Source organism: Artibeus jamaicensis, unplaced genomic scaffold (assembly GCF_021234435.1).
Source record: "Artibeus jamaicensis isolate MK-2021 breed Jamaican fruit bat unplaced genomic scaffold, CSHL_Jam_final contig_233, whole genome shotgun sequence".
NCBI classification, from domain to species: Eukaryota; Metazoa; Chordata; class Mammalia; order Chiroptera; family Phyllostomidae; genus Artibeus; species Artibeus jamaicensis.
This window is the reverse complement of record NW_026521486.1, coordinates 30,404,130-30,476,218: the sequence shown is the minus strand read 5'-3', so window position 1 is coordinate 30,476,218 and position 72,089 is coordinate 30,404,130. Positions and strand designations below refer to the sequence as shown.

The window sequence follows — 72,089 nt, the reverse complement described above, 5'->3', positions numbered from 1 at the left end:
TCAGACTGTCAGCGGATTTCTCAAAAGAGACCTTACAGGCAAGAAGGGGCTGGAAAGAGGTATTCCAAGTCATGAAATCCAAAGACCTACAACCAAGATTGCTCTATCCAGCAAAACTTTCATTTAGAATGGAAGGGCAGATAAAGTGCTTCTCAGATAAGATCAAATTCAAGGAGTTCATCATCACCAAGCCCTTATTATATGAAATGTTAAAGGGACTTATCTAAGAAAAAGAAGATAAAAAAGATGAACAGTGAAAGGACAACAAACTTACAGTTATTAACAACCACACCTAAAACAAAAGCAAACTAAAAAGACAGCTAGATCAGGAGTGGAAACATAGAAATGAAGATCTCAAGGAGGGTTAGCAATAGGGGAGTGGGAGGAGGAGAAGGGAGGAGAAGGTACAGAAAATAAGTAGCATGGACAGTAGATAGAAAATAGATGGGGTGGCAAGAATAGTATGGGAAATATAGAATCTAAAGAACTTGAGACACATGGTCATAAACTAAAGGGGGGGTAATGGTGGGGACAGGAGGGTAGGGTGGAGGGGAATGAAGGGGGGAATAGAACAACTGTAACAGCATAATCAATAAAATAAATAAATTTAAAAAAACAAAAACAGACAACTGTAAGAGTGTAATCAGTAAAACATTCTTTAAAAAATAAAATAAATAAAATGAACAAATAAAAATAAATAGTTTCTGTGAAGGAATTTGTGAATAGAGATGCTATGGCTTAAATGTTTGTGGCCCCTTCCCCCACAAAATTCAAATGCTAAATCATCATGCCCAAGGTAATAGTATTAGGAGGTGAGGCCTTTGGTGGGTGATTAGGTTCTAAGGGCAGCACTCTCACGAATGGGATTCACAGCTCTGAACAGACCCCTAACACCCTTTAAACATGTGTAGCTAATACAAGAGGTCTGTAACCCAGAAGAGGGTCCTCATCTGACCATGCAGGCACCCTGATCTCAGACTTGCAGCCTCCAAAACTGTGAGAAAATTTTCTGTTTTTTATAACACACCCATTTTGTTACACTAGCCTTAAAGGACTAAGACTAGAGATTTATTAGAAACACATTAAGATCAAGTCCTCTACAGTAAACAAGATAATATTTACAGAAGTTTTAGGCCCAGTTCTTACCGCCAACCAAGTTCAATGGGTGATGAAATTTTAGAGCTGTTTCATTTCCTATTAGGTAACATCTCCTCCTGTCCAGATAATAACTGATAACAATTACATTCTTACATTTAGAGGGTGATACAGAAGAGGAGAGATATGGCTACCAAGATAATCAACGCCAATGTCCAAATAAACCTTTACGGGTGTTACAAAAACCTACAAAACAATTATAACAAGTATCTCCATGAGCAAGCCTACTGGGGTGCTGAAAATTATCTGTAGTTTGATATTGGAGGTGGCTGCGTTAAGCTGTACATGTGTAAACATGTATCAAGTTGTACCCTCACTTGTGGCGCACTTAACTCTGTGTAACTTATATCTCGATAAGAAGGAAAAATACATCTGTTAGTTGATATTGTCTCAGTGGCTCTAAAACCCACTTTTTTCTTGGAGTTAAGCCCTTCAATCATTATAATGACGAAGAGCACATGGTTCTCCATGGCTTTGTGCACCTACGATGTTCACTTTAAAACTCTGCAGTGCCCTTGGGAAGCTATGTCCCTTTCTGCATAATCAAAGCTCAGAAAGCCAGGGTCAACATCTGACTTAACAAGTGAGCAGAAAAGTCACTTATTATACGCGGAATGACTCCTGTGCCCCAAAGTCCTTTCCACCTCCTGACAGAATTCTAGAAATGTCCACTCTTAATGAAACTTTGGGTAAATATATTAAAGTATTTTACTAAAGTGCAATTTTTAAAATAAAGGTTTTCTAAATATCACTTAAATGAGCTTTGAAGAAGTGGAATACAGGGAAATGTTCATTGGTGTGTTTTAAAAATCCAGAGTATAGACACTATCCATGAAGGATAAGCCCAACGTTATATTAGAATATTGTCTGCTAGCAGAAATGGGAAAAGTAGTGGAATGGGAGAAACGAGGGACAGAATTCAAAATTTTCCTGCCAATCATGTGGAGAGATTATTCAAGTATTGACAATGCAACCGCCCCACCTCCTCACCACCAGAGATACAGGCTGGATATCGGAGTGTGAGATGCAGGAAGAAAACCAGGGGAAAGGACACAGAAGTCCTCTCCAAAATTAGTCAACCTTGATGCAGATGAAACCACGCTGGAATTATAAACTGTGAAACCTGGCTTCAGGCCCAAATCTGTCACTACGGAACTATTCAGTTATCCCTTAATTTCTCCCATTCACCATCTCTTCATCTATAAAAGGAAGAGGTGGAACAAGATGATGTATAAGCCAGAGATTCCAAGTGCTCCTGGTCTTGCTGAATTATAATATCTTCTACTGTATCCTGTTGGGTTCCATAACTTCAATTAGAAAGGAGGAATGTTTCCACGTGGAGCAGGAGGTCGTCATTGTTTATTTTCACGTCCACCGTGGCAACATTCAAACACGCTGGGATTACAGACGGGTCCGGCTCTGTCCCTGGCGCCCTCTTGTTGGCGTCCTTTTCAAACAAGCAGACGTGAAATGGTAAAGTACAAAATCACTGGGAATTCCTGTATGCCCCCTAAGATTTACGTCACTACCAAGACTCAGGATTGGCCTGTGTTGTTAGTATTTTTGCCAATCACACCAATCCTCCCCAAGGTTTCTGTGTTGGGAGTTCATAGGTTACTGGCTCCAGGTGATGTTCATTGGGTTTTACTGAAGGTATAAACTCTTAAAACCTAAAATTATGAGCACTATTTTACTTCAGAGAACAAACCTGAAGAAAGCTAAAACTGCACAGCTAGTAAAAGATGGAAGATTTTAAATGCAAGATTTTTTTTCTGTACATTGCAAAGCAGTATTTCTAGAAGCAATAGTTAGTGGGTTGAATTGCAGTTTGCATCATTAGAATGACTTCCAGAAGTTTGAGATGGAGTCTGTCAGTGATGATACTATCTGATGACTTAGAACAATGATTTTCATCTTGTGGCACACATAAACTAATTACTAAAATGCTACAACACACCAATAAATATATTATGCAGTGTCTGGCAGAAGTATGGCCTGCTGAGTCTGGTTGGTAGTAATAATATGAGTGTAATAATTTATAGTTTCGATTTGAACATTTCACCAAAAATGTCACATGGTGTGCTTGAGTGTGATATTGTTATGTTAAAGAATTACATGTTTACAATTTCGCAATAAAAGAGTTTGAAATTAAAAAGGGGCATTATTTCTGCCTATATTTTTTTGGCTGATCTGACAAAAATTAGGTATAATTTTTACTGATTCAAAAAAAATAATAGTACTTAGCTACCCTTGTTGCTACAAAGTCACTTTAAAAAAAAGGTCTGTATACTTATATATATGGATTTCTGATACCAAGAGTTAACCAATCAGATGCAACCTTTTTATGTAATGTGACAAATAAGATGCAACTCCATTATATAACCTATATATTTATGGTTCGAGACAGGATATTCACACCAAACAGCTATTGTTGTGTTCACAGTTGTCATTTTTTTATTTGACCATCTAAAGAAAAAGAAGTCAATGCCCCTGACTAAATAGTCAAATACTGCATGTTTTAGAAATTCTTGCAGCACACCAGTTGAAAATCGCTGACACAGAGGTTGTAGAGTGTTGCGGACCTGTGGGTATGAAAGTCTGGACCCATTCTCTAGGATTTTGCCCTATCAAAATGACTCAGACACACAGCAAAAACATGTGAAAAATAAAAACTTGGCCTTGGTCCTGCTGAGAAAACAAGTTTCTGAGACAGAATCAGGACCTCAGGAAATATGGCAGCCATCAACTCATGGACAGAATAAGCAGAAAGGTTCTGGTTTATTTCAGAACTGCAGCCCAGGAGGGCTCACTGTGCATCCACAGCAGCCCTCACAAGCACCTGCCCTGCCCCTGGGCTGAGGTGGAGAGAGGTGGGAGAGAAACTAGTATACAAGAGGTGGTTTAAATTAAAAAGTTGGACTGCAGACATGGCATCCAGAGGAGAGAGGAAAGAACCCTCAGTTATCTTTATTCTGACTCTGCTGTAATGAATATGCTTCTTAAAATTCCACCAATTCTACCAGAAAAACAAAAGAGGTAAACATATATTTCCATTGGTAGCAGGATCTGTTTAATATTCTGTTTACCATGTTCATTGGTGTTTTCACAAAATGAAATTTCACTCACTAGCACACCTGCTAAAAATAAAAGCATGATTCAATAACAAGCTTACTTTCAACTACATATCATTTTGATTTCTAAAATTCCAGTCCTAAACAATCTCGATTTTAAATGAAAAGTTCACTGTCCTTTATAATTTCTAAAAATAGTTTTCTTAGCTAAATATGTAGGTCCTGCAGAATTGGCTGGATTTATGAAACATTTTTAATAAACCAAACAGTGTCTATATAAAAAGCAGATGCAATACCTTTGTAATTCAATTTTATAGTTTAAAAATATTCTACATGGAAGTGCCAAATTCTGCCCTGCAGAGACACAGGGCTCCCAGTGACGTCAATAAGAGACTCACACCCCCCAAAGGAGGGCAAAACTGCGCCCTGAGCACTTAAATTTAGTAATCCATTAGGCACAGGGAGGAAGAAAAGATCAGTTCAAATACCATCTCATCAGCATTTAAATCTGCCAGTGCTAAATGCTGTTCAAGGCATGTTTAAACACACAGTTTATAGATGAAGAAATACAAATGCAGAACAAGTCACTTTTCATACAATCTCTGACCAATTTGTTCACTGGAATTTTATATACACTTCTATTCCCAAAGGTAACTATGTCTTTATTTCTTCTGAGACCATCTTTGACCATTTTGAGATCGTTGGAGTGTCTGACTTCCTGAAATAAAATGTAGAACTTGAAGCTGTATAAACAAGGAAAGCCTCTTCCTTAAATGAATACAAAGCGGATTTATACATGAACTAATGACTGCTTCTGATGTAAGCCAGCACTCTGCAGTCACTTGAATAGAAGAGATGAAGAAAACACAATCGGAAAAGAGAAAAGCTAAGAGCTGCAAGATCTGAGTGATGCTGCCAGAGAAGCCACTAATCCTCTCTCTACCTCTGGTCCCAGGTCTAGGTTCAGCTGACTTGTAGGGAACTACTCTTATCTTAACTATATACTGGTAAGATAAAGGGAAGACGCAGTACCACACTGAAGTGTAAAAACACTTTATAAAGAATTTAGTGCACTTGAAAAGTAACTAAATAAAATTTAATTAAAAAAAAGAATTTAGTGCATCACAGGAAAATACAGCAGTAGCAGAAACATCAACTGGATATAACCTCCAAATTAAAATACTCTTATCATTAATAAGTATTCCTTGTTGGGCTCTGTCATTAATGGAACTTTTCTAGCAGGGTTCATGCTTTGACAGCTGCACGACTACTAAACATCTTAGAGACATATCAAGTGAGATTAATTATAAGGCAAGACTAGAGCAGAACAATCTTTGGCCCAATACTCATTGCTCTTTCTATTCCCTTCCTCTGTTGGTCAGTTTTACTCCTCGCTGACACAATAACCTTACTAAAGAACGTTGTTCTCGGTAGAAACACTTTCACTGCTGCCCTGTTAACCAAATGCAAGTCTCAGTGTCCTAACCTGGCAATCAAGGTTCTCTTTAACCCAACCAGTGCCCAGTCTGAACTACTCACTGTCACCCTATGAAGGCCCTCACATGTTCTCTCTTTGCCATTTTGCTCTCTGCCAACAAGCCTCTTTCCAGGGGCCCTTTTGTTGACAGTCCTTTAATTCAGACCTTTGACAAATCACCTCCTACACAAAGCCACACACAATCCCTTCCTGGAAATACTTTTTTCCTTCCCGATTTCCTCATAGCAGTTAGCTTCTGTAGTAGTCCCCCCTTCACTGTGAGGGACCTCTTCCAAGACCCTCAGCGGCTGCCTGAAACCATGGACAGTACTGAACCTTCCATACAGGGTGGGGCAAAAGGAGGTTTACGGCTGTTCATATGGCAAGTAATACAAGCATTAATAAATAATAATACAAGAATAAACTTTGTGTTTTGCATACTCACAACTAAAAGCCCACTTTTGCCCAACCCCATGTATGTTCTTCAAGTACATACATTACATACCTATAACAAAGTTTAATTTATAAATTAGGCAGAACCAGAGATTAACAATGACTAATACCAAGATAGAACAATTGTAACAATATACTGCAATAAAAGTTATCTGAATGTGGTCTCTCTTTCTCTCTCTCAAAATACCTGAAATTTCCCACTTAATATTTTCAGACTGCAGTTGACCACAGGTAATTAAAACTGCAGAAAGTAAAATGGAGAATAAGGGAAGACTACTGTACTTCCACACTGCATGCAATGAATAACCCTCTCCATTCACTGTTAGTTACTAATGTGTGATTTATTTCTCTTGTTAGCCTAATGGGCAAGTTGCATATTCAATTCATACTTTTTATCAGAAAAAAATACCTAGGCCAATACTTCATTAGAAGTACAAAAGCCAAAGATATTTGCTGGCAACAGAAAAGATTAGTACACAATGTTATGATTATTGGTGAGGAAACAATCATTATAATCAAAGTCAAAACAGACTAAAATGCTGGCTTGTTCTCAAGAGTGGTCAGAGAGCCAAAAAGAACTATAAAATGTTCTGGCACAAGTGGCTTCCAGTCTGGCAATGGCTTCCAGGGAGAATTTCTTTCCTGGGATCATGTCTTAAAATTTGAAGATATCATGTCTTATGTTATTGCTGGAGAAAGAGAGAGAGAGGCGGCTAAGGAGCCTCTTGCCAGCACCATCTGATGCTCACAACCCACCCGAAAGCTGCTCCCATGATGTGAGAAGCATGGTGGCTGTTATACAACACTCACAACACGAGTGAGAAAGTGCTTCCACTTCCCTGATGGAAACAAATCCATAAAGTGGTATCCTATCTCTTGTCTCTGCTCCATAGACAAACGAGAAGCAGAGACTTCTCCAGGTGGCAAAGGAGGGACCAGGTTGACAAGACAAGAAATATGACTGACACCTTGCCTAAATGGCTGCAAACTAGACTGAAGGGAACATTTTCAGACTTCTGGACAAGATGGAGGCGTAGGTAGACACACTTTGCCTCTTCACACAACCAAAAGAAGGATAACAACAAATTTAAAAACAAAAAATAACCAGAACTGCCAGAAAATGGAACTGTATGGAAGTCTGACAACAAAGAAGTTAAAGAAGAAACATTTGTCCAGACCAGAAGGAGGGGTGGAGATGGGCAGCTGGGGTGGACAGGACTCACAGCAAGATGGCTGCTGGAAGACCAGGGCAGGAGAGGCGGTGGCTGGCAAATGGGATGGTCCCACATTCATAAGCAGATAAACCGGAAGCACCAACTAGGACTGAGTCAGACCACACAACCCAGGAACCCAGCTTGGGGAAATAAAGCCTCAAACCTCTGATTGAAAACACCGGCAGGGGTTGAGGCGGCAGCGGGAGAAACTCTCAGCCTCATAGGAGAGTTCATTGGAGAGACCCACAGGATCTTAAAACATACACAAGCTCATCCACCTGGGAATCAGCACCAGAAAGGCCCACTTTGCTTGTGGGAAGCGGGGGAAGTGACTGAAAACTGGCAGAGAGCAGAGCAAGCAGCACTGCTCCCTCTCAGACCCCTGCCCCACACACAGCATCACAATGCAGGGTTACTCCACCCTGGTGAACACCTAACATTCTGCCCCTTACCATGAAACAGGTGCATAGAGACAAAAAATGGCCCAAATAAAAGAACACATCAAAGCTCTAGAAAAAGAACTAAGCAGAGAGGAGATAGCCAACCTATCGGTTGCAGAGTTCAAAACACTGGCAATCAGGATGTGTACAGAAATGGTAAGTATGGTTGCAAAATAGATAAAGAAGTGAAGGCTATACAAAGTGAAATAAAGAAAAATTCACAGGGAACCAAGACTGGCAAGAAGGAAACCAGGACTCACATCAATGGCTTGGACCAGAAGGAAGAAATAAACATTCAACCAGAACAGAATGAAGAAATGATCATTTTTTAAAAATGAGGAGAGGCTTAGAAATCTCTGGGACAACTTGAAACATTCCAACATCCAAATCATAGGGGTGCCAGAAGGAGAAGAGGAACACCAAAAACCCGAAAACTAGTTTGAAAACATAATGAAGGAGAATTTCCCCAATCTGGCAAAGGAAATAGACTTCCGGGGAGTCCAGGAAGCTCAGAGAATCCCAAGGAAGTTGGAGCCAAGGAAGTACACACCAAAGCACATCATAATTACATTAGCCAAGATTAAAGAGAAGGAGAGAATCTTAAAAGCACCAAGAGAAAAGGATACAGTTACCTACAAAGGAGTCCCATAAGTCTATCATCTGATTTCTCAAAAGAAACTGCAGGCAAGAAGAGGCTGGAAAGAAGTGCTTGAAGTCATGAAAGGCAAGGACCTCCATCCAAGATTGCTCTATGCAGCAAAGCTATCATTTAGAATAGGAGGGCAGATAAAGTGCCTTCCAGATAAAGTCAAGTTAAAGGAGTTCATCATCAGCAAGCCCTTATTATATGAAAAGTTAAATGGACTTATCTAAGAAAAAGAAGATCAAAAACTATGAACAGTAAAATGAAAACAAACTCACTACTATCAACAACTGAACCTAAAAAAAAAAATAAAACTAAGCAAACAACTAGAACAGGAAAAGAATCACAGAAATGGAGATCACATGGAGGGTTATCAGCGGAAAGGGGGAGGAGGAGAATGTGGGAAAAGGCACGAGGAATAAGAAGCATAAATAGTAGGTATAAAATAGACAGAGGAAGGTTAAGTACAGTATAGGAAATGGAGAAACCAAAGAACTTATATGAGTGACCCATGGACAGGAACTAAGGTGGAGAATGCAGGTGGGAGCAGGGGTGGAGGGCGGAGGGGAAAAAAGGGGGAGAAAATAGGACACTTATAATAGCATAATCAATAAAATATATTTAAAAACAAACAAAACAAAGAAACATTTTCAGAGGATAATCAGTTGAGCCACCATTATGGAACCCTTAACCACTTCCAGCCACTGGGAATCTGCTGCGCACTCTGCTGACTTACCCAGAATGCTCAGGGAGCAGGCAGAGGCTGAGTGCACCCTTCAGGAACCTGATTTAGTAAAACTGACCTGGACTGGGCATTTATATTCTTAACAAATGCCAAGAACACTATATTTTATAAAGCACAGATAAAGATACAAGTTAGTTTAAAAGCTATTTTCCTTTTAAAATTTTAGTACCCCTATGCAGTAAAACTATATCGTTATGTCAACAGCCTAAAATGACCAATCACTACTATGAGGTTCATCAAAGTAAGGTGATTAGAATCAACATCAGATATATATAAGATGAGAATATGTTACTAAGTGTCTTACTGATTAATCAATTATAATCTCAGATAGCATTTGTGTGTTGGGACTGGGGTTGGGGTTGGCATGGGCAAGGAGAATTTGCCAGTTAAAATCAAAACCATTCTCTCTCTTGTAAGAGAATCGCTTCTTTGGCCACAATACAGGAAACATTAATTAATGAAATTAATGTCTTTTTCTTTCAAAAAGGCATTGCCTTAAGTAGATAAGGCAAGATATCTATGTTCTTCAGCCCCCCTGGGGTGTTTGAAGTAGCACACAGATGCCTCATCCATTCCATCCCCCTCCATTTGCCAGCCATACCTAAGAAAAAGATTTATCTAAGGCTTACTTTCTCCTGGAAACCGTTTTTTTTTCTTTTTCCTCCTCCTCTCCAATTATTTATATCTTTTCCTTGACTACTAGAAACAACAACTGAGTCACCTCATTTAGAGGATGTTGATAGAATAAGAGTCCACTATTTGAATTAAACATTTGAATCTGACCCAATCAATCTGAAATCTCTGAGTTCCAGAAAGTCATGGCTAGAAGTATAGCATTTTCACATGAGCTGTTTAGTCTTTCCTACTGCATGTTTTGTTTGTTGAATTACCTAAAAATGAAGCAATGCGACATAAGATTGTAAGAATTATTCATAATTTAAAAGCATGCAAGAGGGGGTATTTGGAGTTTCTTAATTATAAGGTTCTTATTTGGGCTTAGTTTCCTTTTTTTAACTATTTCCTCTTTCTTTTTTATCAGATCAGAATTTTTGTTATAGCTCTAGTTAGATTTCCCAAATAGAAAATCTTTCCCCTTTCTCAACCATTATAAATTTTGCTCTATTTCATAACTCAACATGTTCCAAAATATACTTTAAAAGGGCATTCTTCTTCATTTAGCTATATCGAATTATATAGAGATCAAAGTGAGCCTACAGTAAAAATAAGCAAAAAGGTAATAATTATGGAAACAAAGAGAGAATTGAACTTTGTCCTTGCTTCAGCAATAATAACCAAATTTCTCCTCATTCCATCTGTGCAAAAGGCCACTACACTATTATGAGATATAGGACATCATAAGTCAAAAGGATACAAGAACAAAAGAAAGAACAAAGAAACAAAGTATCACTCAGGATACACCAATTCAAATAGAAGCTTCCTGATTCTGAACCTTTCTACTATCAGTTTCAATCTCTCAACAATTTCCTGTCCATGTGACAGCTGCTTTAATAAGCTGCCCAGTAGCTTAGCAGAAAGCCCAGTGCTACTTTAGACAGGAGCTCATCAAGTCAACTCTAAAAGTACTGATGCAGCAGAATCCTGCTTCAATTCCTTTTCCGATTATTAAGTCTTCCTAAATCAAGATCCAAAATGACAAGGCAGAAAAGGGTCGTGTTAACTTTGGAAAACCAAGCATACTCAGTTCATTAAGTGAAAAAAGATGGAAGAAGAAAGAATGATCTTAAATGAGCTCCTGAACTTCACTGCAATGGATCTCTTAAGAATGGTTGTTATCAAATCTACTAGAAGTTAATGAATCTATCAAGTCTGCATTGCACTCTTGAGGGCTGGGGGAGGTTGGTGCTCTGTATCAGTACCTTTTCCTTGTGTGAAATTTATCACTGTTCAATTGTCTGAATGTTACAGCTTGCTTATGTACATAATGAAGATATAAAAGTTATAATATTATTAACAAATCATAGATACTGCTAGTCACCAAAGTTGAAGGAGAACATAGAAGATCTTACAGGTGACCCTTGAATAACACAGTTTGAACTGTATGGGTCCATTTGTACATGGATTCTTTTCTTTTCTTTTGTATTGTTTATTCTATTACAGTTGTCCCCATTTTTACCCCCTTGCCCCCCTCTACCCAGTCACCCCTCTCACTCACAATCAATCCCCTCTCCATTTTCCATGTCCGTGGATCATTCACACATATTCTTTGGTCTCTTCCCCTTCCACCATTTCCCCCCTCCTCCCCTCCAACAGCTATCAGTCTGTTCCATGTTTTCTATACATGGATTATTTTCAATAAATATGAACAGTGCTAGGAATGTGTCTTCTCTATTTTAAGAATAGAGTATATAATACATATGCATAAAAAATATGTGGTAAACAACTATTTGCGTCATGTGTGAGGCTTCTGGTCAACAGTAGGCCATTAGTTAAGTTTTGGAGGAATCAAAAGTTATATGTGAATATTCTCCTGCATCAGGGATCAGCACCCCAACCCCTGCATTCTGTAAGGGTCAACGATAGTTGTAACAAGAAGAAGTTGACAATGTATAAATCTGAAATTTTTATTTAGTACATAGGAGAATAGCACTAATACATTACAAAGGCCCCAAATACTTCCTACCCAGTTTCCTCTCTTTAATTGAAGAGTGACAGAGAAATGAGAGAGAGACAGTACAGAGGCACAACACGCCTGCTTTGTCCCTCTGCTTGAAAGACCCTTTCTTTCACCCACACACTTAACTTGCATGCCTTTTCTCTGGAAATCATGTTACACCACAGGTGTTTTCCTTGTTTCCATCTCCTCACTTAGATGATGAGATCTTGAGGGCAGAGGACAGAGTTACAGAGTGTTTATCTTTAAATGTCCATTGGTTAGCACATTATTGTACTGGGAAGTTGGGGGAATGCATGATGCCAGTAGTAGTGAAGTCAGTACGATTTGGTAAGTACCCAATAAGCATCAGGCACTGTGCTCACTTATTATTATTAATCTTATTTGTGTTAAGGACAATAAGCCTGTATCGTAGACTTTCTTGAAACACATTTTGCAGATGAGGGAACAGGCAGGATGAGTGTAGGTAATTTGCCTAGCATCACCCAGTTTTTAAGTGGTGGACTTTGAATTTTGACCCAGATGAAAATAATTGATACACATATATTTTCCACTAGACCATTCATCAGGTGGTCAAAACATGTTTTTTGAGTTGAGAGAAATATAAAATAAAATAACGTCAGTTATATAACACTGTAATTATATAACACTATTATATATGTAATACAGCATATAACTGGATATCAAGTGACATAAGTACAAAAAATGGCAAATTTATATTTTCTACAGAATGAGGATGATAAATATGACAACGAACTTTGAAAATCCCAAGTATATATAAAATTGTGAATAATTTTAAATTTTATTTTTATTTTTAATATATTTTATTAATTATGCCATTATAGTTGTTCTATTTCCCCCTTCATTCCCTGCCACCCTGCACACCCACTCCCCCATCACTCCCCCCCTTTAGTTTATGACCATGTGTCTCAAGTTTAGATTCTATATTTCCCCTACTATTCTTGCCCTCCCCCTATCTATTTTCTACCTACCGTCTTTGCTACTTATTCTCTGTACCTTCTCCCCCCTTCTCCTTCTCCCACTCCCCTGTTGCTAACCCTCCTTGTGATCTTCATTTCTATGGATCGCTCCTGATCTAGCTGTCCTCTTAGTTTGCTTTTGTTTTAGGTGTGGTTCTTAATAATTGTGAGTTTGCTGTCCTTTCACTGTTCATCTTTTTTATCTTCTTTTTCTTAGGTAAGTCTCTTTAACATTTCATATAATAAGGGCTTGGTGATGATAACTCCTTGAATCTTATCTGAGAAGCACTTTATCTGCCCTTCCATTCTAAATGAAAGCTTTGCTGAATAGGGCAGTCTTGGATGTAGGTCCTTGTCTTTCATGACTTGGAATACTTCTTTCCAGCCCCTTCTTGCCTGTAAGGTCTCTTTTGAGAAATCCACTGACAGTCTGATGGGAACTCCTTTGTAGGTGACTGTCCCCTTATCTCTTGCTGCTTCTAGGATTCTCTCCTTCATTTGAATCTTGGCTAATATAATGATGATGTGCCTTGGTGTGTTCCTTCTTGGGTCCAACTTCTTTGGGACTCTCTGAGCTTCCTGGATTTCCTAGAAGTCTATTTCCTTTGCCAAATTGGGGAAGTTCTCCTTTATTATTTGTTCAAATAAGTTTTCCACTGGTGGCTGTTCCTTTTCCCCTTCTGGTACCCCTATAATTCAGATGTTGGAACATTTAATTAAAGATGTCCTGAAGGTTCCTAAGCCTCCTCATTTTTTTGAATTCTTGTTTCTTCATCCTTTTCTGTTTGATCATTTTTTTCTTCCTTCTGGTCCACTCCTTTGAGTCCCAGTTTCCTTTCCATCACTATTGGTTTCCTGTGCATTTCCATTCATTTCAATTAGTTTAGCCTCCATATGTTCCTCTAATTTGTGACTAAAATCAACCAGTTCTGTGAGCATCCTGATCACCAGTGTTTCGAACTGTGCATCTGAAAGTTTGGCATTTCTTCATTGCTTAGATTTATCAGCTCTGGGGCTCTGAGTTGTTCTTGAGCCATGTTTTGATCTGTTTGTGCCTGTTACTTATGAGGAGCGGAGCCTTAGATGTTCACCAGGGTAGGGCCACCCAGGTCGCTGGTTTGTGATGCTGTATGTGGGGGCAGGGTCAGAGAGGGACAATGGTGGTCCCCTTTGCCGCTTCCTGCCACTGGGGCCTGCACGGTCTCTCTCACTGCTAGCTCCTTCAACAGTTTATCTGCGCGTGAATGTGTGACCGTGGTCTGCCCTCAGTGTGTCTGCCTGCTACTCCACAGCTGGGATCCACCCACTGCCTGCATGCCTGGGTCACGCACCCAGGTCAGTACAGTGCATCTTTCCTGCCTGACCCCTCTCTGCTGCTGGCTCTGCCCCTCTTACTGGTTTGGCTGAAGGGTTCGTTGTCGTCAGACTTCCATATAGTTCAATTTTCTGTGGTTTGGCTGCGTTTTTGTTGCTAAAACTTTGTTATTTTTTAAACTTGGTTGTGTGAGAAGGCAGTGTGTCCACCTACGCCTCCATCTTGGTGGAAGTCCTTTGTGAATAATTTTTTAAAGAAAACTTTATATCCTACTACCCACATATTGTTGATATTTTGGGAAATATTTTTGGTCATTTCTTCTAAAGCATTTTGGTCATTACATAAAAACATACTCTTTCACATAGGTGAAATAACACAGTCTCAGCTGTGTATAACCTACATTTTTATTCGGTAATGTGACTTACCAAAGTTTCTATATTATTGAATCTAGAGAACACCATAACTGTTAATGCCCATGTAGGCTTCCATTTGGTTATCTAGCCTACTTCCTATTAAGAGATATTAATCTCTGCTCATCCATTATTTTGAACAGTTTCTAGAAATTTTCTTATAAATCCCCCCAAAAATGAACATTATAAAAGCTACAGAGCATGACTACCATGAATAAAGTTTTCAAAGGTATACTCGTTACTGTGAGAGCATCCTTCATTTTTCTTAAAATAAAAAATAATTCTATGACTAACCATTTACCACTTTACATCTAAAAATTTTCTCTAGGAAAGGATTATTCACATAAAATAGGGAGAAAACAACTAGCAGAAAATAGCCAAAGTGGCAGGCCTTTAGACCAGGTATCTTACACAAAAAATTTAATCTTCATCCCCCTGTTGAGACTGACCTTTGCTTGGTTTTACTTGCTCACATAGACTTAAAAAGTAAGAACACAAAAGTCAACTCTAAAAACATTGACTATGTTGCATTTATCTTTCCCTTAATGCTTCCACTAAAAACAGTCTAAGTATTATGTGTACATACATGCAACTGCACATGCCTAAACAGAATGCCTTTCACCTCAAAGAATTCAATAAATACTTGGAAAAAAGACAGATGGGAAGGAGGAGTGATATCAATACTATACTATGTGATATTTAAAAATTAGTTACTTTTTATGTGCTATTCACATTAGACATAATAAGCACTGGTTACATATGTGATTTGGGGTCGAAGAGAGGGGATTACAGAAATAAACAGAATTTATTTATTAAAAAATGTGTATTTATTCTTACATGTTTATACTATAGTCACCTTCAAAGTACTCTCCATTTGATGCAATGTACCTATCAAGATGTTTTCCCCACTGCCCAACAATTTTGAACTCGTTGATTTTGATGCCTTTTAGTGCCTCTGCCACTTTTTGTTTCACCTCTCCCACATCCGCAAAATGTTTCTTCTGAGGACTTTTGTTCATTTGGAGAGACAAACAAAAAGAAATCGCCCAGGGCATGTTGGTGAATAGGGAGGGTGGGACACAGGGTTCCTACTGTTTTGGGTCAAAAACTACTGAACACTGTGGTGTGGGCAGGTGCACTCATAAACCCCCCGTCATGAAATGGGCAAACACATTGAAAGAATTTTTTTTACAAAATTCACTGAAGCCTAATGCAGCCTTTTGTGACAATCCCCAATGGCACACTGATACAGATGGATTCCTAGAACACCCACCTAGCAGGGGAGGCCTGTACTACAAGGACCTGCCCTCCAGAAGACAATCCCAGGTTTGGGGATCCCTCCTCATGTATGTATTTGGGTCTATATGCACACACTCACATGTGTGTGTGCATTAGTTTTCTTCAGTATGGCTTAGCAACACTTTTTTTTTTAAGTTCAAAATCAAGGATTTCCACTCACATGGAATCATAAACGCTGAACTTTCTAAACTACAAAGCTCTTTGTGCAATTCTCTGGCCCTACCTGCCTGGAGGACAGAATCCAGACCTTCTTCCCTAACTAGATCCACCATTTATTTTCTAATTTCTTTTTCTTATCTCACACAAGCCCATTAGAAACACAGTGACGGTTACTCCTGCTCGGAAATCTAAACATAATCTCAGACACCCAGGCCCTTTTTCTGGCTAATTCTGGCTTATCCTTCAAGACAATGTGTTAAAAATGCATATAGATACACACACATTAAAAAATAAGGAGAAAAATAGATGCCTTGTCCCAAATCAGAGTGTTCATGCACAATTGGATGCCTTATGAAATAAGGGGACTACTAATTATTTTCTCCAAGGTACTCTCCAACTTAAGATTCAGGCTCATATTTTAGATAGTAAACCTCAGGTTTAGTAAAACTTTCTGAACCTGAATACCCTTTCAAATACCTCAAATCCATACTACTAAACTCATTAAAGTTATTTGTAAAAGTACCATTTTCCCCACATATGACTGCTTCTTAAAGACAGAACTATGGCTTCCTTATTCATGAATCCCCAAGTCCTGGCCTGTTCCTACTATATCAGAAACTCTTACAAAATATTGATAAATTCATGTTGCTTATTTATTATTAATTTATTAAAATCTTTCATATAACTTCTTTTTTTAATACGAATGAGCTTAAGCCTCAATTAAATGAGAGAGAAACTTGGAGAAAAAAACCAACTTGTCCCCTTATCTCATAAAGTAGTCAAGTTGCATATGAGCACTACAATTTAAAACAAATCCACCTTTTTCTCTTTGGTTTTTAATGTGTGTGTATCTGTATGTGTTTGCCTCATGTATTCTAGTTCAAAACAGGCATTAGTCCTGGCTGGTGTACCTCAGTGTGGACTGAGTCCGGGCCTGTGAACTTGAAGGATCGTGGTTTGATTCCCCGTCAGGGCATAAGCCTGAGTTGCAGGCCAGTTCCCAGCAGGGGATGCATGAGAGGCAACCATAGACTGATATTTCTCTCCCTCTTTCCTTCCCTTCCCCTCTAAAGATAAATAAATAAAATATTTTTTAAAAAACAGGCATTACATGTTAATGTTGTGTAACTTCACACCACACAGAGAGCCCACTGGCTCTTGCAGGCTCCCAGCTAGTTGCTTCCACAAATGGTTCTAGGAAAAGTGGACATCCACATGCAAAGGACGACGGTGAATCCCTATCTTTCACCTTACGCACACAAAATCAACTTTAAATGGATCAAGGACTTGACCATAAGTCCTGAAAGGATACAACTAAAAGCAAAACTGGGGATGAGCTCCTTGACATTGGTCTTGGCAATGATTTTTTGGACTTGACATCAAAAGCAAAGACAACCAAAGCCAAAACGAACAAGCAGGACTGCATCAAACTAAAATGCTTTTATACGGCAAACGAAACCATCAAAAAATGAAAAGGCATGAAAAAAAGTAGTAGATTGGCCAAAAAGTTTGTTTAGTTTTTTTCATAGGATGGCTCTAGTGGCGTTCAGTTGTCTTTAACTTCAGAACAACTTTGTTAGATTGTATTGTGACATCCGTCATATCAGTGTGAATTTTTTTTTAAGTTTATCAAAATTGGTGAATTTTTTTGTAGACATTTTAATATTGACTATGGAAGAAAATATGTAACATTTTTGGCATATTATGCCCTATTATTGCAAGAAAGGTAAAAATGCAAGTAAAATGCAGAAAAAAAGATTTGTACAGTGTATGGAGAAAGTTCTGTGACTGAATGTGTCAAAGTGGTTTTCAAAGTTTCTTGGTACTATCAACATTTTGGCCAAATAATTCTTTCCTATGGGGTTGTTTTATGCACTGGAAGATGTTTAGCAGCACCTCTGGCCTCTACCCACTAGAAGCCAATAGTGGGAGGTAGCTGACATACTGAAAATATTCAAATCAATAAAGTTATTGGTGAAAATGAAAAACATGCATTTTATGTTATAGAAAACACGAAACATATGTTTTGGCCATCCAATATATATGGGTTCCATAGATAGATAGATAGCTAGATAGATAGATAGATAGATATAGATATAGATAGATAGATATATGATAAGGGGTTAATATCCAAGGAATTCATACAACTCGATCATGGAAAAACAAATAATCTTAATTGAAAAATGGCAAAGGACTTGAATAGACATTTTTCCAAAGAAGACATAGAAGTGGCCAGCAGTACATGAAAGGTGCTCAATATCACTGACTATCAGGGAAATGCAAATCAAAACCACAATGAGATACAAAAGATGAACAAATGCTGGGGGGGGTGTGGAGAAAAGGGAAAATGTACACTGTTGGTGGCAATGTAAAGTGTAAACAGTGTGAAAGTTCCTAAAAACCTTTAAGGAGAACTACAATATGATCCAGAAATCCCTCCGAAAGAAACAAAATCAATACCCCAAACAGTGTCTGTACTCCCTTGTTCATTGAAGCTTTATTCACAATGGCAAGGACTTGGGGAAAACCTAAGTTGTTCATTGAAGTTCATTCACTGATGAATGAGCGGACACAGAAAACAATACACATAGACAATGGGATGTTATTTAACCTCAAGAAAAAAAAGCAAATACTACCATTTATAATAACATAGACAAATCCAGAGGACATTAAGATCAGTGAAATAAAACAGAGAAAGATAAATACATTTTATCATCAATATGTGGAATCAAAAAAAAAAGTCAAACTCTTAGACGCAGAGAAGAAAGGCAGTTGCCAGGGGCTGGAGGGAGGAGGAAATAGTGAGAGGTCGGTAAAAGAATGCAAACTTTCAGTTGCAGGATGAGTAAGGTCTAAGAATCTAATAAGGTAAAAATGGTGACTATAGTTGCATTGTACAATCAAAACGTTTATATTTTAACAGACTTCTCAGTTTATAATACTGCACTGTATAATTGAAATTTGCTACGAGAGTAGAGCTTAAGTGTTCACACACACACACACACACACCCACAAAGGAAAATGTTTCTGAAGTGATGGATTGATGGATATATTAACTTGATATGAAAATCCTTTCATAATATATATCAAATCATTAACTGTATACTTTTAAAACATAATTCTATTTGACAATACCTCAATAAAGTTGTAAAAATAAATTATACAAATAAATAATACAAATATATAAGCTAACTCTAAAATTTATTTAAACATTTAAAAGACCTAATATTATAGCCACAAAATCTGGATCAAAAAAAAATTAAGAATTTACTACCTGACTTTAAGTCTTATTCTAGAGCTACAATTATTAAAACAGTTTTAGTATTATTATTAAGTAATTCAACTTCATTATTTAATTACTAAATAATTAACAGTTATTAAATCTGATTTTAAAATAAACCGTTGGTTCTTACATATTCTAGTCTCAGAACTCCTTAGACTTTGTAAATTGTTGAGGGTCCCAAGCTTTTGTTTTTATGGGTCATATTTTTTAATATTTACCATATTAGTAATTACGACAGAAATTTTCAAAATTTATTTTTAATGTATTCAAAAATATCAATAACACATCAATTACATATGAATGAAATTTTATTCATTCACATGTAAAATATTTTATGTGAAATATTTAAGTATTTTATTTAAAATAAATATATTCCCCAAAACAAAGAAAATCACTGAGAAAAGCAGCTTTTTACATTTTTTGAAATGTCTTTAATATCTGACAATAGGAGTCAATTAGATTCTCATATCTGGTTCCGCATTTAATCCACTGCTGTGCTGTTTGGGTTGAAATACATGAAGAAAATCAGGCCACTTATTAATAGGTACTGGAAAAGTAAGGGGCATTTTAACAGTCTTCTCGGATTATTATATGCATTCTGTTTGAAACTACATTAAAACTCAACAAACAGTAGCTTTTTGAAGGTTAATTGCAAGGCAGATCCTAAAAATACATCAACGAAGTTTTTATGCTCTGTTGTCTGCCTTAGACTTTGAATGGATCTTTGCCCACCCATCCTTTCATAGCAGCCTACATGTCATTTAGAAAACACTGATTCATCAAGTTCATCATATGTCCCTAACAATGACACATTTTATTACAAAATATTTTTAAGTTACATTCATTAATATCATCATTAATGTCTAGGAAGCAATCAAGCTCATGGTGTCAGATACAAATTTTTCTAAATTATAATTTTTGCTTTAAAGCTCAAATTTTATCATTGGCATCAGAAACTGTTGGGTTATTTCCCTAGAAGAACAGGCCCACTTTGTTCATTTTTAAGAAAATACCTGCCAAACTCTCAAATCTGAATCAGTTTGTGAGTCATTCTTTCAAGTAATGATGGTGTTTCCTGGGAGAAGGAAACACAGCATTTAGTTCAACTTGCTAATCAGACAAATGCACAAAGTGCTTTTCCCCTGAGCAGAAGTCCACACTTTACCCCAGCGTGGGGCCAGTGCGCCTTACACCTGCTGCAGTAAACACAGCCCCGCTGGAACACAGACACACTCCTCCGTTTACGTGCTGTCTGGCTGCTCTCTGCCATGGTGGCAAGGCCCACTAGGTTCCTCGGTGCAGGACTTGGGTGTGCTCAGCTGAAAATATTACTGGCATTTTACAGAAAAAGTTTGCCCATCCCTGCTCTAGACAGACATCAGAATCAGAGCTTCAGTAAGTAACTGAAGTGTTTTGTGCACACTTCCCGTTTCATCAAATAGGAAATCTTAAAAATGTGTATTCAAGAGTAAATTTTAATAAAATCAGTTTTCCTTGCTTCATTACGAACTTCTTAAGTGTGTGGCAGTGAGTACACTTTGGCACCACTGCCTTGATTTACCCTCAGGTATCGGCAATTTTACCCACCTTTGCTTTCACACCATCAGTGTGAACAACTATCCAGAGAAAGAAAGTAAATGATATCTTTGTATTATTATGAAACTAGGTTTTGCTTGATGGACTCCCTGAAAGGATCTTAGGGACCCTCATGGTTCTGTGGACCAGACTTTGAAAACCACTTTGACAGGCAAATATGTGGAACAGAACAGAAATTTCAGAAATATACCCATATATATACATTCAACTGATCTTTAATAGGCACAAAGGCAATCAGTGGAGAAAAGCAAGATTTTCAACAAATAAAGCTGGGACAATCAGATAAACATGTGGTAAAAATGATCCCTGACTCTACCCACCATACACAAATAATTAATTCCAGATAGACGATAAACATAAATACTGAAGCTGAAACCATAAACTTCTAGTACAAAAAGAGAACATCTTTAGGATCTTGGGTTAAGTGAAGATTTTTTAAAAGAAAACACAAAAGGAACAGCAAAGAATAGTCTGTCTTTTCTGTGAAAATGTGTACTGCACTGGCTTCCTATTCCCTCAGACATCACAGGACACAACCATGCAAATAAGCATGAGTCTAATCAGACAGCCTCCCTATGTGTCAGCAACTTTTCCCAAAACACGAGCAAGAAGAAGACATTTTTCTCCACTGTCACCACCTCACCATACGCTTGCATGTCATAGCTGAGTCAGACTGAAGCACCTACCCCCTTACATTTAAAGAAAAGCAATTGAAACATCATCATTAAGCCTTAAACCAGAATTTCAGCTCCTGGTTTTAGGTGGATTGTTTCCAAGAGTGGTATGAATTGCTTAGCCCCCTACATGGTGTTAGTGACTCATCTGAATAAGCGATTTCAGAAAGGAGATATGAGGTCACTAAAGAGGAAGCTGTAAATAAAATTACCACCGGAAGTATCTTACCAAGCACTAACAGCGACAGATATAAAGCAATCGTGTTTAGTCCCATCTTCTACATCGACACCAGTGGCCCTGCCAACTACTCACAGATGCACATCACATGAGCAGGTGCAAGGATGATTTCAGGAGCCGTGTGATGTGGTTTGGAAACAGTCGTGGGCCCATCTCACACTGGAATTGCACATCTGTTATATACCCAGTATTTCATTATGGAAAATCTTTGCATTATTTAACCCCTTTGGTGGTACACTCATTTAGCTGGGCTAACTATTATTGCATGAATATTCGTTAGTGTACCTTATTTACACACTTACTAGGCTATCATACACTGCAGCAATGTTCTAAACCAGAACTCTCTATTAACCCTCACTCCTGTACAAACACAGTATCCTGATGACTGATGTTCATAATGACCCTAAAGAATTATGTGGTTTTGAAGTCCCTTCTCTATATCAAAGAAACTAAATGCATCCCTAAGTTAATTCTAAAGCAAAAATTAAAATGGTAAGGAGATTCCATATCTGGTTTATTCAACTGGCACAGATTAAGAGGAATGATAAAGGTACGGGGACATGAGACCCTTAAACACTATTTAAGGAAATGTAAACCAGTATAGAATTTTTAGAGAACAGTTTGTCAAGCCTTTCAAAGACTTACAAATAAGAATATCTAATGCTTATATAATACTTACTGCAAATCATATATTCTAAGTGTTCTGATTTTATTATCTAATTAATCATAAAAATATCCTTATAATAAAATAGAAATTATTATTAGCTTCATTTTTAAACATAAAGAAACTGAGACTCAGGGAGATTAATCAACTTGTCCAAAGTCACACAGTTGGTAAATGGCAGAGCCAGAATTTGAACACCGGAAAGAAGTCGAGTCCCTGTAATTAATAGCCACATTATATTGCATTATATTCCATCTCAAAATGGACAAACCTTCACCCTCTTTTATAAATTTTTGCAAAGGAAATGAAAAAGGATACTTTTAAAAACATTATCTATTGGACTGTTCACTATAGCATTTTTAATAGCAGTTAAAATATCAAAGTATGATTTTTGTAAATTTCCAATTGATAATTCTCAGTTGTAAAGGTTATGAAATATCCATTTGGCAACAAGCTATAAAGCCATTTTAATGTTAACTTTAATAAAAATGAAAACATTGTTATGCATAGCAAGATCTTATGATGGCTTTTCCCATTTGCACTCCATGTTTCTCAAAACCTACCCTTATTTGACCCACCAGGCTACTAACCCTTAGGGTCTGTATCACCCAAGCTCCCTTCAAGGCTGTAGTCCAACTGGGTTCAGCCGAAAAGAAGCATTGACATGAGACTAGAACCGAAGCAGAGAAAGCACTGTTTCAGAGGAAAGAGGAGTGATCCGTAAGGCCACAGTGGTTGCATTCTTTCTGGGTTATAGCAGCTGGTCAGATGTCCCTCCTCCAGGGCTCTAACTTTCATTGGGCTCCAATAATATTATTTTTCCCAGACCCGCACCCCCCAGGCCAAGGAAGTAATAGGCCATCAGTGTTAGTTTCCAAGTATCTCAACCTCCTTTGTTAGATCCCAGTGCCCTACACACACTTATATAAATGGTCCTTTTCATTGAGGTCTCTTTAGTAGAACCATCTGAAAAGAATTCGATTGTTTACAGAGGCCCTAACTGTGAGGGGTAGGGAGAGGGTTAGGAGATGTATTTTACCTTAGAAAAAGTCTGATAGAATATATGAGAAAATGCTGCCAGAGTTTTCCTTTGGGTGGTGAAATTATGAGCTAGTTATTCATTTTAATCTTTACTCATAGACATTGAGGAAAGAGAGAACTTTATTCACATCTTGGTTCCAAATGTAATGAAAACATTGAGCAAATCACCTGATGTCATGTCGTCGTTTATAAACTAAAAATAATAATGTCTAGCCCTCAGGATTTTATGAATATTAAGTAAAACAATCCATGGAAAGTCCTAAATCTATAGTAGGTGCTCATATGATGTCTTTCTTTAAATCAACTAATACATATTTGTGTGGTAAAATTGCATAACATATAAAAGTACATATCAAAAAAATACTGAATATCATTTAAGACCACATGAATGCATGTTTTGAAATTTTACAGTGAAAAAAACTACACATTGTTAATAGTGATCTGGGACATTTTTGGTAATTTTTGAAATGACTATGTATCTAACCATTAAATTATCATTCAGAATACAGAAGAAAAGTGAACAAGAAGCCATTCCTGGTTTGTGTAGTTAGTTAGGAACTAGCTCCATAGAAAAGTAAACAGAATTGCCCAGAAATCAATATGTTCCTGATGGATATTAACTTTTAAGATTGTCACCATAAGCATTCAAAAGATACAGGCCCTCTTCTGACAAAAAAATAAAATTTTAATTTTTCTTTGGAGCGATTCACAGTGAGACTTCCAAGCCAACCATCTTCTTATTCCTATAACTCAGATATTCTTCCCACGCTTTCCTCCCCCGGCCCTGCCAATCAATGCCAGGTGACTTAAAGATGGCATCATTCACCCAGAAATGCCAGCTGTTTCCATGGTAAATTGTTCCACTGCTCTCACCATAAATGAACGACTGGATAAAATAATAAAAAATTTTCATAATAAAAACAAAATTAATGAGAATTCATCCAAGCTGAAGGTTTGAAAGGGGCCAACACCACTGTAATGCCTCATGCCAGACCGGGCTTGGAGGAGTTCACAAGGTCGGTCATTATGGGAAACTGAAGGAACCGTGGTCAGACCTGCTGTCAGTTTAAAAACTATCACTGAAGCTTTGCAGAAATGATGTATGTTCCCATTCAAACATACCAAAAGCTATTGAACTTAATTTCCTTTCTAAACATGTACTTTGCTATCCTGAATTGCTGATGGGTGAGGAAATGCTTTAACCCACAGAACATTTTTGGTTCCCTGACAAATGTATTCACAAGCGGCAGACTGTTCCCACAAACATGTTTTTATGTGTAAGATTTCAAGTAGACAGCCATTTCAAAGGCCTTGCCTCTCTTTATTTATTTTTGTGTTTAAGAATTCAGCCATCTTCCCACCCTACACCCTCTTCCTTATCATCTGTCAATTTTGTGCTGTTCTCCTAACCATCTTCTCCGATTATTATCTTGAACATCAAAACTGAGTCACATTTTTGCTCTCCTTGACTCTTTTCACTTGTGTGCCTTGGCTTTGCAGCCCTCTGCAGTCTACCGTTGTGTAACTGATTTGTTGTCCTGCTTTGAATTTCCTCTGCCACATCAACCAAACCAGCCCAGCAGCAGGACACCGGCTTCAGCACCCAAGATCTTCACAGTTCACTTGATTCAGCATCCTGGGAACCTCTCATCCAAAAAATGCAAGACATAAGTTGCTGCTGGGCTGATTCTAAATAAATCTACCAGGGAAAAATGAAATTAGACTTCCACTCTTTCATCTGGGAATTGGGAAAAACTACATACTTCAAACTTCCCAAAGTAAGACGACAAGACTATTTACACTGTTATTTTTACTGCATTTTTTTCCTTGCTTAAAACCTGTGGAAATAGGATAAGTTAATGTGGAAAATCCCCATGGATACTGAAATCTATAGTAAAAACCTGTACATACACTTAAAGATGCATGTACAAGGTATGTGTGCATTTTGATGTCTTCACTACAAACTACTGGAGCAGATGACATCATTTAGCTTCTAGCGGTTCAATGGCTTGTAAGTAACTAAACGTCAGCTGGATGGAACCATTGATCTCGAGTTATCTCTTAATGTGCTTTAAAGACTCAGGATGAAGAAGTTCTAGGACAGAATCTAAATGTAATTTGATGAATTCTAATTATTGCTATCATGACTATTTTTCCTCCGGTTGTGCAAGCTGGTTCGCAGCTAGCTTCTCTTGCTTCTCAACTGCCCGTAGCGATGGGACACGTCCTCCAAGAAGAGGCCAGGGACATGTCTACCAACAATAAGTCCAGAGAACTCTAGCCCTAGGAAAAAATAAAAGACTTGGTTACAGGTACTCAAGGAGAATTTCTCTTTCTAAAAGTAGTACGCTGTAAAGTTTAAATTTAGCTTTCTTCAATTCCTGGAGGAAAAGTAAATACTTAGACTCCAAGGCATACTGATAAAAGGATTACTTTTTCACTATCATTCCACCAGGCCTGTAATGCTAGGTTGCATCAAGCCAAAAAGGAATATTGACTACCTGGTGCCAATTCACTCCTTCCCTTTAGTGCTATTTGCTTAGACTGTGCTCACATCCTGCCGCCACTACCTCTCCCTCTCAGCTGTTTAATCAGATGGTAAGTGACTTGAGATAGTTTAATATCACAGATGGAAGGCGCTCACATAGTTACTCAGTGGATGATGAATGACCTGGTTCCAATGATTAAATACAGGAAAATTTGAGTAGCTACTATTTAATACTTCACAGGAACAATCCAAGTAACTCGGTTTTTATATAAATGCTGCTAGTTACTCTTCCACACTCAATTCTCAGTTATTAAAACATTGCTTGCTCTCTTTCTCTCCTTTTTTTACTTTTCCAATTACACTTCACATTCAGTATTATATTAGTTTCAGGTGTAGAGCAGAGTGGTTAGGCATTTACATAACTTACAAAGTGATCCTCCTGATAAGTCTCTCACCCACCTGACACCATACAAGTTATTACGACATTATTAACTACATTCCCTATGTTGTACTTTATGTCCCCGTGACTATTTGTAACTGCCAATTTGAACTTCCTAATCCCTTCACCTCCTTCGCCCTCTCTCCCCTTTATTGTTATTATTTTTAATCAAAATGGCTCAGACAATCACTTAGGGAAAGTTCAGAATAGTCAATACAGTGATTATTCTCTATTTCTATCTGGCCTGTCTAAATTTGTTGCTACCACTTTTGCAGTACATTTTGCTAAGGGCTAAGTTAAAAATAGAAAAAAACAACAGGGTTTTAGTGGCCTTTAATATCTCTACTTCCATATGATCCTACATATTCATATGCCCTGGAAGCTGCCACCCACACAAGCTTTAGACTCTTACGTTGCCACTAAGTGAATACATTTCAGAAATTCATATTCTGAAAGCATTCATTGAGAAAAACTTTCTACTATACCGTGTGTTACCAGAGTTCTGATTGAACTTCAGACTACATTAAAAATCACGTGAAAACCTCCTTTTTTTCTATCACAGACAAATATCCAGAGCTAGTTGCTATATAATAATCCAATTACAAAAAAATGGGAACAAGATTCTAAAAGGTGGTGGTAAATCTATGTATATATTCAAGTCCTGAAAGTCATGTCCTCCTGCTCCCGTGTCTTTCCTGGTCGGGTGCCACAGACCAGTTGCTCACACTCGGCCACATTCTGGGATATACCTCCAAGCTTAGGCTAGATGACCATGGTCTCAGTACCACTTACTTTAATTCAAGTCAAAAGAAAACGCCCAACAGCAGACCAGAACTGGTATAAGACAAAATTGTTTCAGTCTCAGAGAATATTTGAATATTTTGCCAAGTGTAAGGGGTGATGTACAAGCGTGTGTGTGTGTGTGTGTGTGTGTGTGTGTGTGTGTGTATACAGAAGGTACCTCAAGAAAACCCCTATAAACAAAATGCCACTGGATTCTTCCAAGTAACTGAAATCTGTTTCATGACCAATATCCATTTGCAAAGGACATCTAAAATGTCTGAGATTAAATTCTTTCTCTAACTTATCCTTCCAGAGCATGTACATTTTACACATTAGCGAGCATTTCCCCACTAACCCTGAAATGTCCAAGAGCCCCTGGAGTCTCAGAACTAATAAGCTAATTCCAAGTATCCCCTTGAAATCTCATGCTTCCATCATGACGACTGATGTCTCTAAAGACTCTGCTATATTTGTTTCCACATCTCTTTACTTTAGTCTAATTATGCAATTTAAATTTACAAATGATGCCATATAAATATAAAAAACGCTACTTCTATGAAATCTAAGTGTTTTCAAAATATGCAATAAAGGAAAATTTATCTTTAAAATAACTTCCATTGAGTTAAATATAGATAACACAACACTAAAGTTTAGAAAAAATAATAAAAATTTAGAAATATTCTAAACTCATATTGCTCTGAAACTGTGTTTCAGAGTTCACCCTACTTGAAAGAAAACAAAATTAGAAACTGTAGCCTAATGATTGGAGAAATAAATATAAAACTTCAGGGTTGCCAAAGGAGTCAGGTCTTGAGGGCCCAAGCTCCTAATTAAAAGGGGACAACATAGTCGTGACCCCCAAATCTTGTGTGCAATGGCCACTCCAAGTGATTTGTTGACCTGCTAGCTGTATGAGGGTAAGTTGCTGAAGAAACAACCAGAAAGCAGCTGCTGAGATGTTAAAAAGGCAAATACAGATTTTGGCCACCTAAGGAAAAAGAAATTTGAGTTACAATGTCTGGCTATAAAGAGTTCTAATAAATGTACCAAGATTTCTGTTGAGACTTCTAAAGGATTCTCTCCTGAATTCAGACCCCTCTCCAATCTCACTTGGACTTAATTGGCCTTGTTTCTAAAACCACAAGAGTTAGAGGTAGGACTAGAAAGAAGTCTCTTGTTCCAAGGAAGACAGGCCATGTTGCTAGGGTGTGTATCCCCCTGGCAATGACCTCCCTAGGCTCTAAGTTGGGGTGTACTACTCGCGGCCCACAGGCCACATGCAGCCCAGGATGGCTATGAATGCGGCCCAATACAAAATTGTAAATTTACTTATAACCATATTTTGCTCATCGGTTTTTGTTAGTGTTTGTGTATTTAATGTGTGGCCCAAGACAACCCTTCTTCTTCCAGTGTCGCCCATAGACACCAAAAGTCTGGACACCCTTGTGAGTCTAAACCATGTGATGGGAATGTGGCCTCACCTGAATTGTTGCTAGAACACAGTTTCTGTAATAATCAAGATTCTGCAGCATCCGGTTTACCAAGAACATCAATTAAATATTCATATGGAAAAAATAAATCTTTAGCCCTTTGTCACATTAAACACTAACATAATTTTTAGCTGGACTATAAACTAAATGTAAAACATTAAATAAAGGGCCTCTAGGAGATAACACAAAAGAAATACTTTTATGTTTCGGGGATAGGCAAAGATGTTTTTAAAGTGGAAACTGTAAACACTACCCATAGAATAAATTTGAAAAATTGAAACTACAGTAATAAATTTGAAAAATTGGACTACAGTAAAGAACTTCCATCCATCACACGACACCATAAGTAAGTAAACAGACAAATCAAGGAGCAGAAGATACTCACAATCCACAAGTCTAACAAGGATTTGTGTGCATTGTATGTGCATAGAACTAACACAAACCAATTAAAACAGACAAAACAATTTTTAATGGAAAAAATACTAGAACTCTAGGCAAAAGGGCTATGCAAATGTCCAATTAGCATGTGAAAAGGCATCATACCTCATCAGGGAAAAAAGCTAAATTCACAATGGACCACCACTACAAACAGTAAAAGAGCTAAAATGGTTTAAATCCATCAATATCAAATGTTGACAATGTGGAGCAACTGGAATTTTCTTACACTGATGTGGGGATTTTAATTGGTACAATAATTAGGAAAGATTTTTTAGCAATATCTCAAAAAAGAATTCATGCATTTTGTAGTCTAGCAATTCCACTCCTAACAGCAACAACAAAAAAATTGTATACATATGTTCATCAAAAGATTTGTACAAGAATGTCCACTGTAGCACTATTTGTCATGACCCCAAACAGGATATAACCCAAATGCCCATAAATAAGAGAAGGGATAAGTAATTTGTATATTTATACAGTGGAATACCACAGAGCAAATATTGGCAACTTTTTTCTGTTAAGAGCCAGAAAATAAATGCCTTAGACATTGCAGTCCCTACATGTTCTCCACTGTATATTCATACATATTTTTTACTACCCTTGAAAAACATGGAAATTATTCTTAGCTCAGAGGCGGTACAAAACAGGTGGAGGGCTGGATTAGGTGTGTGGGCAATACTTTGCCAATCCCTGGCCTAGAGCAACAGAACAAATTATGTGACTATGTGAATAAATGCCATCACTGTAACACTGAACAAAAAACAATAGACACATAAGAAAACCTACTCTATGATACCATTTACACAAAATTTGAAAGCAAATGCAACTCCTGTATGGTGGCAGAAGCCAGAACAGCCTGATGGGCATGAAGAGGGCTTCTGCAGGGCAGGAAGGTCGCTAGTTTGATGTGGAAAGTGTTTACATTACTCGCCCTGTATTCACTTTACAAATAGTCATAGACCTGCACATTTAATGTCTACGCAGTTTAGAATATTTATGCTTACTTCAATAATAATTGACAGAAAACAATTGTTTTCCCAGCAGGACTTCTCAGATCACTTAATACAGTAATGTGCACCTTGAAGTTCCCATTAGACTACAAAAAAGATAGCATTTTCCAAATTTATTTAATCACAGAATGTTTTCTCCCAGGACACCTCTCAAATCTAGCTTAATTCTTTAAGAAAAAGAAAAAATGGACTAACTAGGACACAAGCTGTGCCAAAGTACATGAGAGAATGAAAGTGAAGTAATAGGCTAAGATCAGAGAAGACTTCAATGTGTCTTAAATGGCATATCTAGTTTTAACTTTTCTCTCATAGGCAACTATTCAAGTGAGAGAAGGAGAAGATCAGATCTGTGGATTTTAAAAGATGACATTGGCAGGAGAGAGAGGAATAACTAGATGAAGAGAGGGCGCTGGAAAGGAGCAGAGAAGAGTGTAGGTTGGGGAGCAGTTCAGACATCCCAAAATGCAATGTGAGGGGTTTAATAGGAGCAGCAACAAGAATGAGACAATTAAGCAGTTTCAAAAACTAAGTAAATATGTTGACTGGTCAAAAAATCACTAGTGATAAATAAATATATTTCTCATATATTTAAGAAACATTCTTCTGTTCTATAGCTTATTTCACCACTTACTTCAAGTCTAGAATTTTTTAATTATATTTTTTCATTATACCATTACAGTTGTCCCAGTTTTTCCCCCTTTGCCCCCCTCCACCCAGCACCCCACCCCCCCACTACCCCGGGCAATCCCCACACTATTGTTCATGTCCATCGGTCATGTGTATAAGTTCTTTAGCTACTCCATTTTCAACACTGTACTTTACATCCCCAAGGCTGTCCTGTGACTACCTATCTGTACTTCTTAATCCCTCACTTCACGCATTCTCTCCCGTACTCCCCTCCCATCCAGCAACCATCAAAATGCTAGAATTCTACATTATCAGTAAGTACATACAAGGTACAAAAGATGATCACAGAAGTTCTATAGGGGAGCATGAGGACTTGTTTTACAATCACACTTACAGAGCAATGCCCAGTTGCTATTTATGGGAATTTTTACTGGGGGTGACTTGAACCTACATTTGCAGAGCAAATGTAGAACCTGTAAAAAAATGTAGACCTGTAAAAATTGTGTTTTTACTTAGAACATATGTTTATTTGTGGGTGGCTGAGGAAAGGGATAAAGAAGATTTGAGGGAAGTCGAAATCTCCCCATCTAACCCCCACTGTGCCTCAGCACTTAAATTAATTTATTACATTCTAATACTATCATTACCAGAGATAGTTGAGGAGCAGCAGGGGAGCTCCCCCACGGGTCAAGATGACACAGGGGGAGATTCTCACACTGAGTTCACCAGAAACTAGAAAGACAAATGGACAGGGCCTGAATGCACCAAAAACAAGCAAAATGAATGGGCAGAAATAAAACCCTCCCCTCCCTACTCCTGTGAGAACCGTGGGCTTGAGCAGGAAGGGGTGATGGTCTTTGAGACAGGAGTCCACTATTCTCCCAGGTTGTGGCACCTGAATAACCTCTTACTTTTTGCATAAGAACCTGTATCACGCATTTGGCTTTTGTTGTGGCAGGCAGCTGACCCTGAGTTTTGGTTACAATATCATTCTTTTGTGAACTCAGCAGCTTTGCATGCTTTGTTATCTGCCATCAAAATGCTAAAGGTAATGGTGACCATATGTAAATATTTTGACTCCAAATGGCTTTATTGGAAAAATAAGCACAAAAAAAGGCAGGTGCATACATAATGAATTAAGCATGGCAATCCATTATTCAATCTCGTTCACCTCTACAGTTTCTATACAAGATATTATTTTGAGGTCTATGTTCCACTGAATAATAATCCCCCAAATATATCCACATTCTAATCCCAGGCACTATGAATGGTATTTCATATGACAAAGGGACTAGCCAAATCCAATCAGGTAAAGATCTTAAAATGATGATTATCTTGGATTATCTGGGTGGGCCCATTGTAATCACAATGGTCCTTTTATGAGATTCAGAGAAGTTGAGGCGATGACGGCTGCAGAGATTGGAGTAACGCACTTTGAAGCTGGAATGGATGGAGGCAGCCACTGGAAGCTAAAAAAGGCGAGGAAACACTTTCCTTCCCCAGAGCGTCCAGCAGCAATCAGCCTTGACTTTATAACCCAGTGAAACTAATTTGGACTTCTGCCCTCCAGAACCATACGAGAATAAATATGAGTTGTCTTCAGCCATAAAATCCACGGTAACTTTTTTGGAGCAGCAATAGGAAATTAATGCAACATCCTAGTGAAATGTTCACCAAACCCGGTGCACATCGAAATCACCTGGGTAGTGTGTTAAGACACAGACCCCTGGATACCATTCCTAAAAATCCTGATACCCTGCACCTGTGACAAGGCAAAGACATCTAAACTTTTAAGAATTTTCTGGGTTGACTGTGGTACTGCAAACCAGAGTATAAGTCAGAAGGATGATTAGAGAAAATTCACTGCCTGATTAGTTCTCCGCGGCTGCCACAACAAATCAACACAGACTTGACATCTTGAGACAGCGGAAATATATTTTTCCACAGGACAAGAGAGCAGAAGTTGAAAATTGGTTTCAGTGCGCCCAAAATCAAAAGTGTCCATATGGCTGCATCCTAAAAGAAGCCCCAAGAGAAAATTTGCGTTCCTTGCTTCTTCCAGTTTCTGTGGCTGCTAAGCATCCTTGACTTGTGGCCACGGCACTCTCCATCTCTGTGGTCACGTTGCCTCCTTCTCTGTGCATATGAAATCTCCCTCGCTTCTCTCTAATAAAGACACTTGTGCTAAGAATTAGCACCCACATGGGTAACCCAGAACAACCATCCCATTCCAACATCTTGAGTTCCATCCCCTCTGCGAAGATCCTTTTGTCTTAAAGTAACACGTGCAAGTTCCAGGAATTAGGATCTGATATTCAGCCAACTACACTGCCTCATTGTCTGTAAAGGTAATTTAGGGATGAAGACAGTAGACCTGAAGCAGACTTCCCCAAAATACAAGACTAAAGCCTTTTTTACATTCAAATCCCCTTCTCACCCTTTACAAACTAGTTACACTATTAAAAATTAACCGGTCTTACTGGAGTAGTCTGATGATTAATGAGGCTACGATAAGCAGGGATTTGGGTGATTATTGGAAAAAGCAGGTTCCTAGAATTCAGTAGCATTTTAATTTTGAGGTTATATGACCCTTTTAAAAATTGGCTTCTCACAAGAGTGCTTCTGAATACAAATGCATTGCCAACAAAGGAATCTATATGAAAATTCCCTGTCACAGAGGAATTTACCAGATGTGACCATACAAACAGATAACAAGAAATGTTGGTTGGGGAGTTATTTTTATGCAAAAGTATATTTCAACTTTAAATAAATCCAAGATTCCTTTGCCTGATTTTTACTCAAGAAATTTAGACTCTGTGTGTCTCTGACAAAAGCATTCTTGTCCTGTTTGACTTTTTAAAGCAAGTAATCTAGAAGTGATATCATCCCACAGTCACAAGAAACACAAACCAGAATTCAAATACTAGACTACAAAATGTGTACAGTATGGTAATGCTCCACAGAAACAATAAGTAAGATAGCTTTTTAAAAATGTCTCCTTCCTTTCAAAAACTATATTTTTTCTAACATCCCTGTACAAAGACCCTACAGGGGGCCTTGTAAAATACTGTAAATAATTGTAAAATATTATTCTTTTCTCCAATGTACATTTTCATATCCACCCCACAATACATTTATACCTCCACTTTCCTTTACTATTATCAATGCAAAATCTAAATAGCCATCCCCTTAAAATAATCCATGGCTTGGATTTCAACAACCTAATTTTCATTTTAACAGGTCATTATTCCACCCTGAACAGCCTTCAGAACAAAATAATAATAATTTCTAATCCATCCCACCTGAGCATAACTATACTTTTTTTTTTTTTTTTTGCCTACAAGGTATTATTTGCTTATTTGAATTCCCTTGGTAGCGGTGGCTCTAAATTGTGCTGTGTCTGAGCTAATCTTCCAATGTTTGTCCCTTAAAATTCTCAGAGTGACAGTGTTGGATAATAACTAGCTAATAGTAATATACCATATAACTTACAGTGTTGGGTCATAACCAACTAATAATAGTGCTAAGAACCAACTCACCAGAAACACCTAGGATGCTTGTAAAAATGCAGATTCCAGGGCCCCACCTCAACCTACTAAATTTCTAGGAAAAAGGAATTTTCACTTTCCACAAACAAAGTAGAGCCACTAGTAAACTGGAATCTGGTGATTAGAAATACCCACTTCATGCATTCTCTTCCCTCAACAAACACCCAGGTCCAAAGGGTTTAATGGCAGTGTTCTGGAGAAGTACAACGCTTCAGGTTAGCCTCATAAAGTTAAGCATCATCCATATACTACTTACTCAGTAACTGTGATATATCGTTACTGTACCCTTCAATGCTGACTCTATGCTTGCATTATTAAATTTCTAACCAATTTTATTCTTCCCTTTTTAGTAACCATAACTCCATCACTTCCTGGATAAATCCACCCTTACTTAGTCTTCATTATTTCAGTGCCCAGTTCCATTTTCTAGAGACTTCTCTTTAATGCCCTTATCCCAATCCACATAATCCTTACAGGAAGACCAAGAGGGTGGATAGGCAAGAAAAATCAAATATATACAGGACGTATTATTTGGAAAAGTCTTGTTGACAAACAGAACCAGAGAAGGTAGCAATTAACCTGCTTTGGGCATATTCCAAACCACAAAATTACCAGAAGGACCTAATTTCTCCTTGGTTAGCATAACAGAGAAAACTAATTACCAGAGGCTTATTCTTTAGGGGAAGAAAAACATAGTTTTTTGTTATGTGACACAGGGAACCTCACTCTTCTTATCTGTAGAGAATTTTTAGTCAACAAAACATGAGGACCACTTAATCTTGTTCAGTTACACTGAAAATAAACCATTTTCCCCCAAAAGGGGGTTAATTTATCCACCAGAGACAACTCCACAAAATGCCATTGACAGGAACAATTGCTTTCCACACTCTTTACACTAAAATAGTGGAACCTCTTGGGCAAGACACAGAGAAAGAAAATCCACTTGTAAGTGGGACAGAGAACACATTTTGCCTTTGTACAAAGTCCACCTCCTACGTTTAAACTATCTTGGTAAAGTGCTTCACTGTAGAATGTTGTTGGCCAATTTACATGGCATTTGGATTTGAAGTTATATGCCATTTGGGGAAGATTACTATAATTAGAAAAATGGCCTGATTATTTTTCTGGCAACAGTGAAGAAAGGGAACAGACTTTTCAGCTTATAAAGACAAGTCCTTGAGAAACCTCAAAAGGTTTCAGGATCCTGCTTGACAGGAAAGAACATCTCATGTGAACCTCTTGGATCTGTTGAAAACCAAACTGTGTTTTTTTCTTAAGCCAAAACCACAAGAGAGGGAGATTGAAATTTTTTTTTAAAAAGGAAGAAATACTCCTTCTTACTGGGTTTTGAAACAGAGATGACAGAAATGGTCCTTTCTGTTGGGGTGCGAGCTTCATTTACAGGTCCCTATAAGAAGCACAAACCAAAAACAACGGGGTTGAACAGGAGTGTGGATTTTCAGCCATGAGATTTGGAAGATGGTTCCATGAGAGTGTCGTTTGATAGCTATGTCTGTTTTCACTGCAAATAACAACAGTATTATAACCGCAGAAATTAAAAGGGCAGTTCCTAATATTTTAGGTCTCAAGTTAAGATTTATGATGGAAAAGGCCAAACCATACTAAGTTCCTCTTCTCCATGGTGAGAGAGTAAGGCATTGCTGCACTGATTCAAACACCCGTTTTCCAGGCCTGGCTCTCTGGAGACAGGACACTGCCTCTCTCACACAGGAGGAAAGTGGGGACAATGAGAGGTCTGTTCCAGAAAGATGACCCAAGGATTTCGGTACTTAGGTTCTATTTCATGAACTTACTCATTGAACAACCTACAGTAGTAGATCAAAAAAAGTGTTCACAAAAATGCAATTTAAAACTTTTTAAATGAACTTTTAAAATTAAATGTAAGGGTAAAACTGGGATGGTGAAACAACTTCAAAATGTGTGTGTGGAGGAAGGCAGAGAACATATGGTGAATGGGAAGAATTAGTTATTCGATGGTTGCTGCCTTCAAGGCATGAGCTGTCTGATGAAAATGTTTCCTCGGCCCTGACTGGTGTGGCTCAGTTGGTTGGGTGGCATTCCAAAAAGCAAAAGGTCACCAATTGAATTCCTGGTCAGGACACATGCCTAGGTTGCAGTTTAGACCCCTGGTCCAGGCACATACAAGAGGCAATCAACTGATGTTTCCCTCTCCCATTGGTGCTTCTCTCCCTCTCTCTTTCCCTCCCTTCTTCTCTCTCTGAAAAAATAAATAAAACATTTTTTAAAAGAAAAGAAATGAAAATGTTCCTCTGGCCAGTGAGTCCATCATTAAAATGTTTCCTACCTTTAGTGATTTCTGCAGTGTCCCCTCCATTTTCACGGCGCTTTATCGAACACAGAAAGGACAAGTGGCATTTTAAGCTATGCTAGAAGTGAAACAGCAGCCCTGTCCTTCACGGTTCTTAGAAGAGTCATCAAATAAGGTCCCCTTTGACATAAAACCTCAGGGTTGTTATCTTTTTTATTCAACAGCTTAAATGGGAAATGTAAATACATATAAAATTACTGTGCCCATAATAATTTTGAATCTTTTAAAAAATATTTTCTCTTTTTAAAAAATATTTTATTTATTTATTTTTAGAGAGAGGGGAAGTGGGGAGAAAGAGAAGGAGAGAAATATCTATCAGTTGCCTCACATACCTCCAACCAGGGACCTGGTCCACAGCCCAGGCATGTGCCCCACCTGGGAATCGAACCTGTTCTCTTCTGGTTCATAGGCCAGTGTTCAACCCACTGAGCCATACCAACCAGGGTTGAATGTTTTTCTAATTTCAATTTTGCCTTTAAATGTGTATCAAGTTTTTTTTTTACTTTATATCAGGTAAGTCATATGAACATTTTAAGTATAAGTATTGTTCCAACCAGATTACCATTAATTTTGTTTTCTAGGGGGAAAAAATTGATATATATATATATATATATATATATATATATATAGCAAAGCATTAATCGAATAAATCTGTACTTCTTTTGGCAATAATCAATTCATTTGGAAGAAAAGAAAAATCTTCTATAGACCTCATGGGTTAATTTGTGTGTGTTATAAATGTTAACTAATTGAAATATAATTTTAATGCAATTAGGAGGTATTTAACATAGTGAATAGACTCTTTATAGAGACACAGGGTAAGAATTATTTTCAACAGAAAGAATATAGACCTTTATTATTGAGCTACTATGAATAGGTTAATTAAAGACTGGTTACCATCCTTCATAAGAATTCCGAAACCAAACTATTATAGGTTGAACTATGTCCCATCAAAATTTGCATGTTGAAGCCCTAATTTTCAGTACCTCAGAATGTGACTGTATTTGTGTTTGATAGACCTGAAGTCATTAGTATGGGTTCTTTCAGTACAATCTGATGGGTGTTCTTATAAGAAAAAGAAATTCAGACATACAGAAACACCAGGGGTGTATATGCATGGAGAAAAGACCATGCAAGGACATAACAACAAGGCTGTAGTCCAAAGAGAGAGGCCTCAGGATAAATCAACCCTGCCAGCACCGTGATCTTGTCTTGGATTTCTACCTCCAGCACAGTGAGAAAGCACATTTCTGTTGGTCAAACCACCCGGTATGTGGTATTTTGCCATGGCAGCCTGAGCAGACTAACCCACAAACCATCAATAAAGGTAGCAATCTGAAAGCAGGGCCCTAGTACTAGATTGGAATTGACAGCACAGAGAGCTGGTGTGAAAAAAGACAGCCAGGAGTGATGTCTGGGACACGGAAGAAAGGGGACAGGTTGCCAAATCAAAGCAAGGGACATAAGGAGTACACATCTTGATGTCCAAGCTATGAAGGGGAGACACGGCTATTCCCTCTCAGATGAGGATTCTATGTAATGCAATGTTAAAAAAGTATCAGCTGCACAAGTGAGCAGGCCTGGATTTTATGAGATGTTGGTAAGGCTAGAGTACAATCTTTTTATACTCTGAGAGATTACACAAAAGATAACTTCAGTTCTAATTTAGGCAGGATTAGAGACACCTCAACAGGGACCAAAATTGACTGTACTAATCCACAGAAGAGAAAGGTTTTGTTGATAATGGAGATTTTCAAAGTAGAAAAAAATAATAAACTCAGACGGCTGGCTCTATTTGTTAACCTAATGTTACTTAGGTGTTATCTGAAAAAAACACCCAAATTCAATGAAGGGTAGGAGATGAGATGTGTTTGAAAGTTTGATCCTGTGCCTGCGCACCCACTGATAGTATTAACTCCCTGGGCTGATTGGATGTGTTTGGGGAACTGCATTAAGGCTGCCTTTATACACACATAGTTACATGGATGTCTTCAGTAAAGTAGAGACCTGTAAAACTAACCTACAAAGAGGCTCTTCATTTCCCATTCCCCCCCCCCCAAAGAATGGACCCCAGTTCTTGTCATTCTGGGAGACCCTTCTCAGAGTCTGCATATTCCTTTTTAATCTTTGGAACTGGGACTGCCTTCTCATATATTTAGGTTTTTGAACTGTCATTATTCCAAACTCTGTTTTCTGCCAAGGCTGAAAATATTCCCAGTTTAAAAACATGATCAGTTGATATGATTTCTCATTATTCAAAAAATTAGACATTCCTTGACAATGTATATCTTCTTTGTTATGAAGAAGAAAAGAGGGAACATTCGCTCTCAGCTGCATGCAGCCTCAGGTGACTAGGAATGCCACTGGATTATTCAGGGGTTATGTTTCTGTGATGGGTAAAATATCACAAAGTAATTCAACAGCGCAACTCCTCTGAGTGAAAAACTACAGCAAGGACAGGTGGGACGGAAAGATGATAAACAAGGTGCAGTCTCTGAGCTTCAGGAGTTCACAACCAAGAGAAGAGACACAGATCTGAATACTGCTAACTAAAATCAAACGAGGAAAAACACCATAGTCTAATACAAGTGAGTGCTGAGAAAGTTTAAGGAGGGAATATATCCATTCTAAATGGGGACATTGGGGAGGCTTCCCTGAGGAAATCGTATCCAAGTTTGAGAATTCTACTTTTGATAAGGCAAGACTCACTTCCCCAGGGAAGACCTGTTTTCACATCAGTAGTTTGAGATTCCCTGACAAGGCTCAAAAACCATCAGTTGCAGAGAATTTAAAAAAAAAAAAAAAGCCTATGAGGATCATGTTAACTTACCTTGGTGCTAATTCTTCTGAAATTTAAAAACTCAGAAAGGCATACACAACCAGATCTATTAAAAATAAAGTCTTTTAAAAAAAGACTCACTTATTTTTGAAAGTCAATTTTAACAGAAATAATACAAGATAAATATTAAGAGATTGCTTCGGGGCAGCCGGCCTCAGAAATCTGAAGTTGCCACCCTCAATACATCAGACTTTGCCCACTGTTATTTCAAAGCAGCCATAGACTTTTTCAGCACCAGTTATGTGCTAGACTGACAGGGTTCATTGAGTGCCATGGACCCCATGTACATGTGTCTGTAAGTGCATGAGGGTGTGAGTGTGTGTGCACACACACGCATGCTAGTGCAAGATCTGCGTCTGAATGGAAAACAATGAACTTCCAATAGTCCTAAGGAAAGAAAACAAGCCTAAGAAAGTCTAGTCTTACCATTCTTGCCTTAGAAATATACTATAACTGTTCAATTACATCCAGGGATCCAGATGAGCCAGCTCCTAAAACTAAGTACACATATTTGGGATTGTTTTTAACAGTCTCCATGGCAACTCCTGGGGTTGCCTAGTCTTCTCAGAGCCCAGGCTGCACACACAAAGGAGCACAGCCACACCACACACAGGCTCCAAAATTTACACTGGCTGCTCACTCAGTTAAGGATCTTTCCTAAACTGCTTTCCTAGTTATTTTGAAGTTTCTCTTCAAACTTCAAAATAGTTCCCTGAGACTCCTTCACCTCTGTCAGCTCCTTCTTCACTCTGTCCTTTCATATCAACCATCGGGAGCTGGAGAAGACTGGTTTCCTATTCCACAAAAAAAAAATCCCCGTCACCTGAAGCAAGTGCCTAGAGAGAGCTCTCCCTGCTCCCATTTCCCCCTACCCGGTTCTTCTTGCGCATCTCGGCCAAATACTGTTCTCCTAAAGAGGTTTTTGTGAGAACTCTGTTCCAAATTCATTTACAAGATTAAGCCCCAATTTGTCCGTTGGATACAATGCCCCCCCCACCTCCACCAAGGCTGTCCTCTAGACCTGATCTGCTGCTATTGTGCTCCAACCTTGAATCCAATTGGAATTGTCTATTCTCTGCTCTTTACACAGTCACGACTCTTCCCAATCCTTTGTTCACGCTGTTCTCTTGCCCACAATATTCTCCCACCTTCTCCTCACTCTATTCAGGCATTGTTTGTTCTTATTATTTGCTCTAGTCACGTTCTACAAAATCACCACAAATATTGAATTAGTAAATACTGAAGCACTGCACTTAGGAGAAATACTTCGTGTAACCCTGCACTTAGGGTTAGGTTCCTGCAAGCTTGCAGTCACAACACTTTTGTCACTCGAGCAATACTTAACTTGGCTTGCTATGTGTTTCTGTTTAAACACACCTATTTAATATAAAGTTGAATATTAACATTAACATTAATGTTGAATTCCTGACCAGCAACACTATGTACCTCATGACTGAATGAAGCTTATCAGACACACACATTTCTCCATAAGACGTATCACAACTTTCCTGCATTCAGGAACACTAGACGGCACTTCAACACTATGCTTGAGGGCCATTTTACACAGCAAAATCACCAGCAAAAATGTGAAAAACACGGCACTAAACAGACCGCAAAAAGGACACTTGTTTACAGTATGAGAGCTGAAGCAAGAAGGCAGAGCACGGCCTTGTTTGACCTCGGCTGGGAGCGTCCGTGTGTTGGGCAAGTCAAATCTTTCACCACTCTGCTCATGCCCGTGAGGAACTGCAAAAGGGCTGCAAGTATTGATTTGGGGTTACAAATAAATTGTAGTGAGTAGGCGAATTCTCGAATACGGAAACTGAGAATAATGAAGATTAGCTCTATTAACTACTCATCAAGGAAGCCACAGAGTAGCAAAATCGGTTCTGACCTTTAAGTGGAAAATCTGTATGGGACAAGTCCTTTCTGCCTATTTTTTTAAAAGTTAGCCAGTATTTCATCTCCTTAGCCCTTGGTTGCTTCAGCTTTAAAATGGCAGTAATAACGATGACACTCAAATATGAGATGATGGATGTAAAATCCACCTGTTTCAATAAAGCACTATATAAATGAGAGGTGGTATAGGGGTCCCATCTTCCACCAAAACTTTCCTGATTATTTTATGCTACCTAATCTTTGTCTTCTGTGAATTCAGAATACTTATTATTTAAAATATTTGTCATTTGAAACAGTTTCTCGTAGTTTGTACTTCCTCCATTCCTTTGATTACTTAACTTTGACTTCTCAAACAGAAGATGAGCTTCTTGAGGAAGGAACTCTTGCCTGCTTCCTTGTCCCATTCACCCATATCTGGAGCAATTCTATTCATAAATGAAGGCATCGATGTGAAGCTCACATAAATCATTCCACAGGCTCCTCTCAGGACTCTGACAGCAAGGGCTTACATAGAACTCTGATGCCAGGTTAGGGTTCTTAGCATCTGGCTAGCAAGCAGTCAGACCAGCAAACTTTTGAGACCTGTTGGCAAAAGAGCTTATCTTTCCCTGTAGATAAACTACCTGGCACTAAACCAGAGCCATTTATATTCGAGTTAAGAAAGTTCAGTTGACTTTCTGATAGCTTCTTTACTTCCAGCTTTTCACAGAGATTGGCATGCTAACCTTGGAAGAGCAAATCTTCTCATAAGGGCACATGATCTGGAAAAACAAGTGAGATTTTTGCCTTTCGTGAAATTGCTACATAGCTTTTTTTCATATGTTTAAGGTTTATAAAACTGTCTCTAGTTTAGACTAATGTTTGGGTGTTGATTAGGCCCCAACACCCAAACATCCTGATAATCTCCCCTATTCTAATAACTCAGGCTATTTCCATCCACTTCCAATTCCCATTCACAACAGCCCACAGTTGACGGGAATAACTGGAGAGAGGAGAAACTTTCAAAGGAAAGCAGTGTGTATGGTGTAACAGGAGAGAGTCCTTTCACACGGATAGCTTATGACGTGCTCTTGGCTGTTGGTCTATCCTTATACTTTCTTAGTGATTTATTCAAGGGGCTCTGCTTTGTTTCACTTGCAAACTATTTTAACATTGCTGTGGGTAAACAGAGTGTCACCAGATTTCCCGTCTTTCCTGGGTCATTTTTCCTGGTTATATAAATGTTTGTCTTAATCCTACTTCTTCCTGTGCACTTTTCAAAATGTTTTTCTGTGCTTCTAGTCTGCACAGGGTCAGTGTGCTAATTACCAAATGAGATGAAGATGAAGAAGATGCCATGCTTGGGGCCAACTCTCTGGGCTACAGATCCTCGGGCAACATCATATTTTCAATAACATTCATAGTCATCCATCCAGGCACCCTTCACCCTCACATGTTGTTTCAAATTACTGACTGACAACTCCAGATGGACTCAGAGCAGAAAACTCCATGTTAAGGATCCAATAATGGCTGCTTCTGCTCTTGTGGTTTTCAGAAGTGGGAAAGACGGCCGCCAGGTATGCTGATTTATCAGCATGTTTTCTTCAGCTCCAAACTTGAATATTAGGGGGAGAATTCTCGGTTAAATGTGAATGCTCCACAGTTTTCCCACCATCCAAACTGTGTTGTATTTGGCAAATGGTTTTCTGGCAAGGGAACAACACGTTAAGCTCTGGCCATGACATAGTTTGTGATAAGCTTAACTGAATTCAAGAAGGGAAAAATCAATGCCAACTGTTCTTACACTCTCACAGTTTCTCATGCATGCAGGGGAGAAAAAGCTCAAACAAAGCTTGAATGTTTCAGAAACAATTTGATATATAAACTGTATTAATTAATCCTGATACTATTCTGAAGTGGTTTTCAAATTATAAACAATCTTCTGATCATGTCCAGAGAACTATTCTGACTAAAATATTAATGACCAAAGCAGGTTAAAAATATAGCACTAAGTTGTTTAAAAAAAAAAAAAACTTCCTATTCAACTCCAAAGTGAACAGAAAACTAGAACATTTCTGGCTGAAATAATAACAGGCATTAAATTGTCTCTTTCTTTATGAAAACTGCTTATATTATTGTTAGCCTAGCCACCAAAACAGAATTTTTGTTTAAGGTGTTTAATGGTACAGACTAAAAATTATTTTACCTAAAATCTAGCAGCTTCCACAATGAACTCAACTAAACTCAGCATACCTTTTTGCTAAGGGGAATAACTCTAGCTGTAAGGAGATGATGCATTCATGAGCAGCCAGCCTACACATTCCATTTCACCTATGGCAAGGCTGACAATGGAGCTAAAGTATGTACACAGTTAAAGGCAAAAATACTTAAACTTTTCAGGGCCATAGCAATGACATTTTAAATGTCATTGAGTATCTTAGAGTACCTTAAAAATGAGGGCAAATATTAAGAGAATGGCACAGGCCAGCCAACATGAATCAAATTATTCTTCTCATTTAGGACTGGCGGCACAGCACAGGTTGCAAAACAAAGCAACTCTTAAATGTAGGTAAGTACACAGGTAGCAGCTCAAGCAGGGCTTAAAAGTCATGAGAAAGGCCCTTGCCTATCTCTTGATTTGCCTCCAAAGCCCACATAGTGTCTTTCGAGTGATGCTGGAAGGCAGGGAGTTAAAGTAAGTATGAGATTACCATCTTTGAGAATCTTATAAAAATTATGAACTTGTTTCCTGCAGAAATTATTACATGCACAATCTGGCACAAGTGCAGGAGGTTATTGAGCTCCATGAAATGCATCTACAGAACAGTAATGATTTATGGACCTCGTAGGCATTTTCTCCCAGAAAAAGAAACAAATGTCATTGAATGAAGTAACTTCTAACTATTTGAGTCATGGGCACTCACTGATTTATTCACTTTCAATCAATTCTTATTCAGCACCTGTCCTCACACAAAGCACTGTGCAAAATAACGAACACCCTAGGTGATCTCAGAGGAACCTCCCCATTCAATGGTAGGTCCCGATTAAGGGCAGCATTTTGCTTTACACTAATAGTACTATTGCGCCCAAAGGGTTTTGTTTTTTATGGTTTTTCTGCTCAAGTTTATTTTTTTATATATTTGCTTTTTAAGAAAAGCTTTCTTCAAGCCCAGGAAACATGTTAACTTTTATTTATGCAATTTGGAGAAAGCCTCCGCAAAAACCTTACTAGCTCATTAGAGAGAGCATTATAATTAGCTATCCATCCCAAAACACAGGCTCAAAACCTATACAATGTTGCCTCAACAGGACTCTAGGGCACAGTCAGACAGGGGACGGCTTCACTTAGACACCCAGCTTCACTGCTGCAGTGCCGGCAGGTTCAGATGGCAGTACCCCCAAATGAAGGGACTGGAAAGTCTGCTGAGTCCTAGCAGACTGCAAAACACAGTCCTGACCCTTAAAGACCCTTTAACTGAGAAGTCCCAAGACTCCTTCAGCTATTTCTACTACCTTATCATTGAATTGCAAGATAAAAAAGCATTTTCGGGTAGGTGGTTAAAAGCCTGCTTCCACCTGCTACTTCCTAGTCTTCTAACTATGGGTAAGGCAGTTAACATTTTAAAATCTAATATTTTAAAGTCTGATCCAATTGAAGGCTCTTGTGAAGACTAAATGATTGCCTCCTAAAGGATTTAGTATGGTTTGGAACAAAGAGAAGCACTTATAAAATGTTAATCCCTAAATAAAATCTTTAAAAAAAAAAAAAAAAGAAAGAAAAAGCCCTGGCTGGTGTGGCTCAGTGGTTGAGTGCTAGCCTTTGAACCAAAAGGTCACTGGTTCGATTCCCAGTCAGGGTACACGCCTAGGTTGTGGGCCAGGTCTCCAGTAAGGGATGTACAAGAGGCAACCACACAGTGATGTTTCTCTCCTTCTCTTTCTCCCTCCCCTCCCCTTTCTAAAAAATAAATAGATAATTTTTTTAATGCTAATCTTTTTTTTATCATATATCATCTGCCCTCATCCACCCAAACTCTGAAGGTTACTGTGATCTAGCCCCCAAAAGTGAAACATGCTCAAAATGACATACACAAAGAGCCAGGGGACCCCAACTGGAAGGTAAGTCCCCCAATCCCTTGTCAGGAAGCATGCTAATAAATACGGCATGGGTGCATGGAAACCAGGTCCAGGCAGCATGTACAAAGCATTGCTGATGCAGTAACGAGTAAGACCCTTTGTTTTCAGGATGGAGCAGAGAACAATGAGAAGAGTCTCCCACACAGACGTGTATAACAGACGTGTTATACACATGACAAGAATCTTCAGCAATAAAAACCAGTGTAGGGGTTTCCAGGGAAAACCACAGGATGGGGGAGGGTAATGAGTCAGCAATGATTTTCAACAAAAAATAATACCTGATGTGGCTATCAAGTTCAGTGAAAACATTTCAAGTTAGCACGCAGGATATAATTAGTCTACCACTTATAAGCGTTGAGACTTACTATTCTCTAAATCACAGTTTTTCTCAGGTGAAAAGTGGGGGTATATCTACCCTCGTAATATTGCTGTGAGAATTACATAATGCTTGTAAACCCCTTATCATCATATAATTCACTGTTTAAGCCAGAACACTTTCAAGAGTATGAGACACTATAAAAATTATACCATGGCAAGAGGCAAAAACCTGAACATATGGCAACTGTATTTTTATCACCATACCTAGCACAAAAGATTACACTCAAAATACATCAGTTCTTTTATTTGTTCCTGGTTCTCAGAGGATGCATAGTAATTTCCTAGACAGAGGAAGCAAGAGGTGGAGCAGCATGATATGTAATAGAGGAAACTCCATGATTAAAGGAATATTCCACCATAAAACACTTGTAAAATAGTTCATCTCGTTCATGCAATCACATAACTATATTATACAGGAAGGAAATGGGATATTAAGTCCAAATCATTCATTTTATAGATGAAAATGAACCTCTGAAGGGTGAAATAATAGAGGTATCTAGTCTCAGAGCCAGGACCAATACCTAGGTTTCCTGACTGCTCACCACTGTGTTACCCCTCATCTCTAAGAAATACAGGGTCTGTCCAGAAGGTATCCAGCCATGTAATATGTAAAATAGAGACATTTATTGGAGAAGAAGCAAGATACAAGGAACATTGTACATGGGACAATGACACCTCAGTCCCCTTCAAACCAGGTACCTTGGGACCTCACACAGTTCTTCCAATCTCCTCCAGCTGCCGCACCACATTTTTCTGAATCTCATCGATGTGCTAACATGTCTTCCCTTTCAAAGATGATTTTAGTTTTGGAAAAAGCCAGAAGTCACAGGGCACCAAATCTGGGCTGTAGGAGGGCTGAGTCACCTGAGTGATTTGATGTTTTGCAAAAAAACTCTGCATGAGACATGATGCATGAGTGGGCACATTGTCACAATGAAGCTGCCAGTTACCAGTTGCCCATCGTTGTGGCCTTCTGAATCATCCAAATAGTTTCCGTGGAGGAATATTAAGCTTGATGCAAAATTTGATGCAGATTCATTGCTCTACTTGCTCAGTCATTTTGAATGGGAGGGCCACACAGTACTAGTCAGCATCTCACTCAACAGCATCTACCGCCCCCACTGACTAGTACAGCGAGGTTGTCATTGCTTATGCATGCTCATTCCAATCCACTCTCCCTAGCTGCCATGTTACATCAATGTCATGCAAACCATTGTATTAATAATGGCTGAACTTTTTCTGGGCAGACTTAGTATGTCTCCTAAACCAGAGCTGTCACAGAAATCATGGAAAGTCTATAACTTATCTCAACAGCTTGTCTCACAGTTCTTAAATTCTTACCGATTAAATTCAACCAACTGCAGATTAAAGTAAGACTGTCTTCAGGGAAGATGAGTACAATAGCCACTCTCTTGTCAGGAAGAAGGAAGAATTTTACTCTGTTACATGTTATTTATTGCTAAGTTAAGAAAGAACAAGTAATTTAGTTCTCATTTATGTAACCTATTTTCTTTGGACTTAGAGGTGTCATTCATAATAGCTCATAATAATATTTACAGGGCAAACAATTTAAGAATAGGATTTTATAAATAATAATATACTTCATATAAAGTTATTCTTTCAGTTGATGTAACACTCTAGGGCAAAAGTTATCAATATTTTTCTGCACAGCATGAGTGGACTAACTGGCACACACTGCCCTCATTACCCATGGTTCACAGGAGGGAAAAGGGGAGACAGAGTCTCTGGGAGAGAAGCAGAATTGTTTTCTCAAAGATCCTCAGATTATTCTGATACTCTCCTGCCTTCCTCCTGATATTCCTCCATAAACCATTTTTCGTAATTCTGGGACTAAGCTGAACATAGAGAACGTCTCCACCTAGAAAATAAATTGGATGGAAAGATGCCCATCCTTGTTCATTTGTATTGCTGATATCTTGCTCAATAGTTTTCTTCCTAAAGCTTTAGAGTTTCATCCACCAAGTTAGTCACTGTGTCCTCTGGGATCTGTGGCATCTGCATTCACCCTTGTTGTAGCCCTGAGCACACTCTAGATTACAATAACTACTCAGACTTCTCTGCTCAGTAGATTGCTACTCAGAGATATGTAGGAGGCTTTATACTGCTCTGCAAACCCAATAACAGCCTGACACATAGTAGGAACTCAAACAGGAACATACACAATCTCCCATTGAGTGAATTATTTGGGGCATCCAGAGGACAGTAGAGTAGTACAGAATACTGACAAGGAATTGTTTTTAGGACAGAGGACATGGCCTATGTAAAAGCCCTATAAGGTCTTTGGAAGAGAGTCACTGTAAAACCACAAGGCATCATTCTCCTTTACCGTATGACAAATCGCTACAGTGTTTGCCTTAACTGGTACTTAGTGGCCTAGAAAGCTAATGTCTCTCATTAAATGCCTGACTCCCAGAGAGTCACTTATGTAACTAAAAGCACTTGAGTGATTTCATTGCATAAAGTCATTTTTTTTTAAAAAAAAAAAGTGCTACACACAAGAATTTATCTTACCTAGTTCATTATTTGCAACCTTAGGGAAATGATTTAAAAAATTAATATAGAAAACCCTTCACATGACACAAAAATCAGAGAGAAGAAAGAAGCTAAGAAAATGTTTAAAAAATAGGATGGGAAGGGCACTATCCAAACCAAACCTATTAAATTAACCACGTGAAGTGTTTAGGCCCTCAAGTCCAGTTAGAACACATGATATTCAAGAAAAGTTTACTTGGAGGTACACGTGTTGGCTTTCATAAACATGCCTTCTGGTTTCAGAAGGGAGAAGTACTTGTAAGGTGTAGACAGAGACAGCAGCACAAGGCAGACACGAGAGTTTGAATTTCACCTCCCACGATTTTTCACAGAGTATAAAAAGCTAGATTTAGTAAAATGGTTCCTGGATTTTTATGTCCTACAGCTATTTTATTTTCTTATGGCAAAAATGAATGTAAATAGTGATTTATCTGCTGGCCTACCGATATTTATTTTTTAATCCTTCATAACTGCATTGTACAAAAATAAATACCTACGGCGCACGCTTCCCTGCACTATTGGCGGAGGTTTAAATCTAAAACTCTGTTCTTCAGACTGCCAAGTGTAATCACAAACTTCACAAGTGAATGAAAGGCATTTAGTGTCCATCTGCAACATGAACACCATCTCTCAAAACAAAAAATAATAAAGCAACATGTTTTTATGTTTAAATTATTTGTCAATGAGGAAATGGAGATAATTGTACTTGAACAACAATAAAAAAAATAAAATAAAATAAAAGTATATAATCCTACATTTTGATTTCAAAAGTTCCCAAAATAAAGCAACACTTTCAATCTGTTGGTCAATTCACACACAAACATATTCATGTCTAACAATGCATTTGTTCCAAACTGTCTCTCAAGGTTTTATTAATTTCAAATGCATATCTTCAAATGTTGAGACTGAATTATAAACATTTAAGCACTATACTAGTATATCATTAATTTCTTATTAAAGGGATACCTGGTCAGTGTCCCCAGCACGCATTTGTTCAGACTCTGTGATGCACAGTGGGGCTACAAGCTGCTGCCAGCAGCTGGAAAGTGTGATTTTTGCCTCTGAAAGTTTCTATCATCTTGCACCTTCATGAAAGAAATGTGGGCAGAGGGAATCAAAGTACTTCAACCTGTTTGTCCTCAAAAGGTATCTTTCATTTTATGTTCACATGTTTAAGATATGTTCAGCCTTCCCATTAGTGACACTATGAATTTGCTTTTTTACTTTTTTTTTCAACAGTTTCATGATTGTCATATGAATACAATCCCAGTGACCTTTGGCACACAAACTTCCACACACAATAAGAGACTCTATAAAACACTGAATGTTGACACAGACACGTTCAGGCTGAAGAACATGTGTCATGTGTTCTATTGGCTGGAGAAAGATATTAGCTTGTCAAGCTCTAGATTTTTGTATTTAATTGAATAAACATTGGGGTACACCCACCATGTACCCAATATACTGAGAACTGCAAATATAAAAATGAATAAAATGTGTTCCCTGGCCTCAAGAAAACAAAGTCTTCAGAAGGCTTATGAATAGTAATAGTCTAGAGAAGTTTGCAAAGACCAAATTTCATGCATTTTTTTGTACTTTTCTTTTTTCTCAGAGAATGGTCTCTTCATCTATATACCCAAGATCATTATAGAATTGTCTTCTTTTATCCCAACATTTCAATGGAATGAAAGCCCCACAAATTCCCTTTCTAAATTCCTCTCTCAAGTCCATTCCTATGACCATGACCACATCTCAGATCATCTTTCCTTCTACCTGGAATGCTACAGTAATTTCTGTATTTATTGGAATTGTCTTGGTAGGAAGGGATAGAAATCTAACTCAATCTAGCCTAAGGCAAAAAAAAAAATAGTGGAGGATGGTAACTTTTCTGAAATAAAAGAAGGTTAGGTCACACAAAAAATCAGAAGAACTGTGGGAACCAGTGCAATTGTGGGGCACTTAGAGACTCCTCACTTGCCAGCATTTTCTCTGCCTGTCATCTCCATTTCCCTGTGAGCCATGGCCCTTTTCTGTACTATTTCAGTAGGTTTACCCAGGCACCAGGGAATATGGCTACACTCAGTTAAATGGCATCCACCCCCCAAATTCATGCATGTGACCTTAATTAAAAATAGGATCATATCAGATGTCATCAAGTTAAGAGATCATTATGGATTAGGGTAAGCCTTACTTTAGTGACTGATGTCCTTATAAGAAGGGGGAACTCTGAGCATAGAGACACAGTGAGAAGACGGCCACTTAACAACAGAAGCAGGGGCTGGAGTGCTGCCTTTATAACTATGCAACACCAAAGATTGCCTCTAAACACTGGAAGCTACAAGAGACCAGCAACGATCCTCTTTTAGAGCCTTCAGAGAGAACATGACCCAACTGACAATTTGACTTTGGACTTTAGCTTCCAGAACTGTGAGAGAGTAAATTTCTGGCATTATAAGACACCAATTTGCGGGACTTTATTAGGGCAACCCTAGCAAATTAATACAATGGCCAGGGGCAGATCCAGGCTTCCATCATTTTTGTTCAGAATCTTTAAAGAAATGATACCTTTGTCTTCCACATTAGCCTATTTAAAGTCCTAACCGCAGGACATCATTGATCTAACACGAGTCATGTGCCTCTCCTTGGACACATGGAAGTGTCCAGGATGGGATGCCATCGGTGCCCATGACTCAACAACGTATGCATCTCTCAGACTGAAGAGAACAGGTGAGGGACAGTAATTGGAAGTAATGCATCAATATATATAAGAGAAGAGGTGAGGGACAGTAATTGGAAGTAATTCATCAATATATTCATCAATAAAATACCATCAATATATACCTTGCAAAGTGCACAGTATTTGGACATGAGCTCAAACTATGAATTCAGTGACAGAGCTTTAAAACAGATATAATGCCAGATTCCTAAGCCTTCTCCTGAATTGTGATTTTTGCTTTCTGTTCTCTTTCCTCTCTGTGTGCCTTTGAGAATCCAGAAGCCAGAGAACTGTATCTAAATATAAGGAATTCATTGTTATTTACTCCTCTCTTGGATGTGAATATCTCCATTTTTCTATTTGGACACTGGGAATAAGAACTGCCACATGAGTCAACATTTCAAGACACAGTGAAATACTAAAGCTAGGAGTATCGGGTGACAGTTACAATTTCTCACCAGAATGTGACCTCCAAGGCCTCTCTCAGCCCTGAGATGCTATGACATGCTCCATTTGTTGTACATCCGTCATAACCAAGGGGCTAAGGTCAAAGCTGCAATAGCAGGAAGCACTGGTCTAGGTCAGACACTTAAATGATGGAAAAGAATGTGCTCTCAGCATCTTGCATTACAGTCAATCTGACTCAGACAGCCTATGTCTTGTGAATAGATGATAAAGTGAAAAAAATAATTTTGAAATTAAAAACAGAATTGGGACAGGGCAGGGAAAGACCCTTTGGGAAAAGTCAACCCTAACTTTCGAAGAACCTTAAAAAGAACAACTCCCCCTCGCTTTTTTTTTTTTTTTACTGTGAAAGGAAGTTAAATAGCCACATTTCCTCCAATTCAGGAACAGATTTGAGCAGCTATAATTTGCCAGGATGAGTGGGCCACCTCAATTACCTAATTGGATGAGGGCCATTTACTCATATTAAATGACATTATTTAACTCCATTTAGTTCACCAACCAAAACAAATCCATCTACAAAACCTTTCAGTGGTTTTAAATGATGATAGTATTGTTTGCCTTTAACACATTATTTCTTCAGCATTTAAAAAATTTACTAAAGATTTTTCTCTTTTTTGTTTTTTTAAACATATATGGAATATATACATGCTCTAAGCCAGACCACATAAGAAGTAAAATAAAAAGGTCAATTTTATATAGTATTGAACATATACAAAAGGTATATTTTGAAGGCCTTGAATATCCTAAATTAAATCAGTAGCAATAGAGTTGGAAAGAAAAAAACATAACAAAATTCCAAAGCAGCAGCCAACAAGAATCTACCAAAAAAAACCCTACAAGAGCTAATAAATTCAGCAAAGTTTCAGGGTCTAAGATCAACAAACAAAAATCAGCTGTTTCTCTACACAAGCAATGAACAATCTGAAAGATAAATTAGAAAAACAAATGCATTTACTAATATAATGATTAAGATGACAAGTTTTGAAGGCAGGCTGCTTGAGTTCAGGGCCCAAATGCCACTACTGAGGGTGGGAGAGGGGCAAAGTCATACAGGTTACTAATCACTCTGTGACTCATCTGTAAAAATGAAAATAACCACAGCCTACTTCATAGGGTAGTTGTGAGAATAAATTTTTTACTTAGTGTCAATTACTTAAAATAGTCACCTGACACGTAGCAAGCTCTCAATAAATGTTAGAGACATAAAAGACATTTAGCAATAAACAAGCACAAGTATAAGCAGAAAGCCCCAAAGCGTATATTACTCAACGCTTTTGGCATTGAGTTGTGGATGTGGAAGAGTCTGTCTTGTTTTCATCATGTGGCTATGCAGCTTCATACTCCATGGCAGATAAAAGGCTACAGTGAAGGATCTTAACATACTCGTAGATGATCATGCAAAAACCACCACATTCTCTACAGGATGCTGCAATGAGCAACTAGTCTTTTTCTGAAACCTGCCTTTGTCTCATCATTTCCACATCGCATCATTCATCAAGCCCTGCATTCTATCTTGAAAATGATTCTGCAGTCTCCTCTTTCTACTTCCTCTCCACTCTGACGACTGTGGTTCAAGTTCTCAGTCTTTCACCTGGAGCATTGCCACAGCCTCCAAGCCTGTCTCCTTTCCTCCAATCTCATGATCCTCAAATCTTCCCTCTATATATCCCCCAGGGACGATCTCTCTACCCACACCATTTCCCTACTTAAATGTGTCAAACTTTATCATGGTATCTCAAGGTTTCTATTCTAGGTCATGGCCTTCCACCCCAGACATCCATGATATCACCAACTGTTTTTCAAGAAAGTGCTTGCAGTACACTGTGCTCTTCTTGCCACTTCTCCCTCCATTCCCTTTGCTCATGCTGTCTTCTTGTCCAAGGAGTGCCCTCTCTCATACTGTCTCACTCTCCTTGGTGGGCCAACACCTAATCATTCTTTAAGATTTATATCAAGGGCCACCTTCTCCAGAATCATTGACTTGAAATCACATTCCACCAAAATGATTCTCAGGTTATTATATAACACTCTCCAAATATCTCCCCACTAGACTGTGATTTCCTTGGAAACAGAAATTACTTACTTATATTCATATTCTCCATGTCCCACATAGTACTTTATACAGGGTACAATCCTTCTTTTTCACCATGATATCTTCAGCACCTAGCATAGGTCTGACACATAGCAATACTTATTGAATAAGTATTGCAATTCAATAAGTATTGAAAAAAGAAGGGATAAAGGGAAGGGTGGAGGGAGAAAAGAATGTTGGTTGAGAGGATAGTGTTAAGAGTCAGAGAACCCTAGGTTATGCAGATACAGCAAGCAGAAGAGATCTTGAAAAAACCAATGTACTTAACTGACTAAAATATAAAAGTCAGTTAAGTTTGGATTTTGAACTGGTCAAAATCCATCCAGTGATATCACACTCAACTGTCATTTTCGATGTGATGCTGGGTGTATATACTCCTTAGCATTATCACCCATAAAATTGAGCTATTACTACCTACCCCATTTTTTAACATTAAAAGACAAATAAAGTACCTAGGACAGAATCTGGTACATATTTCTCAGTAAATAGTAGTAATTTTAGGAATACCATTTGTTAAACAGATAAATGTAATCACGTAGATAACATATAGATAAAAAGGTAAGAGATAGATGGATTGGATGGATGGATGGATGGATGGATGGATGGACAAATCCACAGACCCTCAGGACATATGTAACATGATCTCCCACCCTCATACAGTTAGTTATCTTCACCAACTTTCCTCCCTTGCAATATACCAACATTAATCAACTCTGTTTCTCTTCCACAATTTAATTAAGCAAATACTCATTGAAGGCCTACCAGTGTGGAACACTGTATGTGCTCTCTCTGACTCATTTTGATCATTACTCTCAGAATGTGACTCTGGTTTCTTCATCACTTATTTAAAATGTGACTCAAAGTGAATGCTGCATTTTAATTAAGGCTTTTAAAATAAATCTCTAAATAAAAATAATAGGACAGCAAGAATCACTTCCTGAATAAAAGGCATCCAAATAGGAAAGGAGGAAACAAAACTGTCACTGTTTGCAGATGACATGATAGTGTACACAGAAAATCCTAGAGACTCTACCAAAAAACTGTTCAAACTAATTAATGAATTTGGCAAAACAGTAGGATACAAAGTCAATATCCAGAAATCAAAGGCATTTTTGTATACTAACAATGAATCAGCAGGAGCAGAAATCAAGGAAAAAATCCCATTCAATATAGCAAAAAGAAAAATAAAATATCTGGGAATAAACCTAACCAAGGAGGTAAATGACCTGTATGCAGAAAACTACACAGCCCTGAAGAACGAAATCAAGGAAGACACAAACAAATGGAAACATATACCTTGTTCATGGATTGGAAGAATTAACATCATCAAAATGTCCATACTACCCAAAGCAATATACAGATTCAAAGCAATACCTATTAAAGTACCAATGGCATATTTCACAGACATAGAACAAACACTTCAAAAATTTATATGGAACTGTAAACAACCCCAAATAGCAGCTGCACTTTTGAGAAAGAAGAACAAAGTAGGAGGGATCACAATACCTGATATCAAACTGTATTACAAGGCCACTGTAATCAAAACAGCCTGGTACTGGCATAAAAACAGGCATATAGACCAATGGAACAGAACAGAGAGCCCAGAAATCAACCCAACTCTCTACAGTCAATTAATATTTGACAAAGGGGGCAGTAACATAAAATGGAGTAAAGATAGCCTCTTCAGCAAATGGTGTTGGGAGAACTGGACAGCTACGTGTAAAAAAATGAAACTTGAGCACAAACTTACACCATACACCAAAATAAATTCAAGGTGGATAAAAGACTTAAATATAAGCCGAGACACCATAAAAGTCCTAGAGGAGAACATCTGCAAGAAAATCTCAGATATTTCACGTAGCAACATTTTTACCGATATGTCCCCTAGAGCAAGGAATACAAAGGAAAGAATAAACAAATGAGATCTCGTCAAAATAAAAATCTTCTGCGTGGCTAAAGAAAACAGTATTAAATTAAAAATACAACCAACTGTATGGGAAAACATATTTGCCAATGATACCTCAGACAAAGGTTTAATCTACAAAATACACAAAGAACTTACAAGACTCTACTCTAAGAAGACATCTAACCCAATTAAAAAATGGGAAAAAGACTTGTACAGACATTTCTCCAAGGAGGACATACAGAATATCCAGAGACACATGAAGAGATGCTCAATATCGTTAGCTATCAGAGAGATGCAAATTAAAACCACAATGAGATACCACTTTACACCAGTCAGGATGGCTATAATAGCCAAAGCAACAAACAACAAATGTTGGAGAGGTTGTGAAGAAAAGGGGACCTTAGTTCACTGTTGGTGGGATTGCAGACTGGTACAACCATTGTGGAAAAAAGTATGGAATTTTCTCAGAAAAATAAAAATTGACCTGCCTTTTGACCCAGCAGTTCCACTGCTAGGATTATATCTTAAGAATCCTAAAACATCAATTTCAAAGAACCTATGCCCCACAATGTTCATAGCAGCATAATTTACAATAGCCAAAAGTTGCAAGCAACGTAGGTGCCTGTCAGTAAATGAATGAATCAAAAAATTGTGGTACATATACACAATGGAATTCTATGCAGCAGAGAGAAAGAAGGAGCTACTACCCTTTGCAACAACATGGATGGAACTGGAAAGCATTATGCTGAGTGAAATAAGCCAGATGTTGAAAGGCAAATAGCATATGATCTCACCTTTAACAGGAAGCTAAACAACAAAACGAACAAGCAAGCAGAATAAAAACAAAGACACTAAAATAGAGAACAAGGGGACAGTGACCAGAGGGGAGAGGGAAGGGAATTTAAGGGGGGAACAAATATGAAAGACACAGGGACAAGAACTAAGGGGGGTGGAAATGGGAGGGAGGTGGGGAGCACGGGGTGGGGCTGGGATGGGAAAAATAGACAAAAACTGTACTTGAAAAATAACTAAATAAAATTATTTTAAAAGAATCACTTCCTGAACCCTACATTCAATGCCCCATTTACTACACTAAAGAATCAAGTTTCCTTTTACCAAAATATCATTATACTATTTATTAAGCATCTGTTAAAATAGATTCTTCAGATCTATTTCTTTTTCCCTTATGCCTGAAAATACTACCTTAATGCTTAATGTTTCCGTTGTTTTGGGGGTTCTTTTCCCCCACAAAGCACCTAGCTCTAATTTTAAAGAATCATTTTCCTTACTGTCACCATCATTCTGAATTTCAAATATAAATCATTAAATTACTTTCTTGGTGAAAATTTGATTTTTAAAAATCACTTTGATCCCTTTTGTTCAGATGACTAATGTAAGTATTTAAAAGAATATGTCCTAAGTGAATTTCTGTGAGCTACCACTTGAAACATCTTAAGCTTCTTGTGAGTAAACCACTGCTGAGAATGCTCTGACTACAGTATACAAGTCACTAGGTCACCCCCTGTAGTCACAGAGGTATAAAAAGATTTGAGGTGCATCCCACACCTGATGTTTTTTAAGCTTTATGACCTTCAAAAAAGTTACTTGATACACTTAGTCCATTTGCTTCTCTCTCTGTAAAATACCTCCATTTCAATATAATAGTAAGGAATACACAAGATTGTATAGATAACATTGCATTTCTCCTAACTTTTAAAGGAAAAAAGCTAGCTAACATGGGAAACTTATATTGGAAAAAATAATCTCCATGGTTTCTGGTGGCAAGAGCAAGAAATGCACATCAGTAAATATCAAATTTTCATGCTCTTTTGATCATTTCTATTAACCAATAAATGTGTGTAATAACTTCCATGTCCCTCCAACTATTACCTCACTTCTATGTAACACAGCTTCTCAAAAAAGTTGATTATACACAATGTTACTATCATTTACGTAATGTGGCCCATCCGTGCCAATCCTGTGCTCAAATAACTCAGTTTTGAGAAAAGGCTAGAGAAACAAACAAATCACTACAATGCTATATGATGAATGGTCCCTGGACATATGCAGAGTAACAAGAAAGCACAAAGGAGGGAGGGCACCTAGCCCGTCCACAGCAGAGAGCAGAGGGTATGAGAAATTTTCCCACAAGAGATGGTGCTTCTACTGAATCATGAAGGACTCGGTCAAATACATCCAAAATAATTTTAGGACTGTATAAATATACCTACTCTTTAACTGTAAAGGAGTTGAAATTACATTTGGCCCATTGAAGGCAACTGTGAGACTGATGTGGCCCCTGGTGAAAATGAGTTTGACGCCCCTGATATAAAAGATTTGAATGATCGTATTTAAAAGGAAAGTCTCATTGGAAGCAGTACCAAAAATGAATCAGAGGAGGGCTAGACTAGAAGAATATGTAATCCACTGTGTCCATACAAGCATTTTATTTTTACTCAGAATACCTAATTCACCCTGTATCACAGATTTACAAATAATGTCAAATCATTGGAACTTTCATATTTTTTACTTTGAAAGTGATATTTTAATTTTAGTTTATAATATGTATATGATTGTAATGGATAATTTAGGAGATACAGAATCAGAGCAAAATCCTGAAGGAAGATGTCTTTTGCCTTTATTTATTCTTTCCTATAGATTTCCATGAGTTTTGTATTAATTATTTTGAAGCTCTTAGTTAGTTCATTTTATTGCTTCAGAGCATTTTGTGTACCAAGGTAGCAGCTTGAAAGGTACCAGTGGCATATACAGAGAAGAAATGTCTAGCATCAGGTGAGAGCTGGGGGACAGCTTTCTCCCAGACAGAAAGGTAAAGGAGGCAACTGTCCCTTTTCTGAACCCTCCCCTCACAGAGCTACAGAGCTGGCAGGCAGATGCCATATCTGAGACTCCATTAACCGGGCTAACACAATTTGCCCCACCCTGGAGATCCCCCCAGGCTTCATCCCACATAACTTACGGGCCCAGCCAAGTTGACAGTGGCTTTTTTATGTGAATGTCTGGTCTTGGCTCATGCCTTACAACTTCCTAAATTCTCTCATATCAGCAACAGCCAGCCTCAGCAAGCCCCTAGCTCCCACACCTCCTGCTAAGTGGCCCCAGACCCCGCACTAGCAGCAGCCTGCCCAGGTTCACAGCTTGGCTTTGCCTGGAAACCTCCAAGCCCAGCACAAGCAGCAGCCATCTCAGATTGCTTTCTAGCTCATGCAGGGTGGCCCCAGGCAGAACCCAGGTCGGGGCTGACCTTGGCCTGAACCACCTGAAAAACCCCAGAATCTGCATACCCTGCAGACAGCTACAGACCACATCAGAGCACCAGCACCCTGTCCCTGCACAGCTGATCCTCCATGGAGGAAGGACACCTAGGACTTCTGTGTTAGTCAACTTCACTGCACTAACAAACAACCCCAATATTTTTTTAAAGATTTTATTTATTTTTTTAGAGAAAGAGAGGGAGAGAAACATCAGTGTGTGGTTACCTCTCATGTGCCCCCTACTGGGGGCCTGGCCCAGAATGCAGGCATGTGCCCTAGACTGGGAATCAAACCAGCAACCCTTTGGTTCTTAAGCAGCACTCAATCCACTGAGCTACACCAGCCAGGGTACAATATCTTAACAGCTTATAGTAATAAGCATCTATTTCCCACCATGTTATACACATGGAATGAAGATCTGCTATAGGCTGTGGTTCTCCTTCACATGTCTTTTCATGTCAGAATCCAGCCAGAATTCTGCTATCCCCATCTGCTTTCCTCACCGCAGAAAGAAGAACCAAAGGGCTGAGCTGAACTATGCAGTCTGATTTAAGAATCGTGATAGACCATGTCTGCACACATTCCACTGAGCCAGAGCCAGTTATCTGGCCCAGAATTGACAATTGGGTGGATGACAATTTGATATCCCTGCAGCATATCAAATGACAGCAAACTAAGGAAGAAAGGAAAGCACTGTAACTCACACCCCTGACTGATCTACTTGCTTTCACACTGCAGCCAGAGTGATCCAAATAAAACAGAAGTCTGATTCTGTCACCCTCTACTCAGAACCTTCCAACAGCTATACATCTCACTGAGAGCAAAAACCAGTCCTCACCATGGCCTTAGAGGCCCTCCCCCACCCCACTACCTTCTGGTCACCCTCCCCACCTGCCTCAGGTCCTTGGCACATACGTAGCCTTCTGCTTGAACTACTCTGCATCCAGATTTTCCTGGCTCAGCCCCTCACTTCTCCTGGGTTTTATTCAAATGGCAATGTAAGAGTAAATAATTGCTGGTTATACAAATTTATACATGTGATAAAACTGCATAGAACTATACACACACACAAGTGCATGTAGAAACTAGTAGGATTTAAATAAGGTCTGCAGACTATACCAATGTCACTTTCCTCATTTTGATAAGATAATATAGTTATGTAAGATTTTTACCACAGGAAAAGCTGGATAAAGTGCAGATGGGACCCCCTGTACTATTTTTCAACTTCCACTGAGACTATAATATTTCAAAAGTAAAAGTTTTTTTAACTGAGAAGGAACACAGATGATCGATCATCTTGTCACACCATATAAAATGATACCCCCTCACCATCTATCCCTTCATTCTGTTCTATTCCACTTCATTACCCTTATCACAAGCTGCCATGTTTTGGTGTAGGTGGTACATTTATTTGATGATTATTTCTCCCACAAAATAAACCCATGGTATCAAAAGGTTTGTCTTTTTTGTTAACTGTTGATTCCTTAATATCAAGAAGATTGACTTGAGCATAGAGGGTACTCAATAAATAGCTTTTAAAGATAATAAAACTGCTCAGTACTGAATATTGAAAACTACCCAAATACTGATAGATGGAGAATAATTAAATCTGAAATACAGAAAATACTATGCAGCAATTTAAAGAATGAAATAGATGGATATTCACATACATAGATTTTGGATTTGATATGTTGCTACGAATGTATATTCCATGAGATACTTACTGTTAAGAATAAAAATAAGTTGTAGAAAATTGATACAACACGATCCCAATTAGTAAGGCAGAAAATCATGATGCTTAAGAATGGAAACTGGAACTGTACATCCTGGTTTCACTTGTATTTGCAGGGTGGCCTTGGACAAGTTCTTTAACCTCACTTGCCTCAATTTCTACATCTGTAATATCAAAACAACAATGAAGCAGGCGTTAGATGAGTTAACACAAAGAAAGCGATAATACAGTGTAGTCTATTTCTAGTACTTAGCATATTGTAAACATTGACTACATGCTAGCTATAATTATTACTACATACAAAATCCTATACAACTCTATGTATAAGTGTTGCAACTCCATATAAAGAGTTCAAGAATGAAACACAGGAAAGTGTTAACAGCAATGATCTCTAGGGAGAAATAAGAGGAGGAATGTGGGAAATTTTTTAATTAAGAAACCCACACATCCATGGGTCAAATATAAATTATTTGAAATTACATAAACTAATGCTTCCTTCCCAAACTTTGGATAATCAAGAGGGATTAACTCCATCTGCTTTACCTAAATTCACAGTGGAATGTGCAGGGTCCAGGAGCCCACACACAACTGCGGCAGTGGGTCCCCAGGGCCATGGCCCCACTCTCCTAATTGCTGAGAAATTCTGACTTGGATTCTGGTGCCCAAGGTATGCCCAAGGGCAGGAGACTAAGAGTATACACTCCTCCTCACTCTCTTCCTCCTCTGCAGCCATTAGGGACTTTATTAAATGGGGCCCCACACTATGTAAAATTGTTTCCTACTCAGAATTCTGCTAAGGATTCCTGCCACTTGCTGGCATATAGTTGATTGGTCAGTTGACTTCTTATTCAGGTTATATTTTGTCTTGAAAAACATCTCCACAGCTAAGCATTGTTTTAGCTTGTTGCTCAGTTATGCTACTTAACTTTTCCTTTGTATGTTTACCATCCATCTTTCTTACCCTCCTACTTCCTTTTACTTTTGTCTTTTTTATCTTTCATTTTAAATCACACTTTTTAGACAGACTCATAGATGGAGGGTAGCTGACAGCTAGTGGGGGAGCCATTGGGGGTGGAGGGATTGAGCAAAAAGGAAAAAGGATTTATAGGCATGGACAACAGTGTGGTGATTGCTGGTGGGAGCGGGATATCAGGGAACTAAATGGTAACAGAAAAATACAATGACGATTAAATCAAAAAATAATAAATAAATCACACTTTTTTTATATTTAATCATTTTTTTCTTATAAGCTCTTCTGTCACCTTTTTTTCTATTGTTTTTTATTAGCTTTATTTAAAAATATTGTGACTTGGTCATTTTCCTTAACTTTCATTATTTTTAAGTGTTTATCCATTTTTAATCAATAAATTCTATAAAATTGTCATTTTTGTTTTTTAACTTTTTCTTTGTTTAATCCTTTATCTCATATGTAAAATCCTTTATCTCAATTTTTTATACAATCCTTATTTGGTTTGCATCTTGTAGAGAATTTGATCTAATTTTTTCTTCTTCTTACATTTCAATTTGGTTTGATGTCATGTTTTGTCTTTAGGAAGGCCAGCAGAAATCACAGGCAATGTGGTAGTGACAGTGGACATATGCACCATGCCAACAGGAAAGCTGGGGACCTACTATCCTTCAGCTGTCAGCCCCAGAGCCCCTCCCTAGCTCTACTACCCCCTCCGCCCTTACTTAGCCAAAGGCCTTCTATCATATTATTCATCTTCTAAGCATCTTACTCTATAGTCATGGCAGACTATGAACTGTCCTCTCTCTTTGTGAGGAGATCCCTACTCTCAATTCAGAGTTCAACAAGAATCTAAGGAGCTCTAGTTGGGAAAGAGATTATAGTAAGAGGAGTTTGCTTCATCAACATGTCTAGCCTGGCTCCATCAAAGAAGGCAAAGTGCCGTGTCCATAATCATATTTCTGACATCACTTCTACATCAGCCTGATTCTGACATACTTATTTCTAGCTTAGTCATCTCTCAACAGACCTATGAAAGAATCTTCCAAAGTATCTGTTTCTCCAGCTTTCTTGCCTCATTATGAGACACAAGGAGAAGCTCAACGGAACTGAGATGATCCTCAGTGTCAGGGGGAGGGGAAGAGGGTTATTTCTGTTGTTTTGTCTTCATTGATCAGCTTTTCTTTAACTAGATGACACCATAATGTATAGTAAAATCATCAAGTATATGGTTTACTTAGCCTATCTAAATCAAATGAAAAATGTTCCATCAACTGAAGAGATTTATAGGGTCTTCATTAGGTATCAAGATACAGTAAAACATCTCAGTTTGAGTTTCTCCTTTCCTATGTCACTCCAACAAAAATCACATATATATACTAATACCTTGATTAGTTTTCAGAACCTGGGCTATAATGGTGATTCTTTTCATTTCCTATTATTTCTCTCATTATGCCTTTTGTTTATTCTTTTTGGATCCTCTCCCTGTAGACTCAGCCCACTACTGCACAATCACCATTATTTTATCCCCTCTCCAGTCCTAGGAAATGACTTTAGCCAAGTATCCTGATTGAAGATCTGAATCATCAAGCCATTTCTATTCACTACCCACATCTATCCAGGACACAACATTTTGCATTCAGTTCACTCACTAAAGAAGGAATCTCCAGTTGGATATCTTCCTAGCTCTGTCCACCTATGCTATATCCTTGTAACCCAGCCCATTTGACTTTGGTCTACTCAACCAGCAACTGTAATTCTAGCTGATGCTAGCCACATAATTATACTGCTGTCTACCTTTCCTTATAATCAGGAGTGCTCCACCCAGTGAATGTGAATCTTAAGGAAATAACTGCAAAGGACTTCTATAGTATGGAACCTCATGGGTATGTTTTTCTTATCCATTTTAATAATAAATGTCCAAATGTAAGAGACCTATATTGCAAAAATTTATTTTCTTGTAATCAATAGATAGGCTCCTCCCTGTTTTTCTCTAGCTACAAAGAGTAGAGATGGGAAGTAAAAAGGCTACTCAGATAGCTATCCTGTTAAGAAGTGGCTCCAAACTGCACTTTAAATATTCATATTTTTCATACCCTGGTTTCTCTTCAGATCATATAAATCTTTTGCCTTTTAAATATTCATATTTTTTTAGTTCTCTCCCAAAACATATATGTAAAATATCTAATATGATTCCAAATGTTACTAAGTGTATAAAGAGATAAATAAACTTGACCAAAAGGAACATAAGTTATAACAGATGTTTGTACCACCATTTGAGTAGTAAAAACATCAAAAGCCTAAGATCCAAATTAGGAACTTGATTCATATTTGTAATAGAATGCCACTACATGAGTGCAATAAATGTAAAACTCAATTATTTTGCACCATCTTTCTCTTTTAAAATATGTTTGATCACTACATAATGATGTACAAAACTATTTTGACATATGTTGATCTTTATTTTACTTTCTGTCACATTCTACAAAAGCTGTTAGCTAATTGCATCAATAGTGTAAACAAGAATATGAGGTGCAACAACTGAAAAATGTGATGAGCCATTTTCAAGCTTTTTAAATTAATTTTTTGGAGTTACATCGGTTAATAAAATTGTATGGGTTTTGAGTGTACAATTCTATAGTACATCATCTGTATATTGCATTGTTTGCTCACCACCCAAAGTTAAATCTTCTGTCACCATGCATTTGACCCCCTTTGCCTTTTACTACCTTCCACCCCCCATTTACCTGGTAACCACCATACTGGTGTCTTTGCCTATGAGTTTTTTTTTGGGGGGGTCTTGTTCATACATCTGTTGTTTTCAGTTTTATATTTCACATATGAATGAAATCATATGGCTATTGACTTTTTATGTCTGACTTATTTCCCTTAGTACAATATCCTCCAGATCATCCATTTGCCACAAATGGCAGTTTTTCTTCTTTTCTTATGTCTGAGTAGTATTCCATTGTATATGCATACATACCACATATCCTTTATCCAATCATCAACTGAAGCACATTTCAGTGATTTCCATTTCTTGGCCACTGTGAATAATGCTGCAATGAACATAGGGATATATATATATCTTTGCAAACAAATGCTTTTAATTTTTCAGGTAGACACACAGGAGAGGGGTTGCAGGATCAAATGATGACTCTAAATTTGTTGATGAATCTCCATACTGTTTTCCATAATAGCTGTACCCCCTTAGATTCCTACCAGCAATGAATGAGGGTTCCTTTTCTCCACAAACTCTCCAACACCCAAGAAAACATACTAATGGCCAACAGATATATGAAAAGATGCTCGACATCACTAGCTATTAGGGAAACACAAATTAAAACTACAATGAGATACCACCTCACACCTCTTAGAACATATACAACTATTTTTAAGGATGAAAGAAGTTTAGAGGAGAAAATAACATGAATATATATATATATATATATATATATATATATATATATATATATATATGGTAGGTACAAAATAAACAGGGGGAGGTTAAGAATAGTATAGGAAATGGGGAAGCTAAAGAACTAATATGCATGACCCATGGACATGAACTGAGATGGGAAGGAATGCTGGTTGGAGGGGGGTGTGCAAGGTGGAGGGGAATAAAAGAGAGAAAAAAAACTGGGACAACTGTAATAGCATAATCAATAAAATATATTTTTAAAATAATTTTGATTATAACCGAAGGCAAAATAAATGTCTTTTACTCTTAAAAAAGAAAGGAGAGGTAAGTGCAATTGTTATGACTGAGTTTTAAACCTTGCTCTAAGCATCATGGCAGCTAAAAAGAGAGGAATGTTTAATAATCTGTTATTTAACCTCACCAATAGAAATGTGACAGCACTTTCTTCAAAGACACAGTGTGAGAATATCCTGAGAAAATATAGATGAAGTGTTTGGCATAGTGTGTGGCACACAGGAGATGTCTAAGGATGTCATCTAGTATTACCATCTAAAAAGAGACAAGGGAAGGTTCTCATGAAAGACACAGTAAATGCTACCAAATCCTAAGAGACTTTTCCTGCATGAATCATTCTATTAGGGACTTAAATGACAGTGATTTCATTAAACTTGACTGCAGTCAAGTTTGAATTATCAAGGTAATTTCTTCTTTTATGGAATGCACATAATATTGGTGAGAAGCACAGTGTCTTACACACAATAAATAGTTAGGTTTAATTAGTCTTGTTGCAAAGTACTGCTCTTCAATAAATATTTCTGGGTACCAAAGCCTTTCTCTTTTCCTCCACAGTAAATTTCCTGAGCTTTGGCCAAAGCTCTCCTCTTCAACTCTTCCACCTACCTTGCAAGGAAAAAACAAATAAACAAAACTAAATTCCCAGTCATTGCTACCTGCCATAATGAAGCACATAAACTGATCAAGCTCTAAGAGAGGAGACAGAGTAAAATATAGATGACATCTTTTCGATTTTCCTGCAAGTTGAAATTCTACCTCCTTAAAAAAAACCTGAGAATTTGCATAAATCTCAACTCCCTGATTCTCCCTCTTGCCTCCCCTTCCCTTTATAACCATGTGCAAAGTTACTATCTCTGTCTCCTCCTCAACCTCCTACACCCACTCCAGGCAGGTGTTCTTCCCACCAGCTCTCCACTGAAACTGCTCCTGCTTTTTAAGGTCTCAAATGGCTCCTAATTACCAAACCTTATAAAGCTTCAATTTGTATATTCATTGGCCACACTGAAGCATTTATTTTGAGACACGTCTTTCTTTAAACTTTCTCTTCTTGTGGCTTATGCAACATCACATTTTGTGGTTCTCCTATTCCTGAACAGTTTCTCTCTCCCTTCTTTGTTAGGTCCTCATTCTCTAGCAAACTCTTAAATTTTGATGATTCCAGGAGTACCATGATTGTCTCTTCTCTATCACTTTTAATTCTTTTCTAGGAAAATTCATCCCTATCTATCTTTCCATGACTTCCCCTGCTCACAAAGCATAGACTATAAAAGATTTGCATCCTCAAGGAACATGTATTCTAATGCAGCCATGGAGGAGGATGAAGTTGAAAAGAACCTCCCAAAGGACAACGTCAGGAGTCACAAAAAAATGACTAGGCAATTCCTCTCACAGCACAGTGAGGAGCTACCACATAGACTAGTCAAGGAGCCTTTCTAATGCAGAGAAGAGAGTCTTCATCATTCCTGTCCAGCAAAACTTGATCACTGCTATGGATAGTGACTGCTGTATATTTCTCATTCCCTTCTCTTCTCAATGGGAGACTTTACAGCAGTTATTCTACTCCTTGTCTACTCCAAAATCTAATCTACAATTAGATTTGATTTTGAGGGCTTATGGGGCATATAGAATGTCTTTTAGTTGATAGGTTATCAAACCACGAGATAGCTGGCCTTGATAGAGAACATGAGGCGTGTCTAGAGTCAAGAACTTTGAGTTGGATGAGTAACTTGATGGACTTGAGGGGTTATCTTCCTTATGGAGGAGCTGATAGTGTTCTATGAATTAACAAAAGTGTGTTCATGGATGTTTGGGAATCCAAAATGTTGTCCCCGATATCCTTTTTCCCCCTTTTCAATGGTGATAGACTCTCTAATTTGGGGCTTGGCATATGGCTTCCCAGAATGGAGACCACAGCTTCCACTTTCTCTCTGCAGCTAGGTAAAGTCACATGACTAAATTCAGGTCAATGCCATGGTAAGCAGAAGTGTTTATGTAGCAGCTCCTGAGAGTCTTTCAGATGAGAAAGAGCATACGTGCCCTTTGCTTTTTTTTTCTTCCTTCCTCCAGCTTGCTGCCTGGAACTTAAGTGCCACCTCCTATGACAAGGCAAAAAGATATAAGGAAACTTTGTCCCTCATGTTATTGAGCACCATATTAGTCCTCAGGTACCAACCCAGATTTTTATGTATAGTTAGAATAAGCTTTTATCTAAGCCACTGCTAATTAGAACTTTTTGTAACTTAGAGTAACACCTAGTTCTAACTGACATAAGCATATGAAATGGAAAAAAGGTCTCTTTAGCAACTGAATAGGTGAATGATGGTACCATTCACTACCATAAGAAAGGGCAGGTTTGAGTGGAGGATTCAGTTTTGGATGGGTTGAGTATGGACTACTCATAAAAATAAAAGGAAAGACACTCTCAGGAGAGGAATTAAGGCAAAAACAGAAATCTAGAAATCTGTAACATGAAACTGATATATAAAACCTCAAGAATGAATAAATTCATCCAAAAGACATATACAAATTCGATGGGCAACTATGGTATGAATCCAAAAACTTTATTTTAAGCCTGCAAGCTTCTGTCATTTCTCATATTCTGTCTTTCGCTCTCATGTTTATTCAGTATATTTGGTATTTATGTTGAGCCAATCTTGTATCAGATCTGACCGTGCCCCTCAGGAATAACCAGTGGAAAACACTGTTCTAATAAAGTCAATGGAAAGTTCACAGACTTGTCCAAATCTTATCTGCACTATTTATAGTCTAAGAAGCAGAACTAGAACATTTAGGATAAAATAGGCCTTTCTGAATAACCCCTATCATTCACAGTCATAACAAAAAAATCATTACAAAAATCGCAATAAAAACCCTGGCTGGTGTGGCTCAGTGGATTGAATGCTGGCCTGTGAACCAAAGGGTCACTGGTTCGATTCCCAGTCAGGGCACATGCCTGGGTTGCAGGCCAGGTCCACAGTAGGGGGCACACAAGAGGCAACCACACACTGATGTTTCTCTCCCTCTCTTTCTCCCACCCTTCCCCTCTGTAAAAATAAATAAATAAAATTTTAAAATCACAATAAAAAGTGAACACAGATCCTTCTAAACAAATACCCCACCACAAATGTTACCACTATATAAAGAATACATATCACAAATATAACTTATTTAACAAGAATCCTAAATAAATCAATTTAAGAGTTTTTCATACATGTTGGAGAGAATAAGAGAAAGAACATCTCTTCTAAGAAATAACTCAGCAAATGCAGAAGTATTAAGTACATCTCACAGAGTCTCAACATAGATATTCCATCTCTATGGGGGAAGTGGACAGGGAACTGTGCTTGAAAAATAACTAAATAAAATTTAAAAAAAAAAGATATTCCATCTCTAATATGCACAAAATGAAATTCATTGATAATATTCAGACATCAGCAAGGAAGTTCAATCTAAATATCAGGAACCACTTCTGAACTGCAAGGTTATTGAAACATTGTTAGAGTTTACCAAAGGAGTTTATGGAACCTCCCTCAGAGGTCTTTAAGAATCAGTTAGACACTCATTTGAAGGAATGAGCTTAAGATAACTTGAATGTACTTCTTTTGCAACAGGGAGCTGAACCACAAGATTGTTTTTCCTATGACACTCTTTCCTGGCTGGAAATTGAAGGTGGGAAAAGAAAATAACAGTGAGTTTGAAGTTTGGGGTTATTATTTAAATCACTTCCTCATATTTAATGAACTGCAAATTTCACCATTTATAGCACTTAAATATGTTCAAGACTCTAGGACATTTTGCAAGCCTTCACCAAATGGACTAATTTGTACTCAAGGTTTTTCTGAAGGAGACATTAACATCTTGGTTCTGGCTCCAGCTTTAAAACTTCCAGTCAAGGCAAAGAACCGCAAGACAGCTACCACAGTGGACTAACCTCTATTGTTTAAGGACATCTTGGCTTGCCTGGACATTCTTTGATACTTGAAACTAGTATTTGAAGTCATAGAGAGACATCATCTCTATGGTTTGGAAGCAGTTAACTCTTCAACCAAAATTCTATGAAGTCAACTCTTGATTCATGGGTTAATGATGGACAGAAATGTAATGATTGGATTGAATTCCAGATCACATATAAAGCAAAACAGCATATAAGCATGGTTAATTCACACCCAACTCATCACCTCAACACTCTAAATTAATAATGAAAGAATATGTCTAAAACAGTAAGGGAAAACTGACCCAAAGGCTAATTTATAATGCATCCTTGGAAATCAGGGCTATCAAGCACACAGAGAGTGACGGACTATGCTCTCTACCCTTAATATTTTTTTCATTAAGAAGAACCTAGATGCAGAATTATCTCTCAAGGGGTATAGGAAAATAAGCTCACTTAATTCCTCATGTCCCAAAAAACTTAATTAGCAACCAAGTACTTGCTGTGCAAATTATGAAAGAGCTAGAACAGAACATTGATTGTCATTGACCACTACAAGTGACACCAAGTTAAAATTCATAAAATGCCTGGCAAGTGAGTTATTCATGTTGTAGTGCCTCTTCTAGGAAAAGAGGCCTGCCTTCCCTCCCCATTCAGTAACTCCAGCCTAGGACTATGGCAACTGAAAGAAACAACATTCCAGTGAGTAGGAACATCAAAGCTGCTGCTCCTGCAGTGTTTTAATCAGGCTACTGGTTAAACCATGGGGCATTATGGCCAAAGTATGTTCATCCTCAGAGCTTTTCCATCTGGAGAATGTTCCAAAGACAAAAGAAACGTAACTTTTGAAGGCAGAAAGACACTAAAACTAGACACAGTCTTCTTTCACAAAGAAGGTATATGGGGATACATGCACCTGAATGGCTTAGACACAGCAAGCAGTGGATAAACTGACCTTGGCCTATAAAAGCATGTGTTCATGTCCCCACTTCTTCTATTGCCTGTCCATGTGCTTTTAGACAAGTCCTCTATATTATCTAGGGCTCGGTTTTCTCATTAAAAAAAGGAAGGGGGAGAGGAAAAAGAGAAGAAAGTAGGGGAGAGAAGAGAAGAAGAAATCTGCGTGATAAATCCGTTACTGGGTTGTTCGTGACGGTCACAAAGTTAATTATGTGAAAGTTCTTTGCAAAGTACAGACTTCTATAGAAAACAAGAAATTACTATGCTTATTATTCATCATTACCTGAGTAATGATCAACTTAATATCTCCCTAAGTATCCCCTACTTCTCTTCCAAAATTCATCTGGTAGTTGTACTTTTTAATGTAAAATAAAAAGAGCTATACATTCACAATTCACAGGCCACATATACACAATATGTACCAAGTACCAGGCCCAGGACATAGTATAGCACATGTTATCTATATATCTATTACATACTTAATCTGTAAGTTGTCCAAGAACTTCTATGAAAGAGTGAACTATTTTTATAAAAATTGGGTACCTAGTGATTATGCCCAACACTTTTTGTCTTACTATGACCTAAAACATTTTCTTTTGGGAAGTGAGTCTTGATGTTTCTTCCTGTCCATAGAAATTATATCCTTCTCTGGAAACACCAAAAAAATGTCTTAAGTAATAATTGTTCTTAACTATTAAAATTAGAAAGAAAAAATTGACACTTATTGTGCAACTGTCATGGGCTAAGCACTTTACAACTGGGGAAACCTAATTTTTGTTGAGAATTCATCATTCTCCAGGCTCTATAATAGGCAATTTCCACTTATTATCTCACCTGATTCCGGAAGCAATCATGAAAAATGCCTATTTTTCAAGTGAAAAAAGTTGAGCCTCAGTGAGTTTGATACCCAAATTTACACAACAAGATGCAAATTTGGCATTCCAGCAGGCCCACTCTCGCACTCCAAATATGTCTAAGTATTAACAACTGGCTTTGAATGAAGGAAATAAGGTGCACAAAATTATTCCTAGAGCATCAGTTATCTACAGAACAACAATGTCAATGGGCAGCAGCTGGAATCTTTCTCAAGACCCAAATTATGGGGGCAAGGCATGTAAAATAAAACTATGGCAGCCGTCTGAAAAGAAAGTTATCACATTTGACCCCATCTTTCTCATTTCCTGTAGTTATATTTTCCTTAGATTTGGTCTTGTGGAAGTATTCCTTAGGTTTTTGTTAGAAAGGAGATTTCTATCCTTTCTTAGGCTAGTTATTTAGAGTACTGCACTATGTTCTCTGACTCAGCAATGTATCTCCAGAGTAGACTACCCGCCTTCTTTCATCGTTTCATTGTACCCTGTGTACATCCATTGTAGCTGTGTAATGTCTTTCTTCCCTGTGAGATCATGTACTGAGGTACATAAGAGTAAGGACTGCATTTGTCTTTTTGCCTCCTCTAATCCAGGCTCTTTCACAGATTCTGTCTGTCTGCCTCTCCCTCCCTCCCTCCCTCCCTCCTTCTCCATACTCACTCACACACACACACAGCATTTCCTAAGTACCAGTGGCACGAATGAATGAACCGAAGGGCTCAGCAGTTGGCCAACCACCCAGCCCATGGAACAGCACTTCGATTAGTGTGTCCTAAAGGGACAACAACTTGAAGTAAAATTTAAGTATAAACAGAAGACCACCTGGCTTCAATATTTAAAAAATAACATTGCTGCACATTTTTTGCCTTATCAGAATGTTTCCTGCGGCTTTCCTGCCTAGGAAATGATTAAAGCCAAACTCTCCACGTTGCTCTCATCCAAAAATAAGAAACAGCCTGCCGTCGCACCTGCGTCAGGAAATTTCTGGTCATTCCCAGAGTCGTACTT

At 38.0% G+C, this 72,089-nt stretch overlaps 1 long non-coding RNA gene across 1 annotated transcript; it reads right to left on the bottom strand.

Moving 5' to 3' along the window:
• Positions 1–25,367: 25,367 nt before the first annotated feature.
• LOC119042801 (uncharacterized) lies at positions 25,368–64,663 on the bottom strand. The gene is made up of 3 exons (XR_005081290.2): positions 64,590–64,663; positions 60,629–60,800; positions 25,368–25,772 (listed from the first exon to the last, which is right to left on the bottom strand). It is a non-coding gene; the product is annotated as an uncharacterized LOC119042801 (long non-coding RNA).
• Positions 64,664–72,089: the final 7,426 nt, after the last annotated feature.